The 69,736-nt window shown below is 46.1% G+C and overlaps 4 protein-coding genes across 8 annotated transcripts in view; 2 read left to right on the top strand and 2 right to left on the bottom strand.

The window, feature by feature from the left end:
• LOC122745610 (erythroblast membrane associated protein (Scianna blood group)) overlaps positions 1–4,824 on the bottom strand; it is a 20,526-nt gene extending 15,702 nt beyond the window's left edge. The window contains exon 1 of one of the 2 annotated variants that reach the window (XM_043990983.1): positions 4,628–4,824. Coding sequence is in view for 1 of the 2 variants with exons in the window: in XM_043990982.1 (XP_043846917.1) it covers positions 4,301–4,337 (37 nt within the window). In the remaining variant the exon portion in view is untranslated. Of the gene's footprint in view, positions 1–4,300; positions 4,367–4,627 lie in introns of those variants that run through there. The other variant, XM_043990982.1, reaches the window with a different exon arrangement.
• A 3,822-nt stretch (positions 4,825–8,646) lies between these two features.
• LOC122751709 (small vasohibin binding protein) lies at positions 8,647–15,905 on the top strand. Of its 4 annotated transcripts, none has more exons than XM_043998859.1 (4): positions 8,647–8,792; positions 9,799–9,979; positions 14,446–14,555; positions 15,741–15,905. In XM_043998859.1, exons 2-3 carry the CDS (start codon positions 9,866–9,868, stop codon positions 14,530–14,532), a joined length of 201 nt encoding a protein of 66 aa, XP_043854794.1. In that variant the 5' UTR covers positions 8,647–8,792; positions 9,799–9,865; the 3' UTR covers positions 14,533–14,555; positions 15,741–15,905. The 4 variants fall into 4 exon arrangements, with proteins under 4 accessions (XP_043854794.1, XP_043854796.1, XP_043854795.1 ...); XM_043998861.1 differs by lacking the exon at positions 15,741–15,905 and adding an exon at positions 14,769–15,734; XM_043998860.1 differs by lacking the exons at positions 8,647–8,792; positions 15,741–15,905 and adding an exon at positions 9,194–9,242 and having other exon boundaries at positions 14,446–14,686.
• Positions 15,906–38,796: 22,891 nt separating this feature from the next.
• On the bottom strand, positions 38,797–48,753 carry C3H1orf50 (chromosome 3 C1orf50 homolog). Its single transcript, XM_043997498.1, has 5 exons — positions 48,592–48,753; positions 48,372–48,505; positions 45,103–45,189; positions 44,038–44,169; positions 38,797–41,597 (listed from the first exon to the last, which is right to left on the bottom strand). The coding sequence occupies exons 1-5, from the start codon at positions 48,680–48,682 to the stop codon at positions 41,415–41,417; spliced, it is 627 nt and encodes a 208-aa protein (XP_043853433.1). The 5' UTR covers positions 48,683–48,753; the 3' UTR covers positions 38,797–41,414.
• Positions 48,754–49,560: 807 nt separating this feature from the next.
• On the top strand, positions 49,561–68,880 carry P3H1 (prolyl 3-hydroxylase 1). The gene is made up of 15 exons (XM_043998015.1): positions 49,561–50,104; positions 53,013–53,165; positions 53,941–54,130; positions 54,452–54,583; positions 59,789–59,928; positions 64,000–64,089; positions 64,380–64,432; positions 64,611–64,732; positions 65,620–65,747; positions 66,079–66,174; positions 66,927–67,077; positions 67,195–67,312; positions 67,415–67,490; positions 67,740–67,880; positions 68,359–68,880. The coding sequence occupies exons 1-15, from the start codon at positions 49,616–49,618 to the stop codon at positions 68,515–68,517; spliced, it is 2,238 nt and encodes a 745-aa protein (XP_043853950.1). The 5' UTR covers positions 49,561–49,615; the 3' UTR covers positions 68,518–68,880.
• Positions 68,881–69,736: the final 856 nt, after the last annotated feature.

Genomic DNA, 69,736 nt, shown 5'->3' with positions numbered 1-69,736 from the left:
ACAAAACAGTCTCACAGAAATCTCCTCAATTCAGTGATTGCTAGTAAGGCTATAGATGGACCAAAGGTTCATTGGATCACATGTGATAATTATATTCAAGATAACTAAGTTGTGTACCACAATCCTTCACTTTGTCAAATATGTCACAGGAACAGGTTAGCCTTCTCATGCTTCTGTGGCCTGCAGAATAACTTGAACATTTTATAGTGTAACCAATTGTGTTCAATTTATTTGCCAATCCATATATAGCTCAAAAGTGAGTAGGGCAGTGTATATTCCGAGTCCTGCTCAACTTTAGTGCAAGGGACCTATATGACATTAAATATCACTTTCAAGTACATAATCAGGCACACTCCCCTTTGTCTCAGCAACTAGGCAATTCTAGTTCTCCATACTGTAACCCTAAAACCCACCAGGGCTCAACATCCAAATCACAGAATCTTAAGTGTTGGAAAGGATCTTCTGAAGAAAGAAAGAAAGAAAGAAAGAAAGAAAGAAAGAAAGAAAGAAAGAAAGAAAGAAAGAAAGAAAGAAAGAAAGAAAGAAAGAAAGAAAGAAAGAAAGAAAGAAAGAAAGGAAGAAAGAAAAAGAAAGATCAGTCTGGCATGATCTATCCTCTATGATGTCATTTTGGCTCTATGTGATCACTGCTTCCATTTCCAAAATTTCATTAAGCATCCCTTTAACATTATGTTTTAAAATCTTGCCAAGAGGGGGCAGCTAGGTGGCACAGTGGATAAAGCACTGGCCTTGGATTCAGGAGGGCCTGAGTTCAAACCTGGACTCAGACATTGGACACTCACTGGTTGTGTGACCCTGGGCAAGTCACTTAACTCTCATTGCTCCACAAAAAACAAAACAAAGAATCTTGCCAAGAAATTATACTAAGCTCACTAGCATACAATTTACAGATTCCATTATATCTCCTTTTTGGAACAGAACAACATTTGTACTTCTCCAGGCTTGTGGAACATCTCCTATTCTCCATGATCTTTAAGATATCACCAACAATGAATCAGTAATCACATTCATCAGGTCTTTCAGTACCCAAGGACATAGATTATCTGAGCCACATTATTTGGACTTAAAAAGCATCTAGATGTTCTCTTGTTCAGTGATTTCTGTAATTTCTGACTCCTGACCTCATTTTTTGGCGGGGAGGTTCTTGGCAAGGATACTGGAGTGGTTTATAATTTCCTTCTTCAGATAATTTTATAGATCATGAAACAGGCAAACAGGGTTAAGTGACTTGCCCAAGGTCACACAGCCAGTGTCAAATGTCTGAGGTGAGATTTGAACTCAGGTCCTACTGAATCCAAGGCTGGTGCTTTATCCACTGCACCACCTAGCTGCCCCACCCCCCCCCACCCCCCCCCCCCCCGCCCCCATGACGGCTTTTATAAGGCTCTGATCATGAAGTGTGATATAGCATATGAATGTAATAATGGATGGCCTGTTTCCATTAGCTGCCACAGGAGCTAGTGAACCATGGGTTCCCCTGTGAGAAACCTCAGATTCCCAGACCTTCCTCCTCCCCATTCTTCCTCTCCTCCCCTCCCCCTTCCCCTCCCCCTTCCCCATCCCCATCCTGAGCTGTCCTCTGTGCTTGGTTTCATCCTGATGGGCTCATTTTGGGGTCATGGATCATGAACTCTTAAATCAAGATCTGAGACCTGAAAGAATGTACCATCATGGCCACTTTTCCTGGTCACTCTGGCCTCATCACCAGCATCATCTTCTCAGAGAATTATTATTATTTAACTATTGTGGCTGATCCAGCAAACTCCAGGATCTTCTCAAACTCAAGCATTTCAAAATATTGCAGCTGATAACAACCTTGAGGTAAAGTCACTGATCTTTGACCAGAGTGGCATGTCCTTGGCCTTTGGGGCACTAATGTTCAGATCTACATCTGCAAACAGTAGACAGAAATCCTCCACTTCAAAAAGCACAGTGGCCTGACCACAGGAGATAGAATTAAATATGTCACAAGAACCAGAAAATTAACTTGATTTACATCCCATTGAAAATCAATGAGCTATAATCAAGACTAGAATTAGAAAAATAGACTATTTGTCAAAAGTATACTTAATAACCAATGTGGCAAAAATGTGGCTTCATGATGAATCAAAGAATATATGTCAAAAACTTAACTCAATGCCAAATCATGTAAAATAAGTGAGCTCAGCAAAAAGAGAACATAGTACATGGTCAAAGTTTTTTTTTTAATTGTAAAACATTATAAAGTTTTTTGTATAACTCAATAAAGCTGTATCCACTGCACCACCTAGATGCCCCTCCAACTCTTTATTAACACATAACTTACTTTGTAAAAACTCTATTTATAAATAATATTTGGGGTACACATAAGCAATCTATTTAGTTGTGGGCACCCTTCCTGCCCAAAGGAGTCTGGGCAAGCTTATTAGTGCTCATGTCACTGAAAGGCAGGTGAGGAGAGTGAAAGGGGATACAAGAAAAAAGGAGGAAGGAAAAGACAGGAAAGAATATAAACAGTGGAGAGTGAATGCCCTTCACGAATAAATGTCTATCGCATTCCCCTCCGTGGCTACTCCAAACCCCTTTTCTCATAAAGTCTTCATTACTTCTTCCATTACAGCATCCTCTTAGGAGATGCTCTCAATTCCTACTTTTCTGGGAAAATAGAGGGTATTTAATGAGTTTACCATGCTATGCCTCAAAACCCAAAGATATCTTCACCCATCCTCTCCTCCTTTATTCCTATTTCTGAAGAAAAAGTGACCCTTCTTTCAAAACCAACCCCTCTAATTGTACCCTCAATTCTATCCTCTCCCATCTTTTCTAGGAACTTGCCCCACCAATCATTCCTTCTCTCTCCTCTGTGTCTCTGTTGTCTGTCTGTCTATCTGTCTGTCTCTCCCCCTTCTCATCTTCAATCTCTCCCTGTCTGCAGAATCTATTAACATTGGTTATGAACTATGTTCTGGCCTACCCTATACGTTAAAGAATGCTTTAAAAAATTTTATTTTATTTTCAATTCCAAATTCTCTCCCCCTTCCTTTTCCCCCTCTGCTCCCCTTCCCTCACCCATTCAAAAGGCAAGAAAAACAAAGCCCATTACAAATATATATAGTCATACAAAACAAATTCCTACATTATCCACATAAAGGAAGGAAGGAAAGTAGGAAGGAAGATAAGAAGATAGGAAGGAAGGAGGAAAGAGAGAGGGGGAGGGGAAGGGGAGAAGAAATAGAAGGGAAGGTAAAGAAGTAGAAAGAACAGATAGGATGGAGGGACAGGAAGATAGGAAGAAGGGAAGGATGAAAGGAGGAAAGAAGGAAAAGAACACATGCTTTTCTATCTGTAAATAACCCCATACTTTTAAAACCCTCAGGTTGATGACCCTGACATTGCCTCAAACTCTTGTTCTATATCCTGCCTCCCCTTCACTGCCAAACTCCTAGAAAGAATTGCCTACACTCGCTGGCTCCTCTTCCTTACCACTATGCATTTCCTTTTTGAGCAGTCTGGATTCCAATACCACAAGTTAACTGAGAAGCCAAAGTCACCAGACACCTTTTTTTCTACTTAGTTCAGATTTTAAAATAGATTTGTATTGAAATCTTTTGCTTTTACATCACCTACTTTTTCCCCTTATGGTCTTTTCTCTTTCCCCTTCCCGACAGCCATTCCTTATGATAAAGGATTTTTTAATGGAATAAGAAAAAAATTAAGTAAAGCCAACCAACATACAGAAAAAAACCTGATATTACATGCAGTGCTCCACACTCATGATCCTGATGTCTACAGAGGAGTGGGGGGAGGTTATCTTCTCGTATGTCCTTTGGTGAAAAGTTTGTTCTTTATAATGTCACAACATTCATTTCCAGTTGTTTTGGGGTGATTGTTCTTTCCATTTACATTGTGGTAGTCATTGTACATATTATTTTCCTGGTTCTGCCTACCTCTAGTCATCATATTTTTCATTTCTTATAGCACAGTAATACTATTCCATTACATTCATGTATCCCAATTTGTTTAACCATTCATTGTTCATTCAAAGGGCATCTATTTGTTCCCAGTTCTTTACCATCATAAAATTTCTGCTTAAATAGAAATGTTTTTCTGTTGTTGTTAATGACCTCCCTTGAAGTATATGCCTAGCAATGGAATCTCTAGGCCAAAATATGGACATTTTAGTCACTTTATTTATATAAGTCTAATTATTGCCTCCAGGATCAAATATAAAATCTTTTGCTTGGCTTTTAAAGCCCTTTATAACATGGCTTCTTCATACCTTTCCATCTTCTTATCATACCTTTCTCCCCTGTACATCCTATATGATCCAATGACATTGGCCTCCTTGCCGTTCCAAGACACTCTTCACTCTGGACATTTTCACAAGCTGTTCCTTATGCCTAGAATTCTCCCATGTTCACCTTTGCTTCTTGGCTTCCCTGGTTTCCTTTAAGTCCTAGCTTCTTCTGATGGTTTTTAACAGCTTGCGATTCTAGGAACGGTTTCCATTGACCACTTAGCAAATGGAGAATGGCTTTACCAAAGAGCTTCTCATTCTTATATCCATAAAGAGAAAAGAGAAAAGCCATCTCAGAGCCAATGGGAAAAGGAAAAGAAGAGCACTCACCTTATTCTGAATCCAGAAATTTTTCTGCAGTAGTATAGCTGGGATCCGGAAGCTGAGAATTTTTTTCTCAGCCCATCCAGAGGTTAGAAGTAAAGCTTCTAACTTTCATCAGGGAAATGGAAGGTACATCCAGAAAATGTGTAGTTTTTATCCCAAGGAATAAACCCCTAAATTGGGAGCTCTGCCTGTCCAGGAGATCCTCCATCTCTAACTGTCCTATAAAATAAACAAACCACGCCCTGCCTGTCTGTGGCTGATAAAGCAAGGGGGCAAAGTAAAGAAGAAACTCCCTTCACGACAGGAGAACTACAGAGTAACTTCAAGGGAGGGAACTTCACCCCTTGATTCAAATACTCCCACATTTTCAAATGTTAGCTACACATTCAGCCACATTATATCATGCCCCTTCTGCAGCATCTTCAACACTTCCTAATTACTTTTCAAGACAATTTAAGACTAATGATTGGCTTCCACAGCACTTACCAGTGGCCAGGTTTATTAACTAAATGACCCTCATCTCCAGCTACACGTTGTTTCATGCCCTCTGCCAAGCAAACCTGCTTACTTGTTTGCATGCTTCAGAAACACATTCCCACTCTCCCAAAACATATACGTGATCTTCATTCTACCTGTGATGGTATCCCCTCTCTGCTCTGCCTAATATAGCCTTCTCTTTTCACATTTATTCAAGGCTTATTGCATGCTTCAGCTACCTGTTAGGCCCTTTGGGAGCACAGAAGCATATAAGACATTATTCCTGCCCTTGAAAAATTTATAGCAGAATTGGACAGACCAGCCATACATACAGAGGACAAGACATTCCATCTACTAACTCTGGGAATTTTCCTTTTTTAAAATTTTGTTTATTTCATTTCATTTTTTTAAAAACAGAAACATAATTTATTTGTACAAAATTAACAAAAACCAGCTGGGCTGCATGTTACTTCTTTTCCTGAATGGACATCTGGGCAACTGCTCAGCATCAGGAGAGGCCAGTGGATACCATCTGATGATACATTCAACTAGTTCTTTTGCTCTTAATTCTACAATGATTACTCCTGAAAAATAGGACCTCTGGGGTTTTTTTCAGGCTTTTCACCATTTTCCTCTTGATTGAATAGATCTATTTTAATCTGAGTTCCTGAAGGGGTCTCTATTGCTCAAATCCTCAATCCTTTCATCCCTATGGGGGCCCCCACAGGCTGAGCCTTGACCAGGGACCGTAGAGGACCTTTTTCTTGGGGCTTGGGTCTTGGTCTCCAAGGATGGGACTGGTTATACTCTTCTCAAATAACCTGGTTGCTAGTAGTGTCCTCGGGACACAGGTGAAGCCAGTAGAGAGGGGAGGGAAAGACTTTTTAAAAAAACAACAAGGGGGCAGCTAGGTGGCACAGTGGATAGAGCAATGGCCCTGGATTCAGGAAGACCTGAGTTCAAATCTGACCTCAGACACTTGACACTTACTAGCTGTGTGACCCATGGCAAGTCACTTAACCCCAATTGCCTCACCAAAGAAAAACAAACAAAAAAACCCAGTTCAATTCAATAAATATTTAAAACAACAACAACAAAAAAAAAAACTCTGGGAATTTTCACCAGATGTCCCCTATGTTTGGAATTCTACATAGTTGTTTGCAAGTTGTCTCCCCCATTAGATTGTGAGCTCCTTGAGAACAAGGACTGGTTTTTAACCTTTGTTTGTATCCCCACCCCTTAGCACTGCCCCTGACTGACGTGACAAAAAATAACTGAAGGACAGTTACAAGCAACATAAGAAGAATGCAAAAACTATGCTGAAGGTATTGCTCAGATCTACCTTGGATTTCCTTAGCACGGTGGGTTTGGTAGACTAGCCATTTCAGGCAAAATTTCACATTGATAGGTTCTCAAGCTCATATTATTTTGAGCTAAAAGGAGACAAGAGAAGATTCTTAAGAAGTTAAACACTTGCCTAAAGTCACAGAAGTCAAAGCTACATAATAGTGACCAAAGTCATCTGACTCCATATCTCATGCTCTATTCATTATATCATATCATGCTGCTTTCTCCTTCTGGTCTTTAGTCAATCAGCTAGCATTTATTAAGGACCTACTATGTGCCAGGCTATGTTACAAGCACTGGGAATACAAAGAAAGGTAAAAGACAGTCCCTGCCCTCCAGTAGCTTATAGTCTAGAGCTTTGGAAGTTTAGTAGAATATAAACTCTTTTGTCTTTGTAATCACAGCACCTACAATAATACCTGTCACTGATGCTAAGAATTATCCAATTTCTATCTCTCAACTCCATGAAGCTTTCTGCTTCAGCCTAAATTGATCTTTCCCTTCCTTTGTTGAGTAACAACCCAAGAGATTTTGGTTCATAGTATAAAAGTATCACTCCCTTTTAAAAATTGATGCTATATTAGTGATCCCTACTAACCTGAAAAAGTTTCAAGTCCAGCTCAGTTCTGCGCTTGTCTTACAAAGAACAGGCTAGCTAACCAGGTAGGCTCATCTCCCAAGTGTTGTCCAATCAGAGGATTGCTCCTTTTTTTTTTTTCTCATCAAGGCGTCTAATAAAACTATTTGCTTTAGTGTACAATGATTGTGCTCGGCATTGTTGGATTGAAGTGTCCACATCTATGAAATTACCTTTTTAAAAAAAAATCATTAATGTTAACAGATGACTTGTGCACACCAGTTGGTTGGGTTTTTTCCCCATGTTTCCCTGTTGGCCCTCTTTGGAAAATGAGAATAATCTTGGTATCTTTGATAAATGGATGTATGGAGATAGAAGAAGGAAGACAGGTAGGAAGATTTTCTTTTGGAACCTGCTCAAAATGGGGCGGGGGGAAGCTCATTATCAAAAGCTAGGGTTAGGTTGAGGTTCGGTGAGAGTCTAGTAAAGTAGAAGGTCTATGTTAGGGAGCAGCAGGACATAAGAGAGGGCTGGGCCACATTTGGATTTGTAGAGACAGTAAGGAATAGTTTCTTGAATAGAAGAAGGACCCTTTCAAGGAAGCTGAGGTTGTCAGTGTGCTGTGTACAAAAGTAACACCAGAGGTATCACCAGAGATATAGAATTCCTCTATTGGAAAAGGTATGGTGGGGGAGGGAGGAAAGAGTCAGAAAAAAGCAGCTTTGGATTGGGGTTGGCTATGTGGAATAGTAGCGAGAAGAAGGAAATTGCAGTTCTGAAGACCTAGGCTAAGGTTCTTTGGTGACCAGGATGGGGAGAAACCGGAAAATTACAGAACGATTAACTGAAGGAACAGGAGACATTTAGCATTTAGTCTGGAAAAATTAAGATACGATAGCCGTCTTCATGTGGCTGGACGGGGGGGGGGGGGGGGGGGGGGGGTTGACAGCAAAGAGAGATGACCTGTTCTGTTGATCCGAAAGAACGTCAAGGTCCTTAGGGAGCAGGACCGTGCATTCCCAGCCTATGGCACATAGGAGTTGTTTTCCTTGAATTGCTTGGGCCCAGAAAGCAGAGAAGGAAGCAATAGATAAAATTCAGAAAGGTAAATTTGGGGTCCATTTAAGAAAAAATTTCATAACGATAAAGAGTTTTCCAAAAGTGGAATGAATGGGCTTCATAGATAGGACCTTAGACACACACACACTTTACAGATGATGAGGGTAACTGACGTGCCAGGGGTTACATTGCTAGTGTTTGCATCAATATTCAGACTCGGGTCTCGCTGACTCTCAGTCCGCCTCTAAAGGGATTGAGTTTCCCAGTCACAAAGGTCTTCAAACAAAGGCTGTATAAACAGCTTGTCGGACCGAGGAGAAGATTCCTGGGCAGGTACGGCTTGGGTGGGATGACCAGAGGGGCCTCTTCAGTCTTGGAGAGTCTCTGATTATGGGCCTGACCCCGCCCCTCCCCCAGATGGCCCTCAGCTACTGCTCCCTCCCTCTGTTTCCTCCAAACTGTAGCCCCACGATGCCCCCCCCAACATCTCATTGCGCATGCTTCTTTAGCCGTACACGCACCCGCTCCCGCGCGCGCCCGCGCTATCCCCCCCCCCAGCTCCGGGATTGCGCGTGCCAGCTTCTTCCCCTCCCCCACGCCCCTTGTTCGCTTCTTTCTTCTCCAGACAGGGAAAAGGAATCGAATTCCGAATTCGCGATTGGTTCGGGTGCCCCGCCCCTCTCCTCGACATTTTGCCCAGGGAGGGAGGTAGGAGTTGCCTCAGGGGTGGCCCGGTAGGGGAGGGCGGGGAAAGTTTGTGACCCGGGATTGTAGTGGAGGGGGAGACTCCTGTGGCGAGGGCGGGACCGGGGGGAGGGGGCCGTAGTTTTCGCCCTGCCGCGTCTAGCTGTGTCCGAAGCCCGGCCTGGCACGGACAAAGAGCCCGAGGACCGTGGTCCCTAGCTCTGTCTGGGAGGCAGCGCCGAAGGCCGGAGAGATGGAGGGCGGGGGGAGGGGCAGAACGGGGGAGGATACCCGTGGAAGGGAGGGAGGGATGGAGCGAACAGCGGAGGGAGGGAGGGAGGAAAGAGAGCACAGCCGAGGCGGAGGGGGGGGGGCAGGAGGAATTGGTAGAACAGCCTCTGGGGGCTGGGGGAGGGTAGAGAGACCAGCCAAGGGAGGAGGGAGGGGCTGAGAGTAGGACCGCAGGAGGTGAAGGTGGAATTGGGAGAACAGCCGCCCTCGGGGAGGGGGGAGGTGGGGGGAAGGTGGGGGGGTTAACCCAGAGAACCACTGGGAGGGAGGGGAGGGGCGGGGACACGTGAGAAGGGGGAGCCGTGGGATAACTTGGGGGAGCAGAAGAGGACAGCCGGGAGGTGGGCAGTGAGAACCCCAGTGGGGGCGGGGTTCAGGGATGGGGTACCTGGGCTGGAGAAGGGGGAAGGCAGTAGGGGGACAACAGAGCAAATGCCGGAGTGCCCTGAGCCTGCCGGGAAGATAGTGGGGTGTACAAGATGTGCATTTGAATCCCGAGGACCCCGGGCAGAAATGCCAGATTGCCCTTTATCTTAGAGACCCTGAGCAAGTCCCTCCCGAGTCAGTTTCCCCATCTCTAAAATGAGGGGCTGTGGACCAGCCGATGGCTGGTCCTTTCTAGTTCTCCGTCTCTGATCTTTGGAGAATTTACCAGTGTTGGGGGGAGTGGGGTCGGGGTTCCACCGCAGAGGGCCGTGTTTAAGGTGCTTGTCTTTCCTTCCCCCTCCCTGTCCAAAAGCTCTGCACAGGACAGCTCTGTTCCCATTTCGGTCAGAGCTGTGCTTGAATTGCAGAGAGGATAAGGCATGGAGCCTTCTGGTCGGAAAGAAAAACCCAAGGTGAAGGAGCCTGTGAACCGAGTAGAGAAAGCCAGGCAGAGATCAGCTCAGCAGGAACTGAAGCAAAGACAAAGGGCAGAGGTGAGCCCCAGCTGTTCTTGGGTAGTGGTTCGGTCATGTCCGATTCTTCATGACCCCACTGGGAGTTTTCTTGGCACCATGTCCTTCTCCGGCTCGTTTTACAGATGAGGATGCTGAGGCAAACAGGGTTCAGTGACTTGCCCAGGGTCACACAGCTAATTTGAATTCAGGAAGAGGAGTCTTCCTGACGATTAGCACTCGCCTGTTCTTGGGTAACAGAAGGGAAACTGATTTCTCATTGGTCTCCCTGCCCTAGGGTTCTCTCTTTAGCGCACCTTCCATACAGTTGCCAAAGGGCTTTTCCTGAAGAGCAGGTCTTACCAATTCACTCTCCAACTCAATAAACTGGGGCTCCCTGTTGGTTATCTCTAAGAGCGAATATGAATGCTCTGAGAACCTCTTACAACCTGGCCCCAGCCTATCTTTCTAGTAATTCCCTTTCATGAATTCTAGGGTCCTGACAAATTCCTGCATCTCTCACTTCTGTGCTTTTTCACTGACCTCAATACCTGGAATGCTCTCTCTCCGTACTCTATCTTTTAAAACCCCTGGTTGCTTTCTCAACTTCTCCTTTCTTCCATGCTTCCTTTTCATTTTGCCTACCATCACTCTAGTCCTACCCAAGAGGCATTGCTGCCACTCGGGAGCAATTATGAGTGTCCCAGTCCCAGCTCTGCTCAGATCCTGGCTCTGGAGGCCTCCTCCCTGGGGAGCCACTGCCCTGGAAAAAAATCATACCTGCCCTCAGCTGAGTTACTGTAAGCACACCCTAGCCCTCCCCTACCAATAAGCCTTCTCCCCTTCATTGTTCTTCATCTTGGATCCAAGAAGGAAGGGCTCCTTTGTCTGCCCCATGCAGATACTGGTTCAGAGGCCTCCTTGCCCCAGGATCAGCTGCCCTGTGGCCCCACTGCCACCCTCCATTTTCTCCTAAGGGCCCAGGCATGAAGTCCATGTGCCATCAGCACACACTTGAGCTCCTGTCCTCACACCCCCTCTTCCCTTCTGCATTCTTGGTCCTAGCAGGTTGGCATTCCAATTACTATGCTTCTTAAAGGTGGGACTTGGTAGTGAAAGTTGGTGCTCCATGGCCTTCTGCCACCAAACCAACACTGCCCTTCCTTTGCCCCAAGCACCCAGACACTGGAATGGGAGGGTTCCTCTGCTCTGGAATGGCCATGGGTGGGGCTGGACTACCTGCAGCAGGGGCCAGGGCCTTATTCACAGTAAGGACTTCATAAAGGTTTGTTAATATAGTTAATATTGAATTACTACACGGAACAGCCAAGCCCTTTATCACAGTCTGCTGTATATCAAGTGATTCTAAAGGAAAATGACTTTAAGAAACCTCAGCAGTCTGATTCAGGCCATGACCCACTGGTCATTGTGGTAGGGAGGTGGCAAGTTCACAAATCAGCGATATACAGCAGACTGTGAAAAAGGGCATGACCACTCCATCCTAGTTAGATTTGTATGAACTGATTGCTCCACTGAGCATCAGTTCATACAAATCTGACTAGGTTTCTCTGAAATCAGCCCTTTTGTTGTTTTGGGCAACAAAATAATATTCCATCACATTTGTAAACCATGATTTCTTTACCTATTCCCCAAACTGATGGCCTTTTAAATCAATGAGCGCCCTTTGGCACAAACACCAATTTGCCCTTTGGGAGTCACCTCTGGCCAGTGATTGACCTATGACCATAGATTTGGTGTTCTGGGAACTAACAGAATTAACAGATACTAGAGGCACCCTTAATGGGTAGGTAGGCAGTCAGGAGGGTGCCAAATTTAGATCATAGGAGAAAGGCAAAGGTAGTTGATGGGTAACAGATTTTTGCTGTTATTGTAACTCAAATCATTTTGAAAACTTAACTCTTGAAAACAAACATAAAGAATGAAACTGTGAGGGGCAGCTAGGTGGCGCAGTGGATAAAGCACCAGCCCGGGATTCAGGAGGACCTGAGTTCAAATCCGACCTGAAACACTTGACACTTACTAGCTGTGTGACATTGGGCAAGTCACTTAACCCTCACTGCCCTTCAAAATAAATAAATAAATAAGGAATGAAACTGTAAAGAATGAAACAAACACTATGCTCAAAGGAAAAGAGATATTTCCATAATATATGAATAGCATTTTATTTGGTTTCCTCATCTGTTTTGTTTATACCGATTAGATTTTCTTGCTCTTATTATCATATAGTTGTAGTTACAGCAGGCCAGTTCTGCTTTCTTTTCCTGGTCCCACAGCATGTCTCTGTAATTTGTATGGTTCAGTGAACATGTTATATGAGACCAGTTTATTCAGCCCTTCCCCAGTAGTCCTATATTTCCAGTTTTCACTGTTGTTATTCTAAATAAAGTTGCTTTGAGTGTGTTTTAATATATGTCTTATTTCCCTTTAAATAACATCTTCAGGCTACAGTCCTGATAGTGCAATTCCTGAGTCAAATGATGGGTTCAGTTTTTTGGGTTTTTTTAAAATCATAAAAGTATTTTATTATTTTCCAGTTACATGTAGAGATAGTTTTCAACATTTATTTTTAAGATTTCTAGTTCCAAATTTTTCTCCCTCCCTCCTCCCTCCTCCCTCCCCCCTCCCCAAGACAAGCAAGCATTCTTTTTTTTTTTTTTGGGCAGGACAATGAGGGTTAAGTGACTTGCCCAGGGTCGCACAGCTAGTAAGTGTAAAGTGTCTGAGGTCACATTTGAACTCAGGTCCTCCTGAATCCAGGGCTGGTGCTTTATCCACTGCACCACCTAGCTGCCCCAGACAGCAAGCATTCTGATATAGGTTATATATGTACAATCTCATTAAACATTTTTTGCATTATTCATGTTGTGAAAGAATAATCAGAACAAAAGGGGAAAACCTCAAAAAAAGAAAAACAAAAAAAGTAGAAATAGTATGGTTCCATCTGCATCCAGATGTGGAGAGCATTTTGATAGGTTCAGTTTTATAAATCTTTTTGTATGTTGCCAGATTGTTCTCTCCCAAAACAGAACAGTGCTGCCTTTTGCCCTTGTCCTCTCCTCCTCCCTCCTCCACATTCAATTTTGTTGTTTTTAATGACTGTTGCCAGTTTGGTATAAGGTCAGCCTTCACTTTCTGCATATTTTTGATGTAGCTGTCAAGCCTTTCTCTCCTTACCTTTGATCCCTCCCTATAGAACCTCTGGGCTATACTGAACTCTGGGAATCTCCTCATTCCAAGCCTCAAATTCTTCATGTATAAATTGGCAATAATTACATCTCTCTGCAAATAAAAACAACTCTGAGGTACCACCTGACACCTATCAGATTGGCTAAAATGACAAAAAAGGAAAATAATAAATGTTGGAGAAGCTGTGGGAAAATTGGAACACTAATCCATTGTTGGTGGAGCTGTGAACTGATCCAACCATTCTGGAGAGCAATTTGGAATTATGCCCAAAGGGTGATAAAGCTGTGCATACCCTTTGACCCAGCAATACCACTTTTGGGTCTTTTTCCCAAAGAGATCATGGAAGGGGGAAAGGGACCCACATGTACAAAAATATTTATAGCTGCTCTTTATGTGGTGGCAAAGAATTGGAAGTTGAGGGGGTGCCCATCAATTGGGGAATGGCTGGACAAGTTGTGGTATATGAATACAATGGAATACTATTGTGCTATAAGAAACGATGAGCAGGAGGAGTTCAGAGAAACCTGGAGGGTCTTGCATGGGCTGATGATGAGTGAGATGAGCAGAACTAGAAGAACATTGTACACAGTAACATCAACATTGAGTGTTGATCTACTGTGATGGACTATATTCTTCTCACCAATGCAATGGCACAGAAGAGTTCCAGGGAACTCGTGATGGAAGAGGATCTCCAAATCTAAGGGGGGAAAAAAAAAAAGAACTGCGGAGTATAGATGCTAAATGAACCATACTATTTCTTTTGTTTTTGATGCTGTTGTTTTTTTTCTATTTTGAGGTTTTTCCATCATTGCTCTGATTTTTTTTCTCTTATAACATGACTAATGCAGAAATAGGATTAATGTTATTATGTGTGTATATACACACACACACACACACACACACATATATATATAACCTATATCAGATTACTTGCTGTATAGGGGAGGAGGGAGGGAGGGGAGGGAGGGAGAAAAATCTGAAATTGTAAAGCTTGTATAAACAAAGGTTGAGAACTATCTTTACATGTAACGGAAAAAAAATAAAATACTTTATTAATTAAAAAAATAATAATTACATCTCTCCCAAAATCACAGATGTCCTTAATGACTGTTCTCACCAAAAAAGCTAGTTCATCTTTTTTCCTTTTATGTCAGCTGAGAAGATGCCTTGTCTTCCAGCCTGATTTGTAAACAGGCCCTTTCACAAAGGCTTCCCTGGCATTTCACTGAGCACCTTCCTTCATCTCTGCCATCTCTCTCTCTCTCTCTCTCTCTCTCTCTCTCTCTCTCTCTCCCCTTCAGATTTATGCACTCAACAGAGTAATGACAGAGTTGGAGCAGCAGCAGTTTGATGAGTTCTGTAAGCAGATGCAGCCTCCAAGAGAATGAGCTCTCCCCAGCACTGAGACCAGGTGGGGCCCCTGAGGCTTGGGGCATGACCTTTCTAAGCAGTTCTTCTGAGGTGGCTCACTTTGGGCCATACAAATGTAAAGACAAAGATTTATGTATTTCCTAAAGTTGGATAAATCTGAATTTACTACTACTCTCTGTGACTGCCTCTTCACCCATCCCTCTATTCAGCTTCATCTTTCTGAAGGCTTTTTTTTCTGAATTTTTTTTTCCAGTTTTGGTTGTTTGAGCTGGGGGGAAAAGAAAATCAGTGTTTCAGAAGGTGGGACTTCCTCACTACTCCAAGAAAACAAACTAACTACAAATTCAAGGCCTGCCTGTCCAAGCCTTAGTTTGGATGTCCTAGAGGCTGGAGTTTTTGTGGGTTAAAAAAAAAGAGAGAAAGAGAGAGATGAGCAAAGAAAATCTAGAGTGCTCAGTATCCCAGAGAGAGAGGACATGTGACCTGCTGATGGAAATTCCCTCCTGCTTCCTGCCCCATCCATCCATTGCCACTGTTGTTGCTCCCGAGCTGAAGCTGCTTCCAGCTGTTAGGTTTCTGGAGGCGACGAGAGGGTGAATGCCGCTGAATGGTCGCAAACATATGGGTCATTGGCCCAGATTTGTGGGAATCCCATAATCCTGGCTGGAAGCCGCAAAGGCAGGTTTCTTCTGTTGCCCTCATGAATTGACCACAAAAGGAGGGTGGATTTTAGCTGCTATTCTCTTTTCTCTGGGAGTGACAGTAGCAGCCCTAGTAGAAACTAAGCAATGAGAGCGCAGTCAGCCAGATACCTATCTGAATTTGGGGGGACAGTTACTTGAATTACTCCTATGCCCGTTTGTTTCTAACAAGTGTCACAGAAATGGTCATTTCTACCTAACCCTTGTAGGTGAGGCTATATTACCTCAGATTCATCTATTTTCTCAGATTGGGGAGGAGGAAATTGTTCTCTCTCAGGGTACAGGGACAAGTGCGAGTCTGATATAGACATAGTTTGGGAAATGATTTGTGAGAATGTAGATAAGAAAAGGGTCACTCGGAGAGAAATAAAATGGGAATGTGTGGGAGATCCTAGTGTCCTCCAAGAGTCCAGAATAATGGGGCTCACCTTCCCAGTGAGATCACCACAGCATGTTCTGGGATGCCCTGGAACTGCTATTTCCCCTATTCTCACTTTTCTATTTCCTCTCTTCCCCTGCTGCAGCTTTCAGAGTGCCAGTCCTAGTATTGTGGCCCAGAGAGAGAGAGCGGCAGGGGATGATGGGAGAGTCTGCTCCCCCTTCTGCCAAGGTTGTACCTGGGGGCCATGTGGTCCAGCATTGCAAGTTGGAACTTGGAATAAATTTTCACACAGAAATAATGCTATAAAGGATCGTCAGTTTTTGTTATGCTTTATCATTCAGCTAATTATAGGTTGAATGGGCCTTTGTAGGATCACTTGGGAATACAACTTTACTTTTGTGGGGGGATATGCCAAGTTCCAAAAAGCCAACTTGTAGACCCATGAAACAAAACCCATTGGTAAGCTTGGCACTGTCTTTGTTAGATTCTCTTCCACATCCTGGCCTGTACCTGTGATGAGCTGGGAATTGGCGCATTCTTTTGGTGTTAAAAGGGGCTGCTCCAAAACTCAGAGTTAGGCCTCTGCTTGTAGGGCCAAGCCTCCCCTGCTCATCCAGGGACTCACTCCTCTGTACTCCTTTCCTCCTGGTTGGGGTGCTGAGCAGTCAGTCATGTGGCAAAACTATTCACACACCCGTTTAGGAACCTCCCATGTCCAAGGTGTTGTGTTTTCAGTTTTTCATGGGCACCAAGAAGGACAGAGCTGCTGCTGCTGCTGTGAATTTTAAAAGTTCAGCTAACACAGATCCATTTTAAATACAAGCTTTGGCTCTGCCTAGGGATCAGGCTGTGTAAGTTAGCAAGCTTACCTGCAGAGGAAGCTTGCTTCTCTGGGGTGTGGGGGTGGGAACGGGAGTGCAGATGGGCTAATAAGAGCAGGATTCAGCTGGAAGACAGAAAGCCTGTCTGCAGTTTTTAGTTCAGAAAGCTACCAATATACCTATGACCAGTCAGTCCCCATATTCCTTAATTTGTGGAATGGGCGTGTGGTTCCAGCCCTCTCACTTTGTTCAGAGAGCCCAGAGGAATCAGTTAGATTTCAGAAAACACAAGGCCCTGAGAAACAATGTCAAATCATGATTACAGCACACTTAAAATTGTGTCCAGCTTTGATAGACTCAGTCAGCTGTCCCAGGAGTTGGGGACAGGGATGTAGCTTCCTTAGGTTCATGAAGGTCACTTCATTTTGTATACTTGGAAGGCAAATGCTATTTCTAAATTTAGAAAGTGCTGGCATTTTCACTAAAAAAAGTCATTCTTCATCCAGTATTGGACAGTACAGGTGTGGAATGGTGATCTTTTTTTAACAGACCAGAACTTGTACATCCAATGGGTGTTGTCACCTTTGCAGCATTTGTTTGGGAAGCTGTGCAGTCACTTTCATGGCCGCCATTCCTCAGAATCCCTGTGGAGTCAACTTTTTTCAGATCTACTCAGTGGTAGCAAGAATTTGTCCTTTGAGAGTAGATTTAGTTGATGATGTGGGCAACTTAGCCAAAAGTTATTTGGGGCCCTAAATGGGAAATAAGGAGAATAAGCAGGCTGAAGAATCCCAGAATTGGCTGAAAAACCAGGTTTTCTCTGTAGAGGGATGGGACCAATTTAGGTGGTTCATAAGCTAAGTCCCAAAGAGTTGCTGAGCTTGAGTTGCTCCCTTTTTCTTGGGCTCTATGGGGAAAAAAGATAATGACAAGTTGGAGACAACCTGAGGGTTTGGGGGCCTTCAAGGTAAGCATTTCCTCTGGTAAAGGGCAGGTCTGAACTCCAGCTAAGCAGGCTAGGTCCCTGCTTCCTTGTTGGAATTAAGTCTACAAAGCTTTCTCATTTGGTAGCTCCTGAGACTTTGGCAAATGACAGGTCTTACTGTGGTGGGGGTGTAAGGGGCTAAAATTCTAGCTATATTGTCTAAAATATCTAATGAGTGGTCGCCAATAAATTATAAGCTTTAGCAAGAGTTAGACTTTTAAGCATTTATTAAGGAGAATAAGAATTTGGTGAAGAGAGAGAGAAAGAGGCCTAGATTCAGCTATCTGTCTCAGGAAGCCTGCATTTTTGCTCCACTCTCCATGAGAGTCCTGAAAAAAGAGAGTGAGCCTCGCCCCTTCTAAGTCCCACAGGCCTCCTGTGGAACCAGGAACATCCTATCCACACGCACACACTGCTCCAAGCTAATTGGCTGGTAGCTTTGATAGACAGTACCCACAAGCAAACATCACTTCCTGATGCCAAGGAAAAGCCGCATGGCTTGCCCTCAGACACCTTCTCCTCATGGTGAAGCTTTCCTACATTAGCTCTCCAGTAGGTGGTGTCACTCCAATCATTACAGGGGGGCTGAAGAGGGGGTCAGAGAACATTGTTTATAACTGGAATTCAGGATTTTATCATGGGGGTAGAAGGTATTGGGCTGCCATGAAGATAATCATTAGGATAACCAGGCTGCGAGGAGGAGCCTTTGGTTGGCAGAGGCCAGGCTTGGAGGTAGTGAGTGGGTTGAATCTCTGATTCCTGCCATTGCTGCATGGATTTCTGTAGTCCCAGCTCTAAGAACCAAAAGTTTTCAGCAATGCTTGTATCCATGCAGTCTTTTAGATCGTCCCAAAGAAGGCTACTTTGGGGAATATTTATTTGTATTCAGGAGTTCTAGCAAACCTGTCTCATTCATCATCACATTTCACACATATATTAACTGTAACTAAGACATTTTCTAGGATGCCAAGACATAATATGTTTCTGTGAAATTCTACAGTGACATTGAGAATCGGGTCCTTGGATTTCTAGAGCTTAGGATAAGATTGTGTATATGTGTATATGGCCCAAGAATCCATAGTTAATGGCCTTGTACTGCACTTTACAGCTTTCAGAGAAGCCAAAGAAGTATAATCTTGGAACTGTGTTTAAAAGGAAAATATTTTGAGTAGCAATATCCCAGACTTGCTTCATATCATTGGGATTTAGCATTTTTAAATAATATGAACACAGTTTTCTCAATGCTAACATCAATGGCAGAATCATATGCAACTTGCCACTTCTGGACTGACCATGTCCATTTCCCCTCTCCTCTCTACATAGCAACAAGGAACAAGCACCAAGTAGGACCAGAACCACGGCTGTAATAATTGTGTTGGTGGGGGAAGGAACAGGGCTTTAAAACAACTGGCTTTTCCCACCTTTCCAAGTGGTTGAGGTTACCACTGTTCTTTCCCCAGCATAGCCCTCCCATGTAAATAAAGGAAATTCTTCTTAAAGTACAGACTATTATTTTTCCCTCAAAGTTTTCTTAAATGGTAGGGGATGGGGTGGAGAGTCCTGAAGGAAAGCAAAAATCTTGAAGTCCATCACTCTGCTTTGTGATCCCATACACAGCTCACCTAAGTCATGGTGAAAAAGAAAGGCTTATTAAGGATTAGGTGCAGCATGTCGGAACACACTGGCTTGTACATGAAGAGCAAAGGCAGTGTCTGGTGATGGAGTTGTTCCTGATCCTGGGGGCCAGACTAAGCTACCTTGCCCCATGTGGTAATTGGGAAGAAGATGTAGGAGGTGGCCCAAACCAAGTGGTAGAAAGGAGTCAGAAAATAAACACCAGAACACCATGATAACAACTGAAAGAGAAAAATACACTTAGAGGGACTGAGAGCTGTGTGGCCACCACTCCCAGAGTCCACTCACCCCTCAGCCTTTTCATTTTAATTTCCTAAAAGGTTTGAAATTATTAGGGACTGAATTATGATTATAGCTGCACTCTCTTTCCATGAAATCCAAACAAACCGTGAGGGAGAGGGAGGATGCAGGAGTGGCTATGACAACACCAAGACCCACGTGTAGACGATGATCTGTGGTTGGTGACCAAGTCTGCTCCGCTACTTAGGAGCCTGAAGAAGATGATGGTAAGCGTAGACCTTTAGTCACACTACTGCCTAGAGAAAGATTGACATGCTCATTGTTGAGTCCATAATGAATGGGGAAGGCAGGAGGGAGATCCTGATGGAAGTGATGGGTTAGTTCTGGGGTAGGGGAAGGTGCCTCCTCACACCCTGGGCACACAGAAGGAGCCAGCAATAAGAATGAGCATGTGGGGGCGGCTAGGTGGCACAGTGGATAGAGCATCGGCCCTGGAGTCAGGAGTACCTGAGTTCAAATCTGGCCTCAGACACTTAACACTTACTAGCTGTGTGACCCTGGGCAAGTCACTTAACCCCAATTGCCTCACTAGAAAAAAAGTATTAAAAAAAAAAAAAAGAATGAGCATGTTACAGCTGATTCCCTCACATGAGTGGTGAAATAGGAAAGAGTGGAGGGAAAGGGCGGGATTGAACTGCATGGTCTTGAAACCAAGAGAAGAGTCATCCCAGCACAATGAGAATACAGAGAAGGTAAATTGGCCTGGTTCCACTGTTTGATTCTGTGGGATCTTAGCACCAAGCACTCCTGGCCCAGAATGGATTATTCAAAGTCTCACAGAACAACTGTTTGATTTTATTTAAACCTCAGATTTTCACTCGCCCAGGATAAAAATCACCTTCAAAAACTGGGACTCCAGGATTTTGTCCTGGAGGTTGAAGCAGTTGTCCGGCATGAAGACCACCATCAGGATGGCCAGACTGTGAAGGAGCTTGTTGCCTTTGGCCAGGAGGAAGGTGCAGGCCAGCAAGGAGGAAGCATATGGGCAGGGTGGTCCCTGGTACATGAAGGGAATCTGAAGGATGTGATGGTCAGGATGACTTTGCTCTTAGTACTCTGAATTCCTTTAAATGAGGGGGCCTACCCAGGAACATGCTTTTCCCTCAAAACCAATTCCCCCTCTAGGATATCAGCCCTTTCAAGGCTGGGACTCCGAGCTGTAAAACATGCCTATCAGGTAGTTAGGAGGTTTCCCACACCATCAGAATGGTGTTTGTAGCAGTGGGGATGAGCTTGCTCTATGCCACCCTCTTTCTGGTTGGCCAGGGTTTGGGGGCTTGCCAGAAAAGCAGAACTGATGGTGGCCCAGTGTGGGAATGAACAGCTCTACACCCTCACACACCAGGCCAGCGGGGTGGATGCTGAAGTTGGACAGCGTTCCAGACCCTGGGCAGACTCGGAGATGGGGTTTGGTTATATACAGAGTGAACATGTGCAGATAGCTTATTTCCTTGGACCATCACCATCAGGGCCCTTTGCCTTCCCCACAGAGCTCCAAAGCAGACAAGTGTTATATTATACCCAGCTGTAAATGTGTCTCCCAACAAAGGCCTAGGGAGGAATAACATCTCAGTATTTCAAATGAAATAGGTAGCCACCCATCTCTATTAAGGCTGAGGACTGCTGGGAAAGCTTGCCTGCCTCCAAATATCCTGTCTGCTTTTTGTGGATATCTGAAGTTTTGACACAGCCAGAGGTGTTTTATTTAAGTGTCCCTGTGTTCTCTATGCGAGTGTCTCAGGAAATATAACACATGCATGTTAGCAGCTATCAGTATCAGTAACATGAATTAGTCTGTCCAGAACCTGTAGAATCCCATCTAGACCCGGAATGCTTTATTTCTTCTGTGTCATGTATCCCCTAGGCCACCATCTGGTGAAGTCAATGACCCCTTCTCAGAATAAGGGAAAGTACATAGGATTACAAAAGAAACCAATTATATTGAAATTCACTAATCAAACTATTTTTAAAACAAGTTCAGAGACCCCAGCTTTAAGAACCCCGATGTAGGGATACCCTCAGTCTCTAGGAAGTCATGTCACAATGAGGTCTAGATCTCTCCAGCTTGGGAAGTATTTATAATGTCCGTATATAAATATAGCTAGGTGGTGTGGTAGGTAGAGTTCTGGGCCTGGAGTCAGGAAGACTCATCTTCCTGGGTTCAAATCTGGTCTCAGATACTTACTAGCTGTGTGATCTTGGGCAAGTCACTTAACCCTGTTTGCCTCAGTTCCTCATCTGTAAAATGAACAGGAGAAGGAAATGGCAAACCATTCCATTATCTTTGCAAGAAAACCCCAACAGGTTCATGAAAAGTTGGACACAACTGGAACAAATGAACAACATATAAGTATCTGAAACCTATACCCAAAGTGAGGTTAAGTCAATGTCAAGTACCATATTCTGCCTGCATCTTAGTTTCTAACATGAGCCTTACTTTCTTTGTCAAGGAGTTAAGGTTCCAAATCCCATTCCTATTCCTTTTCTTCTACTCACCGACACACAAATGGGGTGGGGATAGGGGTTAGTTCTTGCTAGAGTGAAGGTCTATAAAGCATTTCACCACATAGCAGGTCTGAAAAGACGGAGAGAACTAAGTCCTAGCTCTGAAGTGTTTGCTGGGCCAGACCAGGCTTGTCTGGAAGCTCCTAGAGAGACTCTAAGATCAGGAAGGGGCCTCAGGGATCATCCTAGGCTGACTGCTGGTGGACGACCCATAAGGGTCCAACAGCTCAGTCTTAGTCTGTGAATGTGAATCTGGAAGTTTTTATTTTCAGTGGTGCAATTCTTCTATGAAAAGAGACAGTGCTCTCTGGTGGTGGGAGTATGGGTTCTGTTCTCAAGATCAAAGGCCCTTCTAAGGAATAGGGGGCCCTTTGAGAGACCTTAAGGGTCAGATAAGTCATTTAATTCATTTTCTCCTCCCCTCCCCCCCATTTTACAGATGGGAAAATTGAGGCCCAGAGGGGGAAAGAGCCAGAATTTGAAGTCAGGTTGCCTGGCTTTTGACCCTTTCTGAACCATAATGAAAGTGTGAAGTTGGGACACCTCCATTGATCTTTTCCTTACTCCCCCATGTAGGTGCATAGAACACTCATGTTGGCCTTACACACACACACACACACACACACAAAATGTCTGACTAGCCCTTGTAGATCAGTTTTCCCTGCCCTAAGAGGACTGTACCCAAGGCTTCAGTAGTTTCCAGGGTAGAAATAACATGACAAAGCAATTCATATGATGGTGACATTTTACAATCAGTTAAACATATTCTAAAGAATGGGTCTAACTGTCCTTTAGGGGATTGGGTCAATGTTTTGCCATCTTTCCTTGTCCATACTAATCCCTGCCATAATCTAGCCTTTCATTTCTATTCCGTAATATACAACCACCTTCTCCCCCCACCCTGAGAAGACTGACATGAGAATGAGTATAAGGACAATTCTTATGAAAGGCAGTGGATAGAGTGCTGAGCCTGGAGTCAGGAGGACCTGAGTTCAAATATGGCCTCAGACACTAGCTGTGTGACCCTGGGCAAGTCACTTAACCCTATGTGCCTCAGTTTCCTCATCTATAAAATGAGCTGGAAAAGGAAACAGCAAACCACTCCAGTGTCTTTGCCAAGAAACCCACAAATGGGGTCACAAAGAGTCAGACACAACTGAAAAAAATGTCTGAAGAATGAAGACAAATCTAATCCCTATTCCCAGTGACAGCACTTGAAATATTCAGAGACAACAATCGTGTTTCCCCTAAGTCTTCTCTTCTCCATGTTAAGCATCCTCAGTTCCTTCCACTGCACTTTGTAGAGAATGTTTTTGAGTCTCTTCACCCACCTGGTCACCCTTCCCTACACTTTCTACAATTTGTCAGGTTCTTAAAATGCATTGCCCCAAACTAAACACCATTCGCCATTGTAATCTAACTAGGGCAGAGGCCAGGAGGACTCACTTCTTTCTTTTGGACTCTCTGCTTTTCTTCAGAGAACTTTTCCATTTGGTTTTTCAAGCTGTTGACTTTTTTCCATGACTTTCCTGCTGCATCACTCTTATTTTTTCCTCTACCTCTCTTACTTGGTCTTCAAAGTCCTTTTTGAGCACTTCTATGGCCTGAGACCAATTCATATTTTTCTTAGAAGCTTTGGATATAGGAGCCCTAATGTTGCTATCCTCTTCTGAGGGTGCATCTCGATCTTCCTTGTCACTAAAAAAACTTTCTGTGGTCTGCATCTTTCTCTGCTCATTTTGCCTGCCTATTTCTTGACTTTTAACTCCTTAAAGTGGGGCACTGTTTCCAGGATGCTCTGTCTCAAGTTTCAGTGGGTCCAAGGTGCTACTATTTAAGGAGGGGCATGTTCTTCACTCACTTGGCCTGTGCTCTGGTCTGTAAATAACCTACTGAATAGCAAGTCTATTTGCTATTCAACCAAGCAACAAAAATTTGTTTGTTCTGGTTGATAGCTCCAGTGAGCCTGCATCCCTCCCCCACCTGGGCCACTGCTACTCATGATTGCTTCCTGGTTTTCAGCTGGGGTAGAACAACCAAATTCTACCTCAGCTCCAGCAGAGACCCCTGTAATCTCCCCCAGGCCAACCACTCGACCCTCTCACTGGACTGTGAGCTTAGTTCCAGATGACTCAGGTACTGCAGCCTGATTCAGAGGCTCCAGGGTGGGGTGGGGTAGGGTGGGGGGAGGGGTAAATTTCTCTGCTGAGGCCCGCTTGGGGCTGGATTTGTGTTGGCAACACCTGAGTCTGGGCAGCCAGCCTGGGACTGGATCTGTGTCAGCATGACCGAAGGGCTGGGCTCCACTCCTACCCCAGCACAGCAGCCCCCTCCTGCTGACCTTCTACGCCATCTTTGGCTGGAAAAATGATCTCACCCTGTCCTTTTGTGAGTTGTGCTGCTCCAGGAATTGTCTTATGGCATTATTTGGAGTTTTTTTGGGTGACTGTGTCAGGAGCTCTGAGAGGTTACTGCCTTTCTTCCGCCATCTTGGCTCCACCCTCCGGACCCTTTGCTTCTCAATGCAGCCTAAACTTGTTGTTCACTTTAAAAATTTCCTATTATACTGTTGAGTCACTGAATTCATTATCCTTTAAGGATCCCCCAAGTCTTTTCCATGAACTGTTGTCTAGCTATATCTCTCCCATTCTATGTGTGTGCAATTAATTTTTTCAACTCAATTGCAAGACAACATTTTTCCTACCAAATCATGTTATTGGGTTTGGACTATCCTAATCTCTTAGAATCTGTTTGGACCCTAATTCGAGGGACTTGAAGCACCAAGATTCCTTGATCTCTTGCTTGGTTCTCTGGCTCCCACTGACCATACTTACCAGTTGATTAGAAACATAAGCAGAGGAAGACAACCAACACATTAAAGAAGGCACACACTCCACTCAGGGGCCCATCCACCCTCAGAAGCAGGACAGTGTCAAGGCCAAAGGAGATAAAGTCAGCAAAGTCATCTCCATTGACCCCTGTTCAACAGTATGAGAATCAGGTCCATGAGGGAAAGGCACTGAGGAGGCAAGGATATAGCAACATATGATGCCAATGACAAGTGTGGGAGACTGGGGAGAAAGGGCAAATGAAGCCTTGACTCTTCTCCTCAACACTTTCCTAGTGGTTCCTACAGTCTAGACAGGATCTTCATTTCCCAGGTCTAGGCTCACAGGACCACTAGTCATTATACCCTAAGAGACACACATGAACTCTTTATAGCTGCGAAGGATTGCTACAAGCACCAGGTACCATGGGTCTAAGATATAAATTCTCCACCATCCAATGGTCTCCAGTCCTATTTCCTTTTTTTTTGTTGTTTTTGTTTTTGTTTTGTGGGGCAATGGGGGTTAAGCGACTTGCCCAGGGTCACACAGCTAGTAAGTGTCAAGTGTCTGAGGTCAAATTTGAACTCAGGTCCTCCTGAATCCAGGACCAGTGCTTTATCCACTGCGCCACCTAGCTGCCCCCAGTCCTATTTCCTTTTAAGAGACTACTCCCCATTCCCAATTCCCAGACTGCTGTCATACATACTCTCCTTTGGGCTGGAGATGAAAAGGGTGGGGAGTGCTATGTGACTGTGCTTCAGAGTCCGGATAAGAAGAGCTAACTTCCTGAGAGTTCTCATGGTGCTATTGACATCTTTTGGGGACAATGATAAAATGGGGGAAGGGTTGAGAGTGGAGTCAGGTAGCAGGAAGCTAAGGATAATAGTGTGCCTGAGAGACAGGAAGGAGTGAGAAAATGTGTGTAACCTTACATAGAAGGTGTTGGTGTGGAAGACTGGATGAAGGCTCAGACCTCAGCTCTACACTTCCCATTTGACCTTGGGCAATCCCTCAGGGCCTGTTTGCTCCTTGCTTATCTGGGGAGTTTGGACTAGGTTGGAATCAATAAGGCTGGCATTATGTGATGAGGGCAGCCCCCTGCCTTCAGATAATTAAATTCCAAGTGGGGCTGTGAAGCTCCCTATGCCCTTAATATAGCTCCCCATTATCTGAGATTTCACCATCTATCAGAATTGATGATTCTCTATATTAATCAGTCAGTCAACAAGTGTTAGTAAGCACCTACTATGTGGTAAACACTGTGCTAGGCACCAGGGATGCAAAGACAAAATAAAGCAATCCCTGCCCCCAAAAACCTTATATTGTATCCAGGAAGACCATAATAACAATAACAACAATAATAGCATTTATACATTGCTTTAAGGTTTACAAAGTGCTTTATGTATATTACCTCACTGGAGCCTCACAACAACCCTGGAAGGTAGGTGCTATTATTATCCCCATGTTATAGACGAGGAAACTGAGACCAAGATTGATTAAGTGACTTGCTCAAGGTCACATAGCTGGGAAGTCTCCTAGGTAGATTTCAGCTCAGGTCTTCCTGACTCCCTAGTCCAACACTATCTAATGTGCTGTCTATCTCCCTTAATATATACAAAATGATTCTCAATTGATCAACTTGGGAGAAAGAACACCAGTGAGGGCTCAAGTTCTCACAAGTACCCCTAGAATCTCGAGGGGGGGGGAGTGTGTGTGACTTGTAGTGAGAGTGGGAGCTGGGATAAGGAAACAAAGCTTTTATGTGCTACATAAATGTATATAGAATAAATACAAGATGTTAGGGTGACCTTTGGGGCGGCATTAGTCCTTTATGTGTGTAAAGTGCTTTTGCCTCCAGAATTTCATGAGTTCCTCTCAATAGCTCTGTGAGGCAACAGGACAAAGAATGGAGGCCCAGAAAGGTTGAGAGACCTACCCAAAGTAACACAGCAAGTTAGTGACCAAACCAGACTCCAAACCCCTTGACTCTCAGTCCAGTGTTTACATCATTAACTACTTGCTCCAGCTTTATCAAGAGTTGGCAAAAAGGGGCAGCTAGGTGGCACAGTGGATAGAGCATGCATACACACATGTATATATGTATGTGTGTGTGTGTATAGATATAGTCTAATGGTAGCCATGGTGGCGGGGAGAAAGGCACATGATAACTTTATTATGTATTTAAAAGGAAAAGCAAATTGTACATAATAGATTTGCAGTTCCTGTTCAATCCCTTTTTAAAATTCTGCTTTGTGGGGCAGCTAGGTGGCGCAGTGGATAGAGCACCAGCCCTGGATTCAGGAGGGCCTGAGTTCAAATCTGGCCTCAGATACTTGACACTTACTAGCTGTGTGACCTTGGGCAAGTCACTTAACCCCAACTGCGTCACCAAAAAAAAAATCCTGCTTTGTTATAGAAATGCTTGTTTTATTTCTTAAGTTCAGAATTTTTAAAATGTCCCTTATTATTACGCACTTATTATACTGAACTGTATTGCCAAGGTATAGGATCTTACTCATTTCTCTGTCCCTAATAGTGCCCCAGCACAAAACCTTTGCAGAAGCAGGAATCAGCGATGCTTGTTGAGTGAATGAATGAATTTAGAGGTAGTATGGGGTAATAGATAGTAATGAGTTCCACCACTGACCTTATCCGAGGCTGCTGGTTAGTACAGTGGATAGCACACTAGCTTAGAGTCAGGAAGGCCTGAGTTCAGATTGCTTCATTCTCTTCTATGTGACCCTGGACAAATTACTGTAAAATGAGGGGGTTGGATTTGCTGATCTCTAAGGTCCTTCCTGGGACCTTCCTGGGTATAATCTATGATCCTGTGACTTGGAGAATGGGGGTATGTCTGCTATAACTGTGGGAAATGTGGTAGATTGTAAGTGTTAGAGGGCAGGGGAATGAGGTGGGTACTGTCCTGAGACATGGGGCCTGTGACCCTCACTTACCCAGAGTAGAGCAGATGTTCAGTTGTCTGGCCATGGCCCCATCTGCTAGATCAAGTAAAACACTGATGAGGAAGAGCCAAGAGGCACAATGGGGTTTTCTGGAAGAAAAAAATCAGGAAAAACATTGCAGTTTTAGAGCTAGAAGAGCCCAGAGAGATAATTTGGTCCAACCCATTTTACAGTTATCAAAACTGAGGGCCAGAGAAGAGAAGTGCTTTTCCCAAGGTCACATATAAAGCATGTGGCAAGGCTGGGCATAGAATCCAGGTCTCCTGACTCAGAACCACATGCACTGGCATGTGTTGTACCAGGCAATGTGCCCACGCCTGGCCTCTGACCTCAGCCCCATAGCCACCCCAGGCCCTGGATCATGCCAACCCATTGAAGTGGCATCATATGGAAGACAACCCCATGACCATGTTGCCCAGGAACAGGATGTTAGCAGCATTCTTCCAGGCAAACCTAGCCAGCAGGTTTCTACTCTCTGCATGGTCCTTGAAAAGCTTGATGTAATCAAAAAAACCTAAGATGAAGTAGGAGTCAACATGAAAATGACCTCCAGGGCCTTGACCCTCTGGACCTCCAGGCCTTCCCACCAGCCTGGGGACTGAGGAGTCCTTAGAGCAGTAGGGAGCTTCTCTATGGCATCTTCATCTGAAGCCCTGTCTCTGCTCATGAGATAGGTGGTATGTGAAAGAACTGGGCTGGGGCAAAGAATAATGGCAGGTGTGGAGAGAGAAGGTGCTAGAGATAGATAGGCAGTTATGGTGATAGAAGGATGAGACTAGATGTGGGGATAAATCCTGGAAGTCACTGTGGGGATGGAGACTGAAGTCACATGTGGGAATGGAGGCTGGAGGCTGGTATGCTGGAGATCAGAGGAGAAGGCAGGCTTGAGGATGGAGTAAGGACACGGAGGTTTGCATTTGGTCCAGATGTCTCTGGGGCATGCCGACTTCAGAGCCCTGCAGCAATCGGAATCAGGAGTTTTTACTCACACCCTCACTGAGCCCCTCTAGGGCCTTGTGTCCCCCCCACCCCCCATCCCATCTTTGGACTCCTTCCTCCCATGCATTCCTCCTCAATTGGAATGAGAGGGCATCACCACCACCACCACCACCACTCATTTCTAAAGCAAGATTAGGAAATGTTTTCGTCATAATAATCCTGTTAGGTAGGCAATGCATCATATCCATTTTACAAATGAATAAAATGAGCCTCCAAGAAGTTGATGGACTTGCCAAGAGTCACACAGTAAATACAAGAGCTGGGATTTTAACCTAGGTCTCTAAACTCCAAGTCTTTTTTTTTTTTAGGCAATTGGGGTTAAGTGACTTGCCCAGGGTCACACAGCCAGTAAGTGTCAAGTGTTTGAGGTCGGATTTGAACTCAGGTCCTCCTGACTCCAGGGCCAGTGCTCTATCTACTGTGCCACCTAGCTGCCCCTAAACTCCAAGTCTTACTATACTTTGCATGATGTAATTTCACTAGGAAATGGAATGTCCATTATAATGACCATGGGATTGAGCCAGAATAAGGCTGACAAGAGATTATTCACCCAGGCTGAAGCTTCCAGGAAGAGTGGGGAGAAGAAAGAAGATTGAATAATAATGATGGCAAAATAGACCCTTACATTTAAAGAGAGAGTTTAAATTACTTCCTCAAAGTCACATTGAAGCAGGTGGACAATGGCATTGGGGGAGACCCCTCCCAGCTCTTCTAGCGCAGAACTCATCCTTGTTGCCCTTTCTCTGCCCCAGACTCACCAAGGAGCATCTTTAGCTGCTTAGCATTCTGGGCTCCCGGGATCTTTCCCTACTAGACCACTAAACACAAGAAAGACACAGGATCATAAACAGCTCCAGAAAGGCTGAAGAGCAGTAGGTTGGCCAGGGCATGTCTACCTTCGACTTCAAACATCCAGGTGCCCTTCTGGTGAGCAGGACACCACTACACAGAAGCACCAAGGAGTTCTGCCCCACGTTGGGGTACCTGGGCCAAAGCTAGACATCTTATATGCCCAAATTACTTAGGAGGTGTTATTGTGGGCAAATTCCTCTCTTGGCCTCAGTTTTTCATCTATAAAGGGAGTAGGAGATCTCTCATGCAGCTTATAAGGGAGACCCTAGGGAAGGAGACTGAGGATTCATGGGGTTTTTGGTGTTTCCAGCTACTGTTTGCTCAGGCTGCTGTTTCCTAGGGACTTCTTTCTCTAAGTAATGAGCAGAGAATTGGTAGAGAATGATACACAACCAGTAGCCTACAGCATCCTCCTATCCCCTAGAACTTGCTGGCTGAGCATCAAACTATTAAATGGATGCATGCATACATGTTTGCATACATGTTTGCATTTGGTTGGGTGATGAATTGACAACTAGGACATGCTCAAAAGTGGCTATGGGGGGAGAAGGAACTGGAAACGATACCTTTGAGGTCTGGATAAAGGAACTAGAGATGTTTATAAGTTCTGCTGCAAGTGGATTGGGAGTCAGACCATATGATGGAAAGAACCTTAGGGGCTATCTAGCATTCCTCATTTTACAGATGAAGAAACAGGTCGAGGGACTTCTGGGGTGGAGCCAAGATGGCAGAGGAAAGGCAGTAACCTCTTGGAGCTCCCCACATGGTCACTCCAAAAAATCTCCAAATAATGCCATAAGACAATTCCAGGAGCAGCGGAACCCACAAAAGGACAGGGTGAGATCATTTTCCAGACAAAGACGGCTTAGAAGGTCGGCAGGAAAGGTCTGTTGTACCAGGTTGGGAGTGTTTTGTTTGACTATGCATCTTTGCTTCAAGGGTTTGTTATGTCTTGTCTTTGTTTGACTTTTCTTTTTCAATGGGAGAAGAAGAGTTTTGTTTTGAAAAAAATTTTTAAATAAAAATAAATAAATGAGGGGGTTATGCTAGATGATCTCTCAGGCCTCTTTCTTTCTTTCTTTCTTTTTTTTTTTTTTGGTGAGGCAATTGGGGTTAAGCGACTTGCCCAAGGTCACACAGCTAGTAAGTGTTAAGTGTCTGAGGCCAGATCTGAACTCAGGTCCTCCTGAATCCAGGGCCAGTGCTCCATCCACTGCGCCACTCAGCTGCCCCTCTAAGGCCTCTTTCAACTCTAAATGCTATCAACCTATGAATTTATCTTGGTCAAGCGATTACTTAAGAAGGACAAGACTTCAGCATTCAAGTATTTGAAGGGCTGTCGTGTAAAAGGGAGAATAATCAGGAGGACTTCAAACCCAGGACAGATGACCTTTTGGCTGAGACATTTAGACCTGTTGTGGTAGGTCCTAGGGAACAGAACTGGGAGCCATGAATGGAAGTTGCAAAGTGGCAAATTTTAGCTGGTTATAAGCCAGACGATTGGAGCTACCCAACAACAAGAGCTGACCTTGGAGGCAGTGGGCCAGTTGCCCCTCAGTGGAGGTCTTTAAGTTGAATTGGACAACCTCCTTTTGGGAGACCATTGAATGACAGACAGGATCTCAGAACCAGAAGGGATATCGGAGGTCATTTAGTCCAACTTGCACCTGAATTGGAATGTCTTCTCTGTGATGTAACCTCCATTGAAAGAGAACCCATCACTATGAGGCAGCCCAATTCCACTCCGGAGCAGCTCTGATTATTTAGGAAGTTCTCTCCTAATCAATCCTAAATATTGCCTCTTTGCAACTTCCTTACATAATCCTAGATTTGTCCCCTAGGACTAGTCAAAACAAGTCTAATCCAGCTTCCACATGGTGGCTTCTCACATTCTTTTTTTTTTTTTTAGGCAATGGGGGTTAAGTGACTTGCCCAGGGTCACACAGCTAGTAAGTGTCAAGTGTCTGAGGCCGGATTTGAACCCAGGTACTCCTGAATCCAGGGCCGGTGCTTTAACCACTGCGCCATCTAGCTGCCCCCCTCTCACATTCTTGAAAACAGTGATCTTAAAAAACAACCACAACCACAACAACAAAACCAAAAACAGCGATCTTTTCTCTATTCAGTGTTCTCTTTTCCACACTGAACAGCCTTGGTTCCTTCAACTGGACCTGATATAGTATTATGTTAAGCCCCTACAACTCCCTCCCCAGAATCCCTTCTTCAAGCTGAACCACCAGCCCTTCTTTAGTCAATATCACCATGCCTATTTGCATGCAATCAAGATTGCATTAATATCCTCTGGCAACCATATCACACTATTGACCCTATTGAGCTTGCAGTCAATGAAAACACTAAGATCTTTTTTTTTTTTTTCCCAGATGAGCTGCTAACTTTGTCTCTCCTGTTATATACTTCTGGAGTTGGCTTTTAAAACTATGTAAATATTTTTATGCTTATTCAATTTAATCTTAAGACTCAGCCCAGTGCTCTAACCTGTCAAGATTTTGAATCTTGACTTTGTTATCTAAAATGTTAATTAAACCTTTATAAATTACATGAGTCCCCTCTTCTCTCTTCCCATTTCTACCACCCTAGGACAAGTCCTCATTATAACCTACCTGGACTATTGTAATAACATCTGCACGGGTCCCCTAGTCCAATCTGTATTTCATACATAGGAAGGACAATCTTTCTCTTATATAAATATGGACATATTGATCCACAGTTGAAAACACCTCAATTGATTCCTATTGGGTAATGAGCAAAGTTCAAACCCTAGTGCCTAGGCATTCCACCACCTTTCTGATCTACCTATTATCTCCCTTCACAACATCTATGTAAGGCAAAATGGGTATTCTCTGCCACCTTCCTCTTGGTACCTTTTGTCTTTCTTTGCATCCCTAGAGTCCATATTGATAATATCTGACACAAGGAGGGCACACAAATACTTGCTGACTTGACCACTGGAATAGGTGAAACAAAGGGGATAGTAAATAATCTCCAAGTCCCTTTCAGCTCTAAATACTATAATCCTATGAACACAACCCATGTTTTCCCACTTTTGTTCATGCTGTTTCCTATAGATAGATGCCCTCCCTTGCTTCATCTGAACTTCAATCCCATCCTTTAAAGCCCAACTCAAAAGCCACTGCTTTCATGAAGCTATCCCATATCCTTGCCCCACTGGGTAAGGGCTTTCCCCAGTACCCAACAGCATTTCACAGTGTTTTAATGTAGTTACCATGTGATACCATGTATTATAATTACCTCCTTGTGTCTTTTCCACTTTGGACTCCACATGGACAAGAACATGTTTTCTTTAAACTTTCTCCCTTGCCCTCAGGGCCTGGAAGAGGGTTCTATGCACAGCAACTGCTCAAATTCTGACAGGTATATACTGGTCCTTCAACACTTCAAAGAGCAGTGACATCAGTGATGAGGAGTCTTCCTCCACTAACAGTTCTCAGCCCCTCTGCAGCATACTAGTTTATGTGAGCTTCCACAGCCACAAAACAAAAATCGTCACTGGCAGCCAACTCTGTCCTGATGAGCATCTCCTCACTTAGGTTGATCCTTGGCCAACAGACAGCCCCTTGCCTTTCCAGAGCTTGTGTTCCATCAGCTGAGCCTTTTTGAGAAGCCAAGGTCATCTCCAAGCCAGGGTGAGGCACCAGAGGTGGTAGACATCAGTAGAAGAACAAGTAGAAAGCAGAGTGTGAAGGAAAACATTGATCAGATCAGAAAAATCCAAGTAGAAGCCCACAAATCTAAGTCCCTCATTTTACAGAGGAGCAAATGAGGCCCAGAGGAAGGGAAGTGACTTGTCCAAGATCACACAGAGACAAGTAGCAGAGTTGAGAGTCGAACCCAGGTTCTTTGATTCCAAATCCAGAGCTTGCTTCCCACCTCCCACCCCTTACTGCTATCAAAAGCTGCTGAAAAAGAAACATCTCTCCCCGCTGCCAAAATGTAATCATTGAACCTACAGACTGTCAAAGCTGGTGACAACATTAGAAATCATCTAATCCAATCTCCCAGGTGGGCTGGGGTGCAGTGGGGTGTCTGACTTTCAGGGATGAAGGAGAGTGACTTTTCAATCGGCGCAGCCAAAGTCCCAGGAAATCGAGCTGAATTTTTATGTATGGGCAAAGCTGACGTAGAGGAAAAACTACATAGAGGAAAGGCTCCTGTACCGTCTCCTTAGATCTCCATCCCCCATACCCGCCCCCCCAGCTCTCTTCCCTTTTCCTTCACCCAGAGCTCGTGATCAACCTCACCCCCGAACCTTGACTCGGATTTTAGGCTGGACTTCGAACTTTGGGGAGCACCCCCACGCCCTTATCCTGGGGCTTAGACTCTGTCCCTTCTAGCGCCACCAAAAAATACCTAGAGTCTACAACGCTATTTCCTCTCCTTGGGTTCTAAGGCTCTCATGCCTTCCCCACTATGGTATCTCCAGCCCAGGTCCGATCCCTTTCACCTGACCCCTTCCGGGAAGTCCTCCGAGCCTATTCCCCCAACCCCTAATCCTAGAGGAGCTGAGGCTGAGAGTGGGGAAATCGAGGCTTTGAAGCACCCTTCTTTTGTTCTCAGGAGGTCAAAGGAAAAATGCCCCTCCTGGATTACCTGGGGTCCCGGCATTCTGAGGGGAGGAGGAAGGGGCGAGGGGACCTGGCATTCTTCTGCCGCGTCCGTCGGGGTAGCGGGGGGTGGGGCTCGGGCCCTGGCCTACGCTCGGGCCACGCTCAGGCACTGGCCTCTCTACTCCCACAGACCACTGAGCTCACAATTCCAGAGGGCGGAGGGGTCCTGGGGGCGGGGGTCGTAGAGAGGAGCAGTTATTAACCTGCCAGAGAATCTTAGACGTGCTCATTTTCTCTTCCTCTTTCCCTCATTTCCTTACTCCTTTTCTCCCTCGCCTCTCCTTTCCTTCCCTTCCCTTCTCTTCCTTTTCCTTCTTGTCCTCTCTTTTCTTCCTTTCTCCCTCCCCTCCCCTCTCCTTTCCTTCCCTTCCCAGATGATCATGTTTTGAGATGGTCTATGGAGTCTCCCCATTTCAGAAATTCACAAACTGAAGACACTTATGTGGGCCACCCTTCCCATCCCACACATGCCTCCCAGACCAGGGAGAGTCCAAATAGACCTGCTGCGGAGCTCCAAGTGGACAGACAGACATGGGGTGGCAGTGGTAATTGAGACAAGGAAGTTCCTTGGATTTGGGAATCTTCCTTCTCCTTCTGACTCCAAGACCCTGGAAAACAGCAGTCTCCGCCCCTTCGATGGGCAGGGCAGTGGGAACGAGTCCACAGATAAGTAAGGTACCAGGTAGGATATAACCAGTGCTGGGGGAAAGGGAGAGAAACTCAGTGTACTAAGAAATTCTAAGGGGAGGATGCTTTAAGCTGGGGGAAATAGGCATCTTGGCTGAACCTTGAAGGCAGAAAGAAGACAATGCATCTGAGATGTGGCAACAGCAAGGGCAAATGCATGGAGGCAGGAGATGGAATATTGGAATATAGAGTGTGGGAGTGCAGTATAGCTGGAACTTGAATGTGCAAAGTATAATCATTTGGACTAAGGCTGGGAAAACACGTTGTAGTCAGATTGTGGAAAGCCTCATTCTAATGGCAATTTATTCTATCCTGAAAACTTTTGAGCTGGAGATGATCAGGGATGTGCATTAGTAATGTTTCAGTAGCCTTGTGAAGAGGAGAGAGACTCGAGACAGGGAAATAAATTAGGAGGTGACTTTTTAAATTATATTTTATTTTGTCAATCTGCAAAAATTCACCTTCTTTCCACCCTACCCATGCCAAGCCCCTACTCCATAAATGAAGAATGAAGGAGAAACAACCCCGCCGCTAACATGTATAGTCAAGCAAAACAAATGAATTAGGAAGCTGCTGCAATCCAATAGTTTTGACAGTCAGGGATAGGCGTTTGAACTAAGATACTGACCCTGTGAATGGATTAAAGGTGAAGGAAATGAGTGAGATATGAATGTAGACTTGATCAAACTGTTGTCTGGTTAGATGTTAGGAAGGGAGAAGGAAGAGTTCAACGATAAATCTTATATCTCTAGCCAAGAGGAGAGGATTCCACTAACAGAAATAGGGAAGTGGGGAGGAAGCATATAAGTGTGGAAGGGGAAACGATGAAATCACAGGATACTTTTTGTTTTTATCCTCACTTACCTGCTTTTGCTTCCAATTTCAAAAGTATTTAAAAAATCCTGAGTTGGTTTCCTGTTCAGTCACATTTGTTCTCTTTAAGAGGTGTCTCTTCCCACCATATTTCCTCACTGCAATCATCTGTTTGTATCTTCAAAATGTCCTTCTGAGGATTTCCTGTCTCTCTTCAGATGACTTGCTGGAGTGAAATTTTATCTCCGAGCGCCCCCCCCTTTTCCTTTTCCTTTTAAAGACCATTTGGTCATATTGACAAGAAGCCAGGCAAAAATATAGCCTCTGTTAGGTGATATATCTTTATGTACCTAGTTTTTTACATGCTGTCTTCTGTTAGAATGAGTGCTTTGTGTTTTTACCTTTTTTTGTATCTCCAGTGCTCAGCAGTGACTGGCACATAGTAAACTTTGGGGGGGGGGGCAATGAGGGTTAAGTGACTTGCCCAGGGCCACAAAGCTAACGTCAAGTGTCTGAGGCTGGATTTGAACTCAGGTCCTCCTGAATCCTGGGCTGGTGCTTTATCCACTGCACCACCTAGCTGCCTCACTCTTAACAAATGCTTATTGACTTGCCTGGCTAAGAACCCATCATTCCTATATTTTAAGCTGTGTCCAGACCCCCAGATATAGTTTTCAGACATCTCATTCAGTTGTTCACCTGTCAAGTGGAATCCTTCCTTACTTTTCTATGAATACTTTGTAATCTACCCTCTGAAAGTTTAGTGTCCATGACAAATTTTGCCTGGTCCATAAATGCTGTAATTATCATTTGCTCCTAAGGGGCCCATCATTTCTACTTCAATAATCATTGTTTCTTCTTATTGGTCAGAATTGAGTCCAGAATACCAATTCCCCCTTGGCCTACTCCTTTTATAGGATGAAAATATCAATAAGAAAAGCCAAGAATTTTATCATTTATCCTACTCAGAAGAAAAAGAACTCCAGCAGACATCTACAGAGTCAAAGTGCCTTCTATCCAGTTTTGTAACCTGCTAAATTCCTTGAGAAAGTAATCTATATGTACCAGCAGTCTCTCCTTCTCTTCTCATTGTCATTTATTTATTTATTTATTTATTTTGAGTGAGACAATTGGGGTTAAGTGACTTGCCCAGGGTCACACAGCCAGTAAATGTTAAGTGTCTGAGGCCACATTTGAACTCAGGTCCTCCTGACTCCAGGGCCAGTGCTCTATTCATTGCGCCACCTAGCTGCCCCTCTTCTCACTGTCTTTTAAACTTTATCACCATGGCAACAGACCTCATCATTCAAGTGATGAGATCAACTTGTTCTCTCCAGAGATACCAGTGATCCAACTGCCAAATATAATGGCCCTTTTCCCAAATATTTATCTTTCTTGATTTTTCTTCAGCATTTGACAATGCGGAGTCTAACTTTCTTCTCTTGGTTACTCTATTCTCTCAGTTTTCATGACACTGCTCTCTTCTAATTGTCCTTCTATCTGACCACTTTTTAGTCTCCTTTGCTGGCTCTTCATGTCATGTCTACCACCACCACCCAAATGTGGTTGTCACCCAATGTTCTGTCTTGGGCCTTGTCCTTTCACTCTATAGCACCTGAGTGATCTCATCAGCTCCCTTAGGTTCAATTATCATCTCTATGCAAGATGATTCCCAAACTATTTAGCCATTCCTAGTTTCTCTCCTGAACTATATATAGTCACATCACCAAGTCTCTTGGATAACATGAACTGGATGGCATCTCAAATTCAACATGTCCAAAACAAAACTCATTTTTTCTTGCCAAAGTTCCCTATTACTGTCAAGGGCACCTCCATCCTCTCACTTAACTTGGTGGCATAGTAGATATTATTAGTATATGTGGAATCAAAAGACTTGAGTTAAAATCCTGCATTAGATACATACTAGTTGTGTGACTCTGGGAAAGTCACTTTCTGCCTGTTTCTTCATCTAATAAAATGGGGATAATATATACACCAGCCTGCAGGGTCATTATGAGGATAAAATGCAGCATTGGTAAGCTTTGCAAACCTTCAAGTGCTATATAAATGTTATTAATTCCTCAGGCTCCCAACCTTGGTGTCATTCTCAACTTCTCACCCTTATCTGTTATCCAATCAATTGCTCAATCTCCCTCCTATAGATCCCTTTCTCTTCACTTAGAGCCACTATCCTAGGTTGGACATTCACTAACTTTCCTGGACTATTGCAATAGCCTTCTGGTTGGGCACCCTTCCTCATATTTTCTCACTGCAATCTTCTGTCACCTCCAGGATCAAATATAACTTTAAAGTTCTTCACAACCTGGCCCTATCCTACCTGGGCCGTAATCTTACATTTTATCCACCTTCCCATACTCTATATTGGCTTATAAGGTGGCTCTATGGAGAGAGGGTTGGGCCTAAAGTTAGGCAGACCCAAGTTCAAATCAAGCATGGCATTTACTAGTCATATGACCCTGGACAAGTCACTTAACCTCTGCCTCAGCTTCATCAGCTATAATATTATTTTATGTAAAAATAGCACCTACCACCCAGGGTTGTTGTGACAATCAAATGAGATTCTTGTAATCAAATGTGAGCTCCTTGAGAGCATGCACAGACCTTTGTCTTTTTTTTGGGGGGGGGTGGTATCCTCAGCACTTAACTTGGTTCCAGGTACATAGTAAGCACTTAATGCATACTGATAGTCAAACTTGTCTTTTGTCCAGTATTCTGCTTTGGCCTCCTCTGATTTCCTCTAAAATGTTCTTTGCCATGTTTCCACCCTTGGGTTCCTAGATTTCCTCATTTATCTTTTTTATATGTAATGTTACCCCCTTCGGAATAACGATATTCTTTCTGAATACAATGCAGCCTCCTTCCGAGCCATTCTAGTCGAGTCTTATCCCACTAAGGCTCAGTGATACCTACATCAAATTTACCTCTCGTATTACAATCTCTAGTTCTCCTTATTAGCTGTGGTATATACAAATATACAGACACCTGAAGCCCACCAGTTTTATAGGCTCTCAGATGTCTCCTATGAATTCCCTCTTCTATTCTTGTGGGGACCTTCTATAGCATCAAACTTGATAGCCAAACATTGGAAAGTTTCTTCTTTCTTTCCCCTTAAAGCCATTTTGATCAGATTCAGAAGACTCCAGACAAAGAAATCCATTTTAATTAGCTCTTTTTAGATGTATTTCATCTTTGGCTAAGGGTCCATCATCCCTAAATTAGAAGCCTTTGTCCAAAACTCATCTTCTGTCACACTTTTATTGCTCCTTTTCTTAAGCTTTCCTTTTCTGAATCCCCTCCCATCAATAGTGAAATGACTGTAAAGTCTACTTCATCAACGTCTCTTCTTGATAACAAATTCTATGAGAGCAAGGTTTCATCGAATCCCTGTATCTATCCCAAAGCCCAGGACAGTGCGCTAGGCACAGTCAGCATTTAGGAAACACCACAGTTCTCTGAATGCTTTTATGATCAAATTCTTACAGTGTATATAATGGCCCAAGAGGTTACTCAGACACAGGTACAGCCAGGCAATGATTTGTTATAATATTAAATCCAGCCATTCTCTTAATTTTCCCTCTTGCAGTGCTCAGAGCAGGGAGACAGTCAATAGTCCATGTATGCTGCCTGAAAAGAGGGAACTCACTCCATTTCCTCAGATACAAAATGCCTTCCCCTTCCTACTGTCTGCCTTCACTCCCATTTCCAGAAGCTAATCCTGATGAACAGGACTATTTTTTAAAAATCCTTTCAGCAGATTTGACTCTAGACCTAGAATCAACAGCAGCCACAGTACTATGCCAGTGGCATTCTATTAAATGGGATTTCAATCTAGATCCATTACTTTTCCAGTGGGAAGTGAGGAATAAGAACATCTCTTCTCTACCACTTTGGCCCCTTGTCCACATTTTCATCCTATCCCACGCTTTCCCCTTGGTTCCTAATGTTGATTTGTGTACCTTTATTTTACCAAAAGCCCCAGAGGAATGCTAACCTTTGGTTGGCCATGTGTGACCCACTGGCCGAGACTGCTCAGTGGGAAAGAAGTCCCTAAACACCATGATGGCTTTAGGATTATAAGTGCTATTCCCCAAGGAGTTATGGCAGATCTACTGCTAAAAAAAGCCTCATCTTTTCACAGCAAGCCGTGGCACATAGGATGGCACTGAAGTTTATCTGTGTTATGCCCTTTGTAGGCACTTAACAATTACTGAATGAACATGAATTGAATCAGGGATTCGTGGAGACTTTAAGCTAGGTATATAAACTATCCAGGAGAATCCTATTTGCAAAACAGGTTTTGTTTTTTTGTTTTTGTACAAAACAATTAACTGGGACAATTAGTAGGGTAATTCACATAAAAAACATCCTACCTCACCACTAGGTTTTTGCATACTTCAGACTGCATACTATGTGACTGAAGATAAGTAAAGGCAATTGGCTCCTACTTCAGGAATTCCTCTGCTGTTTACTGGTATCACTTCAAGAAGAAGCTTGGTATAACATCAAAAGTACTGGACTAGAAGTCAGGGGACCTGTGTGACATTGGGTTGGCCACCTAACAACTATCGGCCTTAGTTTGCTCATGTCCATAAACAAATGATGATGGACTAAGATGATCTCATAGGTCCCTCCAAGCTCTCAATCCAATGAGGCCATGATGTAGGTCAGGAGGTTCATCATCTGTAAAATAAGGGTCAGACTAGAGGTTCTAATTCTATGAAAAAAGCAAAATAAGTTCTGTGAAAACAGAACTTCAAAGTTCTTGTCCCCTTGTATTGTTTCAGCTCTCTCTTTCATGATATTTGGAAAGACTCATTTAAATGGACTCATGCTACTGATATGATGGTTTAGCCCTGGACCTTTCCCCCAAACCTGGCTAACAAATTCAATCATCTTCATCCATGAGGCAGTATGGCTTCATGGAGGAAGTCGGCTCAAGTACTGCCCCAGACCCTTAACAGCCATGGAATCCTGGGCAAATCACTTAACATCTCATTCTCCCTGTCATCTGTAAAAAAAGGGGGTTGTATTGAACCACTTCTGAAGGTCCCTTCCAGCTCTAACTCCATGATCCTAAAACACTGATTAGCAAGGAGGTAAAGGGGTGCCACCACTCCTCTGGCTTGCACTTGTCTCAATTTTCCAGCCAAACGAGAAGGGCTAGAGGGGCTAGGGAAAATGCAGACCAGACAAGCCCTTTGAAGGAGACCAGAATCACTTCTCTGGTCAGCCACATTACTCTACCTCGCCATTCTGCGTAACATATTCCTGAGACTTGGATGATGATTTTGTGCTTAAAGTTCTCTGGAACAGGGTAGACTCACTTACAAAAATAGAAGAGCCAGGCCCTTCGATTGGCCCTAGTCCCATTCCTAAACTTAAAAGAGTTAAAAAGAGGTGGCAGGACAGATTGCTCTCTGTATAAACAGTAGTCTACAACCTTTTCAAGGAAGTGACATTTCCTCTCTTTCCTATAAAGTTTTGAGTTCAGCTGTGGTGATGGAGTTTGTCCATCTGGGTGAGTTGTAATGTGTAATAATGGATACTGGCCCATGTTTGTTTTGTTGGGGATTCTCTGAAGCAGGGAGTGTAGAACCCAAAATGGAGTTGAAAAATATACTTCAATTCACACAAGCTCTCCATCCAAGGTACTCATGTGTACATCATATCTCACTTCTCACAACTCCCACAAAATAGGGCACAGGGAAGCTAAGGAGACGAACAGCCAGGCCCACATTCTATTTGGCATTGTCCACGGTCACTAAGTGAGGCCCTGAAAATTGGGCTCTGTACATTGGGGTAGGGCCATCTGTTGGCTCAAAAGCTTGTCCATGATGCTGATTTCAGCATCTTGCTTCCCGATGTTGTCAAATGGAGTCCAGGAGAGGTCGTGCTGAAGCTTGTAGGCACCAAGGAAATCATGTGGACAACTTGCCCCCCATTCCTAGAGAAGGCAAAAAGGCCAGATAAACATACATTTCTATTTTTAAAAAAAAAACCCACCTCACTGCATTCTCATGCTGTGATTTCTACCATCATTGTAAAGGTCAGCTGCCTGGGGAGTTCTCCAAGTCTGATACTTACATGCTACGGTATGAGGATCATTCATTTGAAAGACTAGAATCCAAGAAACCCCCAGGACTGGTTGGGCACGGCTCATTAAATAGGGAATGAACTAAATAGCAATTAAGTCCTAACCTTGAAATTATATGTATATAGACACAAATACGCACATATAAAATGTGTATATGCACACATGTATATATGCATGTGTATAAAGTTAAACTCTGAACCTTTCCCCAGATGTCTTGATAATGGACGGTAGCAATGCAGCACACAGACTGTCCATAAGTTATCTGTTCTTTCTGTAAATTTGGCTCTCCCCCCCTGCTTCATGCTGTTCTTGAGATGATACAATTTATCATCTCCTATAATCTTCAATAAAACTTTACAAATGAGTTTATGCCCTAAACTAGTGTTGCTCTTGGCTAACATATCTGCCTGGCAAGATCAAAGGTTTGCTGGGTAAGGTAGTTTCTATGTTTCTTTTGGTCTCTCATGACAACTGATTTATATTAGTCAGATTTCCTTAGGAAATGGTAGCATTTGCTCTGATGAATTAATCAGCCTATTAAAGAGAAGAAAACTCACTGAAGGCTAGAAAGGGCTAAGCCTTTTTATGGGCTAAAATTCATAGAGAACCCTTATGTGGTTGTTTTTATCAGTGTCTGGTCTTTTATCCATTTCCCATGTTTTATCATCACTAGATTGCCTAGAAAGATCAGGATGAAATTGCTTCAATTACACTAAGTCCCTACTTACTTTTTTCTTTTTGTAGGCAATGGGGGCCAAGTGACTTGCCCAGGGTCACACAGCTAGCAAGTGTCAAGTGTCTGAGGCCGGACCTGAAGCCAGGTACTCCTGAATTCAGGGCTGGCGCCTCAACCACTGCGCCATCTAGCTGCCCCCCTACTTACTTTTATTATTCTAATTTGCTGTTGATTTGGACTTTGTCTCTAACATGACAACAGTCTGACACAGACAGATGCTTTGGAATTCTCCTAGTTATTTCCTGTCTGTTAAAATGTTAAAATCAATGGGGGCAGCTAGGTGGCACAGTGGATAGAGCACCAAACCTGGATTCAGGACTACCTGAGTTCAAATCCGGCCTCAGACACTTAACACTTACTAGCTGTGTGACCCTGGGCAAGTCACTTAACCCCAGTTGCCTCACTAAAAAAAAAAAAATGTAATCAATGTTATTTTCCAAGATGTTATTCAGTGATTGCCATGTTCTATGCCTCCTGATTCTCTTCTTAAACAAGATTTTCATGATATTTAGGATTGTAATCTATATGCCTTTGGCCTCCTTCCTTTCTTACTTCCAAGACATATATTTCCCAACATTTTTCATCACTTTCCCTTTCTGACCACCTTCACATGGAAGTCACTGAGTTAGAAGGGTCTTATTGAGCTCTCTACCTTCTTCTCATTCTCTGCAATAGATGTTGGCACGTAAGCTACAATTCCCTTCATGGTGTTCTTTTTACAAATGTTCACGAGCATTTCAACGGATGGCCAAATGTCCCAGGAAGTGATACTTTTTGTTGTCTCTGAATGAACCTTAAGACCAACTCTGCCAATCTCTTATCTGTCTGAGGAGGTCTTATAAACTGGAAAGACAGCATAATATTTGTGCACCTCTGATGCTCATTACCTGTGTGATCTCGGGTAAGACACTCTCCCTGGGCCTGAGTTTCCTCATCTGTTAAGTAAGGGGGCTGGACTGGATGGCCTCTATGTTCCCTTCCAGCTCAGTACAAATGACCCTATTATGATCATTCCATTTAGCTGCCATTTCCTTTTCTATCCTGGTTTTGTTTATAAAAAGAATAAATATTGATGTGATTTTCTTCTTCTAGTACCAGGTCCATGTGTTAGTCACTGGGTTTCATACTATCAGTGCTTAATGTTTATAGATGGTCTAAAAACTGTGATTCTTTTAGCGGCCCCCAATCTTCCTGGCCACTGTTATTGCAAAAGCAAAAAAGGGCCACATAAGACTCAAGAGCATTTATTCATTTATTTTTGGTTTGGTGAGTTACCACAGCTAAAGAATTCATCACTTTGTGGAAAGCCTGCATGTGATAAGCCTTTTCATACTTAGGTAGGTGATCTTTTGAAAGCAGGGTCTGTCGGTAGGACTATATTCAATCTCACCCCTTTCCCCCACTCTCCAAATGTCAACAGCACCCTTTGCCTTTGGCAGCTCCACAAATATCTTCTTGTGGACCTCACAAAGAGTTTTCTTAAAGGGTAACTCGGCTCAGCTGTTTGCTCAACAGGATCCTGTCTCACACTGACAAAGAAAGCAGCCCTCCTACCTTTGGTGAGATGATGGAAAAGTATTGCTGTCCATTCTCCCGTTTATAGAGGTAGTAAATATTTCCAGGTTTTTTCACCATATTACAAGCTGCATGGTGCAATTCAGCATCTCTGTGAGCCTCTTCCAATACCTGGGTACCACAAAAAATAGCAACAAATGAAACAATGGACAGAATCTATACTCACAGGCATCCAGCTAAAATTCTAGCTATTTTTCTGTCTGAAGGAGACCTTGGTTTCCTGGCTTATCCCTCAACAGTGATATCAAACAGAAATATGTGGGCAGTTTTGAAGAAATGAAACTAGACTATTTTTAACACGCAGCAGCAGCACCCCGAGTTTTTGCTCAATTAGATATACCTTATCCTCAAGCCTGTCTTTTATGGTCCTTTAGCTTCCAGTGGTCTTGCTTTTTTTCATTATACATGCCCCAAATGTCTACTTCCCAGGAGATTTCTTGTGTTTGTATCCCCAAATAAGACTCCCTGCCCATCCCCACAGATGGGGGTTATCTTGCCTTGAGAGAGATGAATTATGACCGACTTATACATTTATATTCTAACTGGCTTGTTCGCAACTATAACTGCAAGAGCATGCCCTAATATGGGAGAACTTATTAGAGAACTGTGCAATAGTTGCCCATAACTAGAAGAACACTTTGTAACACTTAAGGATTTACTTTGTAATGCTGTGAACTGAATGAATAGTTCAGGACTGAGATTTTTGCTGATTTAGGTTACCAGAAACTATTAAAATCTACACCCTCTGTGTTATTTTTCTCCTCCCTAAGAACTTCCCAAACTAGATTAAGGCCAGAGAAGAATGTCCTATGGGACTGGACTCTAGCCTGAACTGATGAACTGAATATTCCATAATTTCTCCTCCCCTCACCACCCCATCCAATGTCAATTGATCTGACAGAGTTACATGGTTAACACTGAGTTTGCTCAAGCAAATTGGCAGTTATGTATGTTTTTTAAAAATCAACTACAGTCTGGAAAACAAATATAGACAATTAAGAAGCCTGTCCCTAAACCCCAGGAACAGAGCAGTATTTTCCTTACCTTCCTGGCCTGTGTTTGCAAATGCCGGATTTGCTCAGCTATCACTATCAGCTTGTTGGTAGCATTTGCTCTGATGAATTCATCAGCCTATGAAAGAGAAGAAAACTCACTGAAGGCTAGAAAGGGCTAAGCCTTTTTATGAGCTAAAACTCATAGAGAACCCTGATGTAAGTATACATTTATTCAATAGGGCATACAGTTAACAAGTAGTTATTAAGTCCTCATTATGTGTGCCAGGCACTGTACTAAGAATGGGGGGGGGGGAGGTCCAAACAAAGGCAAAAAATCCACCACAGTCTCTCCCTTAGAGGAGCTCACATTCTAACAAGAGAGACAACATGCTAAGTTGCTGAGTAGGGGAGTCATATGGTCAGACCTGCATTTTAAGAGAATAGACTGGAGTGGGGAGACTTGAGGCAGAAGGACCAACCAGAAGGTTACTGGAATAGTTTCAAGTGTAAGGTGATAAGGGTCTGCAGGCGTGACCAGGGCCACATCTGTGTGAGTGGTAAAGAGGAAACATTACAGTGACAGGGAAGTTGGGAAGGGTACTGTTAGACACTGAGAAAGATAGAAAAATAAATACAGTCCATGACCTCAAGGTTCTTACAGCTTAAAGTTATCTTAACAATTCATTAATGGAAAGAATAATAGCCACAGGAATCAGATCTATGCTCTAATCCTGCCTCTGCCACTTACCAGTTAGTCAAATAAACATTTATTACATTATTCATTAAGTACTAGCACAGTGCTAAATGCTTTACAAATATTATCTCAGCTGAGCCTCACAACAACCCTGGGAGGTAGGTCTTCTTATTAAAAAACTGAGGTAGACAGAGGTTAAGTGACTTGTCCAGGGTCAGAACTCAGGTTTTCCTGAGGAATCCCATACCCTTTTCAAACTAAAATGTAAGAAAATAGATGTGTAATGGAAGGATTGGACCTAGCACAGAGCAACAAACTCTATATAGCTACCAGTGAAAACTCCAGTAGGGCCAGATCCCTTGACATTTTACACACATTCAAAGTAAGCAGGAAGAAGAAAAAACTCTGGAGCCTTCCCATGCAACTCAAATTCCCCAACACTGTGCTTTCTCATCAGTTATATTCCCAAGTCATGCAATTCAATCCTTTATCCTTTATCACCTTTATCAGTACATGCAATGTACTGGGCCTGGAGCTAGGAAAGGGATGAAGAAAAACACTAGCCTCTGCTTACAATATAGTAGGATTCATTTGATGTACTAGGGACTTTCCTCTAATGTAAAGTACATGAAATGTAAATATAAAGCTCTCATGGCTACCAATGGGTTACTCAGGCTATCATCTTCCCTCACTCTTGCCATAGAATTAGACTACTTCCCTTTCTCAACTTACATTTCTTTGATAATATCCCTTATAACTACTTCTTGTATGTAAGTCATCATAGGTACAAAAGCATATTGCAAATTAGAATATAAGCACACAAGGAGTATGAATTGCAGTTTTAACTTGTGCATGTGACATATATGTATATAAAAATATATGTACTATATATTACACACACATACACAAATCTATGTGCACATGTTATAGGCCACTCAATGTTACCTGTTTCTTGACTATTTCTTGTGTCTTGTCTCTCCAACTATATTGTAACCCTCCTATAAAAGGACCAAGTCTTATATTCTCTATTTCTGCCCCACCCAGTTCTGAGAATATAGTAGACACTCAATAATTGCCTTTGACTGTCCATGGTATATTTACATAATCAGTATGTTAAGCTTGGAAGGTAAAAAATGTGCCTTCTATATTCTAAGTCAGTTTTCCACACAGTAGGCTGATATTACGCCACTGATCTATCTGGGTAAATGAACAACTTTTGACCCATAGTAATACTTTTCTTCCCACTCTAGAAAGTAGAAGATAATGAGTCATAGAAAATCATCAGAACCTGAATTCTCCTTCAATGGAAAAAGAGACCAAGAAATATATCAAAAGTGCAGGTGGGAAAATTGGCCACCTGTATTTACTCTGTAAGGCAGATAAAAAAGGGAATATTTTTCATAATCATCATCAAATATCACAGCGTTTATAAAACACAATCTTTAGAGGTAAAGTACAGAAGCAACACTCTGTGGTGAAATTTTCATAGCAAATGAAATAAATCCATGTGAGATTGAAAGCTGAGGGAATCTGGGAAAATCACCTACTGAACTGCTATCCATCGGTATAGGTAAGTCCCATACAGTGACACTTCATAGAATTTGAGTGGGATCATCTAGTCCAACCCACAACTGAAAGCAGCATGATACTGTGGAAAGAACACCGGGCTTGTCAGAAAACTCTGGATTACAATCTCATTTCTGATAACTTCCATCTGTGCAACCTTAGGCAAGTCACTTAACCTTTCAGTTTCCTCATCTGTTAAATGGAAGGATTTGAAGGCCTCAGAGGTCCCTTGTAACTCTGATCACTATCAACAAGCATCTATTAAGCACTTTCTGTGTGCCAGGCACCCCCCCCCCCCAAGCCTTGGCGAGACAAAGAAAGGCAAAAATAGTCCCTCTGCCCTCAAGGAATTTAGGTCTAAAGGGAAACATGCAAACAACTAAGTATAAACGAGAAATTTAAATATATAAATGTCAGCTCTGACCACCATTATCAGGTAATAAACAAGGGTCTCCCCAACTTCCCAAGGATATTCTCCTTAATCTTGCTACAGGCCAGGCCTTCTTTCTCCATCCTTCCTTCTCCCCCTCCAAAAAGTCTAGGGCCTTTCTCTATCCCCACAAAGCTCAAGTACTCACCTTCCATTCTCCCCGCAAAAGCCAGGTCTTTCTTTCTTACACCCCACCCCCAAAACCAAAAGTCAGGTCCTTTTTAGCCTCCACCCTAAAAGCCTGGTCCTCTGTCTCTCCTCTCTTCTTCCCTATCACCCCCCAAGGTCCAAGTCCTCTCCTTCCCCTGACCCTCCCTTCCCAAGGCCAGGTCCTTCCTTCGCCCCACACCCCGTATTCTCTCTTTCGCTCCCTCCCACAGCACAGATATTCTACCCCTTCCCTTCCACCACCACCCCCTCTCCTTCCAGGCATTTTCTCTCCTTCCTCCCACACCACCCAGGTATTCTCTCTCTCCTCCTTCTCTCTCCCCTTCCCTCCCACCTCTCCAGGTATTCTTTCTCCCCTTCCACCTTCCTTCCCCCGACTCTCCCACCCCCAGGTCCCCTCTTCTCCCTTCTCCCCTCCCCTAAAGAGCGATAGGCCTTTTCCTCCCGAGGTTCCCCTCACCTTCTGCACCTGCTGGGCGAGCTCCACGAGGTCTTCGGGGTTCCCCACGCGGTGGGTGTGGTAGGGGCTCACGAGGGCCGGGACAGAGGGGTCGGTGGGGTTGGCGGGGCCGGGGTGACACTCCACGGGGGCCACTGCGGGAGAAACAAGAGCCCTAAGCGCATGGGCGGCGGGCACCAGGCACCTCCCCCCGACCCTGTCGCCCCGAGCCCCTCCTCACCTGGTAACGGCTCTGTCCCCCTGCCCACCCCGGCCCTCACCACGTCCCCCACTACGTCCTCTTCCAAAACCGCCGCCTCAGGAGCCGCCATGTTTCCTGCTCAATTCTAGAGACGCCGGACAGGTGACGCATGCGCGGTGAGGAAGAGGTGGGCTGCGTCCTAATGGCAGGGTTACGTCAGGGGGCGTGGTTTCGAGCTGGGGGAGGGCCTCCAAGGGCGGAGTAGACTGGGCTAAATTCACTCCTCCTGGGAAGGAAATTGGACTTCGTGGTAGGGACCGGACCCTGGGAGCGGCATTTAGAAAGCCCTCAGGGGCAGGGTTCTGCTCTGAAGATGCCGCCTTCATTCTGAGGAGCGGAGAGGATTGGAAGGGTGGCTTTTCTATCTACGCCGGGGGTGGGATTCCACTGTGGGGGCGGGGCTGCGCTCTGAGAGCTCTGGTCTGAAGGCGTACCTCTGTTCTGAGGGGCAAGAACGGGGACGTGGTTACGATCTAGGTTGGGGAGGGACTCTGCGCTGGGGAAAGACTTCTGGCAATGAGGCTTTAGTTTAAGATTTCACCTCCATCCTAAGGGACGGAAGAGAGGAAAGAGGAACCTAAGGATGGTGAATTAGTCAAGGGGCGGGGATAGTATGTGTGTTGTGTTGTGTCCCTTGGCCCCCAAGGGTGCATTTGTCTAGGGGCGGGGCTTCACCTGGGGGGGGCGGGCGTACATCTAGAGGTGAGGCTTACCTTTGGGGGAGGTGTAAAGGCAAAACTCATCCTCCGGACGCGGTGCATTGGTCTACGGGTGGGCTTTACCCATTGGGGGCGGTGCGTAGACCTAGAGGCGGGGCTTCATTCTTTGGGGAGCGGGGCATAGACCTAGGGGCGGGGCTCAATCTATGGGGCAGTCTAGGGGCGAGGTTTCACCCTGTTGGGGCGGGGCGTGGGTCATGGGGCGGGGTTGGTATTCGAGGGGCGGAGCTCCTGGCGGGTAGTGGAAGTTTGCCGGCCGGTCCGTTAGGTGTGCAAGCTCGGCTATGGCCTGGCATCTGTGGCTGTGGCTGGCCGTGGCCTGGGCGGGGGCTGAGGCCTGGTTCTGGACTGCGGCGGACCCGGGGACGGCGGCTGCGACGGCGGGGCTGGAGTCGGCCGAGGCTCCGGACGGGCTGTTTGCGGCTGGCGCCGCGGCCTACGCGCGCGGGGACTGGGCGGCGGTGGTGCTGCACATGGAGCGGGCGCTGCGCTCCCGGGCCGCGCTCCGCGCCCTGCGCTTGCGCTGCCGCTCTCAGTGTGCTGCTCAGCACCCCTGGGAGCCCGAGCCGGGGCCAGGGCCATGGGCCGAGGCCGAGGGGGGACGGGCCGCGGCCGCCCTGCACGACATACGCTTCTTCGGGCGACTGCTGCGGCGCGCCGCCTGCCTCCGCCGCTGCCTGGGCCCGCCCGCCGCGCACACCCTCAGCGAGGAGCTGGAGCTGGAGTTCCGCAAGCGGAGCCCCTACAACTACCTCCAAGTGGCCTACTTCAAGGTGCGACGACGGCGGGAGGCTAGCGGGGGGCCCCGGGCAGGCCCCGGGTGAGGAGGAGCTTCCTTCCCAACCCTTAGAGAGCTGGTCCGAAAGGAGTGCACCGGACTAATAGGTAGTGAGCTCCCCGTCACTGGAGGTCTTCAAGAGTGAAGGCTGTATAACCGCCTGGGTATATTACAGAGGGGACTTCTGTTCAGATGCAGGATGTCTTCCCACTCTTGGAGGTTCTGTGGCTTTAGCTGGTGGGATTCCCCCATCCCCTCCAGGCTACCCTAGGGAACTGGCCGATCAGAGCCTGGCTGTTGAGGGGGGTTGAGAATGAAATCCAAGTGTGAACCAGATGTAAGTCTCCAGAGCTTGGAGGGGCATCTTCCCTTCTAGCTCCTGCCCCAGGAGTAGACGATGTAGACAAAGTTGCGGCGCTTAGTTTCTGGCTAGCGCTTCCCCCTAAGTTTCCCAGCCCCATCTCTTTGCAAGCCTAGAGGAACACAACAGTATTTTGCAGGCTTTTTCTTGATTGCTATCCTTTTCCTACAGACTCCAGCTTCCGTTTCAGGGCCTGAAATGCCACGTAGCAGGCAGGGGGCCCCAGACTCCTCCCTGCTGCGGACCCTCTCAAATTTCTGAGCAAAGTTAAAACACAGAAATTACAGACTACGACTAGTTCTGTTTCTGGGCCCTCGCTATGGTGTCTTTCTTTCCCCATTCGCTCACACGGCTGTGTCTTCACTAGGCTGTCCCGTAAGGGTTAATTCAGTAGTGCCAACCCTTCAGCTCAGTTCTGCAGAATGCTAGGGGTGATTCTGTGAGGAGGGAACAAAAAACCCACGCAGCTTTTTGGCTCCAGACAAGAGCTAGCAGAACTGCTCATAGTTTTTTTTTCCAAAGTGCATCTTTAAAGAACAGACCTTTAACTTAGCCTGTGGATAAGTCCGAAAGAATTTGGACTCAAATCTCCATCTCCCTGGGATATTGACCCTGAAAAAATACCTTTTCTCTTTTTCCCGCCAGGGTCCATCTTATAAATAATCGAATACAAGACTCGACAAGATGCACAGAATTCCTTTCCAAATACTCACAGACTCACACTCCCTGGAAAACCTAAAGATGTGATGACATAACTGTAGGGAGGAAGGACAGCTGCTGCTTCATGGGAGGGACATTTCAGTGAACAAGGAAGAAGAGGGAGGCCTCATCAGTTGCTTCTAACCAAAATGAATCCCAGCCCTGGAAAGAGGAACCCTAGAAGTCATCTAATCCATCCAAGGCTTCTTTAAACTTTTTCCACTCACAACCCCTTTTCGCCCAAGAAATTTGTACACGACTCCGGGTATATAGGTATATAAAATAGGTAGAAATAACCTTTTACTGTTGCCAAATTTTTTGAGATCCCCACATTCAGTTATGTGACCCCATATGGGGTCAAAACCCCACAGTTTAAGAAGCTTTAATCTAGTCCAAACCCCTTCGTGAGGAAACTGAGGCTGTAAGAATTCAGGTGTTTTTTCCAAAATCGCAGCTTTTTAGTGACAGAGCTGGAACTAAACTTATCTCCGGAATGGATTTCAGGGTAGGAATCAATGGAGCCAATCAAACATCTACTGTGTGCTAGGCACTGGGCTAGGTACTAAAAATGTAAAGATAAAAATGAAATAATGAAAGACTTTAAGCTTTACAGTTATCTCATTTGATTCTCACAACAACCCTATTATTATGTTTATTTTACAGATGAGGAAACTGAGATAGCTTGTGGTTAAGTGACTTAGTCAACTGTCACACAGGTAGTAAGTGCCTGAGGCTGGATTTGAACTCAGGTCTCTCTGACTCCAGGCCTGGCACTGTATCAGCTGCCTTTAATTTTGTGAAGGAGTTTAGGATTTGTCAGTAAGGTATCCTGTTTCTGGATATACCCTGATCATTTAATTCTCCCCCATGCCCCTTGTGTATTTTAAAGTACTTATTAAGCCCCTATACCCTTAGTCCTTCAATGTTTCCATTCTTGGTCACCTTACTTCCTGATCAGAAACCTGGAATTTATACATGTAACTTTTATTTAAAAAAAAAGAAAGAAAAGAAAACACTACTGAGTGAAGCATTTCCCCTCTTAATATAGTCTACCCCAGGCCTAATCAGAGAAGCATCCATTTACTCGCCAGCATCTGCCACCTTATGTTTGTCCCAGAGAAATTGCTGTTTCTCATAGTTCCTTTAAACCAGAGGCATATGGAACAGGGCTGGCCTAGAAGAAAACATGTGGGTCAGTTGGTTACACTGGCTCTCCTCTTGGTTGTACTTTTTCATGCCTCTGTTTTTCTGTGTCCCCAACATATCAATCAATGACTTGGTCGATAAGCATTTACTAAGAGTGCACTGAGATACACAGAAAGGCAGAAACGTGTCCCCTGCTTTCTGGGAGCCAACACACAGATTGCTAGGCACGAACAAGCTATAGGTAGTAGAAATGGGAGTCATTCCAGAGAGGACCGGGAAAGGCCATCTGAAGAAAGGGCTTTTGAGTTCAGTCTTGAAGGAAACCTGGGAAGCCAGGAGGAATGAGGAGGTGAGGAGAGTGTCTCAGGCTTGGGCAGTGATTTAGATTAGCAATGGAGTGTGATGTGCATGAGTGTGCTCACGGTGCTCCATTGTAGAATCGGTCAGGGAGGAAAGTGTGGCTGACTTGGAAGGAAGAAAGGGCTGAGGTGTAAAGGGCTTCTAATGGGGAGCAGGGTCGTTCATATATGACCCTGGAGATCACAGGGAGCCACTGGCATTTGGGCAGGAGGTGGCATTGGTCAGACTGGCACTCGATGACAGCTGAGGGCAGAGCTGGAGGCAGGGAGTCCCATCAGAAAGGAGGCCGTCCGCTTGGCCCACACTCATGAACTGCTTCCCTTTGCCTCCCTTCCAGATTAACAAGCTGGAGAAGGCTGTCGCCGCCGCACATACCTTCTATGTGGGGAACCCCGAGCACCTGGAGATGCGCCAGAACTTGGACTATTACCAGACCATGTCAGGGGTCAAGGAGGAGGACTTCAGGGACCTCGAGGCCAAACCCCATATGGTGAACCAGAGCCCCAGCCTTCCTTTCCCTGTGCCCTTTCTGTCCTGCCCCTTCTGTTAGCAGGGAAAGCCCCCTACTCCTGAGAAGGGACGCTGAGTCTTCCAAAAGTCCTTGTGCACTTCTAAACTGGGAAATCTTTGCTTTTAGCTGCATTAGAAACTACCTGAAAACAGCATCTCAAAGCCTGTTTACTTGAGTTTGGTCCAGGTGTAACATATATCTGACACACAGGACACGACTTCTGATTTCTGATCTTGTGGCTGAGGGAAAAGGCCTCCCTCGGTCAGTGGTGTCCTGGGGCAGCAGTGAGAAGAGAATTCACTTCTCCTTACCAGACCAAGTACTAGTTGTTTCTCTCAAAGTGGCAGCCTAAATTATGAAAGCTGAAGAATATAAAGTTTGACTGCACAGGGACTTTCTGAACACCCCTCTCTCCATTTGGTAAAGGGGAGCATGGTTTTAGGCTAGTTGATGGACCCCGCTCCCCCAGCCTCAGTTTCATCATCCATAAAATAGGGATAATGATGCCCAAGTGCTTTATTATTATGTAAAAGGTTCTTGTGAGAGAGTTTTTTGGTAATTATCAATCAGTTAGTCCTTCATTATTCCTACTAGTCTTCCTGCCAGGTGCACTTCATTCGTTCCATGAGCATTTGTGAGCACTCAGATCTCTAGGGACAGGAGATTGTGAACCGTGTGGCAGTGACCCGAGGGGAAGGAATGGACCCTACTTAGTTCACAGCCTGGCAGGCTGAATCCGCTGTCCTCCCCCAAGCACGAGTTCCGGCTGGGTGTGCGGCTCTACTCGGAGGAACAGCCCCACGAAGCCGTGCCCCATTTGGAGGCAGCCCTGCAGGAGTATTTTGTGGCAGATGAGGAGTGTCGTGCCCTCTGTGAGGGGCCCTATGACTATGACGGCTACAACTACCTCGAATACAACGCCGACCTCTTCCAGTCCATCACAGGTGCGCACGGTGCTGCCCTCCTCAACTCAGCCTTTTCTCTAGGAAGGATTTGGTTGCTCCCTGTGTAGGCTCTGTATCTGGGAGGGGCTGGGGCTCTGGGCTCAGCCTCAGCCTCAGCCTAGGGAAATGCAGGGGAGGGGGGGACTTGCACTGCACCTGCTCCACGTGGCAGGAACTTGCTGTGTGGCCTCAGTATCTGGTGGCCTACATCCTTTGGGGCATCTGACCCAGGTACCTTTGCTTGATTTTGTTCATCTGGTCCACAGCTCTGAACCTCCCAGACTGATCTGATGTTCGTCCCCCTCTCTTGATTTCCTTCAGATCATTATATCCAGGTGCTCAGTTGTAAACAGAGTTGTGTTACCGAGCTGGCCTCCCATCCCAGCCGAGAGAAGCCCTTTGAGGATTTCCTCCCGTCTCACTATAATTATCTGCAGTTTGCCTACTACAACAGTAAGAGCCACCTTCCTTCACTGCCTCTCTCTGCTCCCTTCATAGAAGCAATATAGAAAACAGAGGGACGGATACCTCTGCATAAATAATATGTTTGACTTCTAGCTTGTACACCCCTCTCGGGGATGCTCAGGTCTGCTCTTTATAGTGTGTAGACTACGTGGTTTCTGCTTACGATCTACAGGTTTCACAGAATCTCAGAACTTTCTAACCAGAAAATACCTTAGAGATAATCTGCTACAGCCCATGTTACATATAAGGAAACCGAGGCCCAGAAAAGTACTTGCCTAAGATCTCCCAAGTAGGAAGTCGAGTAACCAGGACTTGAAGCCAGATGTTCTCCATCTGTTTCCATTGATGGTATAGTGCACCTGGCTTCAGAAGCCAGTAGCAGCACCTTCTAAAGCCCTGGGCAGGGAGAGCTTTTCTGTAGTTCTTTCTGAAGCATCATCAAATTAGGGCCTGTACTGAAACTAAAACAAGACAGAACAACCCATAAGGGCCCAGCGTCTTCTTAGGCAGCTCACAGAACAGACACCAGGCCTGCCCATTGTCATAATGTCAGGGTTTTTGATGACTATGAACTTCAGAAGCCAGAACAGCTATCACTTAACAACAGTCGAGGGCCCTGCCTGACACCCGTCCTTTGTGAAACTCTGAGTCTAGTGAGGGTGACTTAACATATAGCAATAGTGACTTTGATTTACAAAGGGCTCTTCTGCACAGTAGTTCTGCAGGGTGAATAGACAAAGATCCCTGGACTGAGGGTGAGTTAACAACCCTCTCCCAGGTTTTGTGGGGAATGGACGTGCTTTGTCAGTCAGAAAGCACAATGGACGTGTGAGGAATAGTAATAGAAATAGTCATTATTGTTAGGAGGCCAGGTCTGTGATCCTGGACACACGCCCTTAGCCCTGTGGCCCTTGGGGTAGTCATTTGTAAAGGAGAAGGCAGGATCCTCAAGGCCCCTTGTAACTCCACACGGCAATGAATCAGCCTGCAGTAAGTACTAGATGGGCTGGTACACCCTATAAATGTGACAGGAGATTAGAGACTGGTCGAGGAAAGGCTGGAGGAGGCTGCAAGGGCTTCTGAGAAAGAGTGGGACTTCAAGGGCTTCTGAGAAAGAGTTCAAGACTTCAGTCTGGTCCAGAAGTGTGGGAGGAGGTTGGGAGCCATCTGCAAGGCGGGGTGAGAGCAGAAAGAGAACGGAGCCCCTATGGGGCAGTCAGAAGGAAGATGAAGAGGGACTGGAGGAGGAAACCCACAAGGAGCCACTAGTCAGGTGGGAGGGGAGCCAAGATGAGAACAGTCAGTCAGCCAACAGGCATTTATTAAGTACCGACTGTGTGCCAGGCAGTATGCGCAACACTGAAAACACAAATACCTGCTAAAAGAAAGACCGTGTCTGCCTTCATGAAGCTTATCTTCTAAAGGGAGAAGACGACACATCAGAAGCAGAAGGGAGAGAGGGAGGTTCCTGACTTGAGGGCCTGGGAGAGAAAATCTGAAGTGAAGCCTGGAGAGGAATGAAGACAAGGCTGGTCTGGGCACTTTGTTTAAAGGGGAGTCCAGTGTCACTGAAATCTGGAGGAGAAGACACAGAGAAAGTCAGGGGTGGGTTGGGATGGGCAGTCAGGGGGTCAGGGATGGCTTTGAAAGGAAGGAGAGGCTTCAGGACTGTGCTAGTGATGTCAGCCGTTTCTGAAGGGCTGAAGTACTGAGTTGGTGGAGAAGAAATAGAGGTGGCCAATAAAGAAGTGAAATGGGATTATAACTTGAGATGGTCAAGAGAAGGCCTTTTTTTCTTTTCAACCAGGAGAGACCAAAGCATTTTTGATGGCAGGACTTACTAGAGAGGAGATTGAAAATTCAAGAGTGGAAATGACCAGTGGGGCAGGTTCTGGAAACAGAAAGAGGGAATGGAATTGAGGAGCTAGCATGTTGGACTTGGACACAGGTTCAAATCCTGCCTTTAACACTTTTGCTGTGTGATCTTAGGCAAGGAATTTTTTTCTGTCTTTCTTTTCTTTTTTTGGTGAGGCAATTGGGGTTAACTGACTTGCCCAGGGTCACACAGCTAGTAAGTGTTAAGTGTCTGAGTTCAGATTTGAACTCAGGTCCTCCTGACTCCAGGATCGGTGCTCTGTCCATTATGCCACCTAACTGCCCCCTTTAGGCAAGGAATTTAACCTCTCTGTGTCTCACTTTCCTCATTGATCAAATGAGGGGGGAGGGGGAGGCTAGATGATCTATGAAGTCCCTTCCAGCTCTTCTCAGTCCTGTGTTTGGGGGAATGAGGAAGAAGACAGGCCAAGATGAAGAGATGTTTAAAGAAGCAGAGGGAGGGAGGGTGAAACAGAAAACGAGAGAGAAGGTAATTGAGATGAAGTTGGGAATTCAAGCAAGAAAAAACTACGGAAGAAGCTGTTGGGGCGGTCGCTTGAAGATGAGGAATGAAAGGATTGCCTGGAGTAATGAAGACCCCTTTGGGGTTCAGGCTCTATGAGTGGGACCCGGTCAGCATCACTTTGTCACTTCCTCTAACAATGCTCTGCAGTTCAGGAGGAGGGAACAGAAGAAGCTAATGGTGCTTCAGGGTCAGGAGAGTTAGAATGACAGCAGGGAAGGCATGGAGGGGCATTCCAGAGTACGTCGTTGAAATAGCAAACCATAGGCTGAAGACCATGAAGGGAGGCCAGACACAGCAGTGGCTTTGAGGGGCCAGGGGTTATGAGGGGGGCAGAGATGGTTCATGTAGGAGTGAGGGAGCAGTCAGCAAGAGGCATTTCAGAGTCCACTCTTGGAGCAGCTGTGAATGCTCTTGAGGTCATGGGCCAGTGGGCCAGTGGAGATGTTAGTGGTAGGAGTCAGGAGCTTATGGCCACTTGTTAAGAGGGTCATCTGCCATCAAAGTTACTATCGATATCACTGAGGATGATGGAAGGGGATGGAGTCGGGGAAGAGAACAACAGCTAGGTGACAAAGTCATGGAGGAAGTGGGAGATGCAGCACTGTGGAGGGGGAAACATGCCAGGAACAAAGATGAGGGTCAGAAGTAGCAGGGGAGCATGGAAGAGGTGGACACCCCCCACAATGAGAGCCTCACCCTCTCATACATGAGAAAACTACATTCTGTATCTCTCCAGGGCCCCCAGCTGTCTAGTAGCAGATCTGGAACCTTGAACAGCCTGGAAATTTTAACAGGAGAGGGGGGAGGGGGAGCCTGCAGAAGGCACCAGGGGAGGACATTGTTGGACAGAGGAGGGTGGGACCTGGGGAGGGAGAGCTGAGACAGAGAGGGAAAAGGGGCATCTCTACCCAGGCAGGGAGCAGTCCTGGCTCAGTTCTGTTCTTGGGTACCAGGCACTGTTCTGGGCACCTAAAGGCTAAGGTGACTAGACTGTTCCCTGTGGGGTAACAGGAGTTGGGACAGAAGCAAACATACACACCCAAGTAAACACAAAGCACACACAAAATGATTTGGGCATGGGAGGGGCAGTAATAACGGGAGAGTCAGTCTCATGGGGGAAGCTCACTGCACTTGGACTTTGAAAGGGGCCTTCCCAGAGGCAAATCTAAGGAGGGAGAGCATTCTGGGCACGAGGGACAGGCCGAACAAAGGCATGGATGACAGGGATTGGCCGGGGTTAGCTTAGGGGACAGACTTGAGGAACTTGCTAATTTCCTACCCGAAGTCCACTCATTTCACTTTGGGGGCATGGCCAACTATGTAAGCAAAGCTGGTAGAATTCATCAGCCTCAAGGCTCTGATTAGAATCATTGGGCCTTTCCTAGGCTGCTCCCAGTGAGCTTAGTTGTAATTAGGGAATGGGCTCAGGTATCCCCCTGCCAGGCTGTGCCTGTTGGTACAAGGCTTTAGCCAAGGGATGCCTCTCTGGCCTGCACTCCCTGGGAGACTGTTGCTTTCACAAACATGAGGATGGCAAAGGCTGCTGACAGCGGCAGGGGAGGGGGCATGCCTACTGCTGTGTGGTGCAGCAAAAAGATGCTCTCTATTTAAATAGTGAAGGATAAGCCTGGCATTGTCTTTTCATGGTGCATCATCCAATGGCAAAACAGGGGGTAGCGAAGGATGAGCCTGGCATTGTCTTTTCATGGTGCATCATCAATGGCAGAACAGGGGGAAACGTCGATCCTAGAGACAGCAGTAACAACGATAGTGGTGGTGGCACACACCTGGCTGGTGCTGCTGCTTCTTTTTTTTGGTGAGGCAGTTGCGGTTAAGTGACTTGCCCAGGGTCACAAAACTAGTAAGTGTCAAGTGTATGAGGCCAGATTTGAACTCAGGACCTCCTGACTCCAGGGCTGGTGCTCTATCCACTGAACCACCTAGCTGCCCCACAGACCTTGCTTCTTGTAAAATTGCCTGGCCTTTGGCCTGTTCTAGCCTGCCAAGATTTGAGGGGTGGGTGGCTGTGAGGTCGGCTCAGGAAGCAGTCAAGTGCCTTCTATGTGCCAAGCACTGAGGGTACAGAGAAAGACAAAAGCCAACCCTGCCCTCAGGGAACTGCCAATCTACTGGGAGAGACAACATGCAAATGACTATGTACGAACAAGCTATAGACAGGCTGAACTGGAGGTAATCAACAGAGGTGCGTTTTGATCTTTAGTGACAAACTTTTATGTAGAAAGTTCAAGTTCTGGGGAGACATATAGAAGTTTGTCTTTTGTTGTTTGGTAGGAGCCTGGGGTAATGAGCTTATAAACTGTGTAAGGAAGGCCCACCCTTTAGGTTAACTCCCTACTCCTCTCTGTCCAGGACTGACAAGAAGGGATGATGTTTCCTCACCATGACAGTGTGTGGTGCAAGACTTGGGACAGGAAGCTTTGCTGGCTGTGAGATCTTGGACTGTAGGCCTTAGCCCTGAGCCTCAATCTCTTCATCTGTAAAATGCTTAACCTACCTCACCTCCCCGAGGAGCGTGGGCTGTATTCTGTCTTTGCCACCCTTCTCGCTGTTTGCTGGATAGCCTGTATTTCCTATTAACAAAGCACAGATGCCTTGATAAGTGCCCCTGGAGGCTATTCCCAGGGAAGCTGGGTGTGCATCGGACAGTCAGTGACCCAGCAGGCTGGGGGCCTCCTGGGGGCCTCCCTCCGGGTCCCAGCTGGGAGTTGGGTGCTGGCAAGGCGTGCCCTGTGAGGCTGGGGGTCTTTTTGCAGCCATGTTTCTTTTTGCAGTTGGGAATTATACCCAAGCTATAGAATGTGCCAAGACGTACCTGCTCTTCTTTCCTAACGACGAGGTGATGAACCAGAACCTGGCCTATTACACTGCGGTGCTGGGGGAAGAGCAGGCACAGCTCCTGAGTCCCCGGGAGGTGAGTGGCTGCCGTGAGTCATGGTGGGGGGTGGCAGCTGGATCCAGGCCGGGGCAGCTCCTGGAGGTCCTGTGACTGGTCGTCCATTCTTAGAGTGAAAGGGACTGTTTCAAGCCAGACTTGGAAAAACCAGTCCCCATTAGAGCCTTGTCACCAAGCAGTTATGCAGCTTTTGTGGGAAGATCTGCAGGAAGAGATGAAGCCCCCGTACCTCCCAAAGCAGCCCACTCTACTCTGGGAGAACTCATCCTGACACTGAGCCCCAGCTGGCCTCTTGGTGATTTCACTCACTCTTCCTGTTCCCAATTCTGCCCTTTAGGCCAAACAGAACGTTTCTGACCCCTCATCCCCATGATAGCCTTTCAGATGCTTGACATTTGGCCCCTTCAAGCCTTCTCTTCTCCAAGCTGTGCACCTCTAGTTCTTTTGACGGAGCCTCCCGTGGCATGAGCTCAAGCCCTCCACTATCTGGGATGCGGGGGCCAGCTCTGGGCCAGGTGAAAGAGCAGAGGGTTTTGACTGTATGTGGGGTCAGCCAGCTTCAAGAAGCCAGGTGCGCAGTGTGTGTGGCGGAGCCTGGCCTTGCTTTGGGAGAGAGTCCATTCCTCACCAGAGACAGACTCCCCATCATAGACATGCAGCTGAGCCCTCCTCCTCCAAGAGCTCCTCTGTCTGATGCTTTATGCTGATATTGCCCTTTCCCTTTTCCCTCCCTCTTATTCTGGTCTATCCCTCACTTCTCTTCTTCTCTCCCCACCCAAAGGATGTTTCTTGACACTGGCCACACTGCCTTTTGTGTTGGAGGTGTAGAATCCTGAGAATTCCTTCTGCAGGGTCAGTTAGGAGGTCTTCCAGCTCTCCCACTCTCACCCAGGACCACTTGCTTCACGTGTGGACACCTTGAATAGTTAAGAAGGTTTTCTTAAATCAAGTCAGAATTGGCTTCCTTGTCCTTCCACCCACTGCTCCTATCAATGCCCTCTGGGGCCAAGCAGGGATGTTTTCATCCCTCTTCTTTATAACAGGCCTTCAGTGTGGAAGACAACTGTCGTCTCCTACTGAGTTTTTCATGGCTCCTGAACAGGAAGAGAGTGTTCCTAAGGAGGACTGATAAGGGGCATTTGCCCGGTGTGCTGCAATTCTAATTATTCAGGTTTTAAAAACAAAGGGGAGAGGAAGAGAGCTGCTTTCTTCCACCCCCAGCCCAGAGAGCAGACACTACACCATGAGAGAAATAGCAGTAGATAGCAGCCAGAAATTCAGATGAGCCCATATCCTGATATACACACAGGCCCAGAGTGGGGCTGACAAGCAAGACTAATGATAGAGCCTGACACAAAAAACCATTGTGGCTTCATGGAGAATGAGCTGGCCTCTGGGGGGCAGCAAGACACAGATCTGAATCCTACCTCAGATGCCTCCTGACTGTGTGACCTTGGGCAGGTCACTCACTCCCAGTGCTTCAGCACCCATCTAAGTTGCAGAGCAGTTATCAATCTGTATCTGTAGGGGAAGTTCCTCACGGGGATCTCTATACTGATAAAATCACAGGTCTAGTTGGGTTTTTTTTAAGTTTCTTGGAAGCTTGGCGAGTGGAGACTCATGATTAAAGTAAATGTGCGAGGGTGTGCCATATTTAGAATAGGATTGGATGAATAGGGTGCAAAGTAGCATTGTAAATTAAGATGATACATTCATGTAAGGAAATCTAGGAACTAGAATGGGGCTGCAGAGTAGAGAATATTAGGATGAAAACCAATGGAGGTAGAAACAGGCACAGCATTACCATCAAAGCTGAATTATATCCCACCTGAACAGAAAGAGAAATAGATTGAGAAACAGATCACAAGCCTGGTATAGAAATTGGGTGTCATAGGGATAGAAGTCTTCAATTATCCAGTCATTTGCCAAAAGCAGAGAAGCTAATAATTTCTTAATTTGCCTTACTGGTAATTTTATCCTTCAAATGGGAGAAGAATCAATAAAAGGAAATTCTCTTTGTGATTTGATTAGTATCAATGAGGAGATAACTGAGGTGGAAATGATGAGACCTTTGGGGAAAAAGTGACCACTTTCTCTTAGAATTTGTGACAAAGAAGATTTAGAAACCAAGTCTGATAGATACCCTAGATTTTTGGTAGAGCCTAAAAAGATTCAGAGAAAGTATTTATATGTAGGAGCCTATAGACTAAAATTTTTCAAAAGAGGTAAATCCAGGAGCGATGGGAAACTGTGAAGAATGAAAATTTGAAGACAAAGGAATAATTCTGACCAGGAATAAAAGAAGAAAATTAAATTTGAACATTAAAGGGTCTGATGTCTATGCATAGGGGAGTTCCCCAAACAATTTTGATAGCAAATAAGACAAGTAGGCAATAAAGGGCAAATACAAAAGTGTAACCCAGTCCCCTGTGGACAGTGGCCAGTGTGAGAAATCTCATAATGAGCCACGACTAACAAGGAAGGCTGAGGATCAAAAGGGTAAAGAGAAAGCAGATGGGACAGTGATAACATTGATGACAAAAATTAGAGTTGCTCAATTTATTTTGCTTCTGCTCACCCAGGAGAATGCTTTTTTGAAACAAAAATGGCTAATGAGGAGTTGATACTCAGGATAAGAAGGAGATAATAAGAGATGAGTTCAGGTCACCCTCTGGCCCAGGTGGATATGTCATTGGGTGCTGAAGGAAGTGATGCATGTGACAGCCAAGACCCTGTCAGTGGTCTTTGAAAGATCGTGGGGAAGGGGGAGTACCACCACAGACCTGGAGGATTCAGCAAGGGAAAAAGAGAGAGTTTGCATGCTCTAGTTCCTATAAAAATTCTGGAGCAGGTTCTTAAAGGGACAGTTAATAAGCATCTCTAGAAAAGGAGGCAGAGGTCTCAGAGCTAGCATGGCTTCATCAAGAATTCATCTTGCCAAACTAATCTTATTTCCCTTTTTTAATAGGGCTGCCAAACTAATAGATCAGAGGAAGGTTATAAAAGTATTTGATAAAATGCTTTTAAGTAGCATTTTATGCTACTCTTGGGGAAAAGATGGAGAAAGGTAGATTGATGATATAGTTTCAGAACTGGATGAATGATGAGGCCTCAAAACTGGTCATAAACAATTCAACATTGGCTTGGGAAGAAGTCTTTGGGGGTGTGTCTCCAGGCACCTGTGCTGTTTAACATTGTTATCACTGATGGCATGCAGGTGAAACAAGCCCAGGGGCAATGGGTAACATGTCGGGTTCTGATAGGCTAGAACACTGGGCTTAATGGGATATGGTGGTCTTGGACCTAGGCCTATGATCTCAGCATTGTAGGAAGCTCCTGCAGAGCTTGATGCAAGCTGGCATCTTCTCTGCTGCTCACAGTCCTAGGGAGATGCCTAGAGCACAGAGAGATTCAGTCATTTGCCTGGGGTCACACAGCCAGGATGTATGAGAGGTGACACCTGGCTGAGGCCAGCTATCTATCCACCATGCTGCTTCTCATAAGGGGAAATTTAATATGGATAAAATGCAAACGAAGATAAGACTTTCACACTTGGGTTAAAGAAACAATTTTCCAATAGACATTTGGCTAGACTGAAAAAGATCTAAGGGTTACAGTGGATTGTAAGCTTAATACGAGTATGATATGGCAGCCAAGGAAGCTCACAAAATTGACGGCTGCCATCTTGTAAACTGTAATGTTCAGTACTGGAAAAATGGTCACCCTGCTGGCCTATGCTCCAGTGAGACCACAGTGTATTTATTCATTTCTGGGCGCCACACTTGAGAAAGGACATTGACAAGTGCAGAGCAGCCACGGGAATGGAGGCCTTGGGTTCACACCATATGAAGATCAGTGGGAGGAATGGGCTGTTTTAGCCCAGTGAAGAAAAGCTGTTGTCTTTTTTTTTTTTTTTTGGTGAGGCAATTGGGGTTAAGTGACTTGCCCAGGGTCACACAGCTAGTACATGTCAAGTGTCTGAGGCAGGATTTGAGCTTAGGTCCTAAGAGCTGTTGTCTTAAAGAGGCAGAAGGACTGTCACATAGAAGAGGGAATAAACTGGTTCTGTTTGTTGCCTTTCTTTGTCAGAATGCCCAGAGATACCGACACCGAAGCCTGTTGGAGAAGGAGCTGCTTTTCTTTGCTTATGATGTGTTTGGAATTCCTTTTGTGGACCCGGTGAGCACTAACTCAGGACAGTCTGGGGAGTCTGAGGTTGGAATGGTACTGGGGCTGTACAGTGTTCTGGAGAAGGGGGGAAGGAAGCTGATCGTCAGCGATGGAACCCAAGGACAAGAAGATAGAAGTGGACATGAGGAAAAGTCATTCTTGGTACCTGGACAAGGGAATAGAAGAGCAGCATCAGCCCTTTTTTTCCCCCACAGAACACATCTTAGCCCTACTTTGTAAGCGGAGAGAAGGGGTAAGTGGTTAGCAAGTCATTCCTAACATTTTCCTACCTGTTTTAGGACACATGGACCCCGGAGGAGGTGATCCCCAAGAGACTGCAAGAGAAGCAGAAGTGAGGACCTTGGGTTGAGTCTTGGGTTGGGCTTGGGCCCTTGGGTAACTCCTGATATGCTGAGGTCCCTCTGGCCTTGCCAGATCTAGATTCCATCCAGGGGTGGACGGGCTGTCAGGGAGTTGGAGCCCTGGGGCTGCTTTTGGAATGGGGTTGCTCAGAGGAGTTGTCCTCACAGGACAGAACGGGAGACAGCTGTGCGCATTTCTCAAGAGATTGGAAACCTCATGAAGGAGATCGAAACTCTGGTGGAGGAGAAGACAAAAGAGGCTGTGGATGTGAGCCTCCTGGCTCGGGAAGGTGAGAGGGCCATGGCAGCAGAGTGGATGTGGGACTTCAGGCTCTTGCAGTCGATGGTGCCAGGCAGGCACCCCAGGCCTCCCTGCCCAGCAGGCCTGGGGCAGGCCCAAGGGTACAGAGGGGCCCAGAAGGACTGAGATAACCCAGGGGAGGAGTCAGGTCTGACCTGAGGCCCAGCTCCTTCCTGGCTCGTAGGGAAGAAGCACTTCATGAATGCTTCAAACCAACGAAAACAAGACGTCTGAGTGTCTAATGGCCATTCAGTTCAGCAAGGCGTTGTTGGTACCGTGGAGAGCCCAGGAGGGAGGAGACTTGATCCCTGCCCTCCCCTCCATTATTATCTGCTTACTCAAAATAGAGGGCACCTCTCAGGGGCCTGCAGTCAGAAGCCCTGGCTTTCAAATTGTGAGCCGGGTGGGCTTGGGGGTCAGTTCACCTCTTTCCAGGCAGTTCATCTCTGTTTGTAACTGCCAAGTGCCCTGCCCAGCATTTAGATGAGACTCAGTACGTGCCCCCTAGAGCATCCCTCTCATAAAGCCTTTGTCCAGGAGAGCCTCACTTGGACAGCCCGCCTCCCGGGGTTGTTGGGAAAGCATCTCTGAGCTGTCAGCACTCCTTAAGTGATGTGAGCTGTTTCTGAAGTCTGACACTTGGAAACCTTTCTCCACAGGCTCCAATAGCCCAAGGCTGTCAGACGGTCATCAGGGGCAGAGCTGGGAGGAGACCCTCATTCTTCCCCCCAAACCACACTGTCTTCAGGGGTGGTGGGGAGGGAAACATCCGCAGTGAGGAGGCACCACTGGGCTCCGTGGCCATGGGCCCTGAGACTCAGTTGGCTGGGTTTAGCCAGAGCCCCATCCCAGCTTGGTCCTACCCTCACCCTGCAGGTGGCCCCTTGCTCTATGACGGAATCAGCCTCACCATGAACTCCAGGGTGTTGAATGGCTCCCAGCGGGTGGTGATGGATGGAGTCATCTCCGATGACGAATGTCGGGAGCTGCAGAGACTCACCAATGTGAGTGGGGAACCCGCAGCTGGGGCTTTGGCAGCAGGATCCCCATGGGCCTGCCTTCCGTCCCATCCCTCCCCTGGTCTGGGCTACACGCTGGGAAGGAGGGTGGTGTGAATTAGCTCAGCATGTTGGCGAGTGCTAGTGAAAACAGTGCTGGGGTCAGCAGAGACCTGCCTCTGAACAAGTCACTGCCCCTTTCTGAGTCTGTCTCCTCCTCTGCCAAATGGGGATAATAGCGCTCGTGCTTCTGCCTCACAGAGCTCTTGGTAAGACTCTTGGGAATTCTGGCATTGGTCACAGTGACCTGTTCCTAACATTGTGGGGTTCTGTCCAGGCAGCAGCAACCGCAGGGGATGGCTACCGGGGTCACACTTCGCCCCACACCAAAAGCGAGAAGTTCTATGGTGTCACTGTCTTCAAAGCCCTCAAGGTGAGTGTAAAGAGGGAAGGGGAGGAGGGTGCTCAGAGAAAGCTTCCTCTCCCCCTTCCCTGGAGAAGGATCATTATATCTAGAGAGTTTGGGTTTGGGGTCCTCATTCTTGGCATTGGCTGTCAGGAGGGAGAGGGCAAGATTGGGACACCTGCAAGATTAGAAGATTGTTTTCTTTTTGTTGTTGTTGTTTTCTTTCTTCCTTCCTTTCTTTCTTTCTTTCTTTCTTTCTTTCTTTCTTTCTTTCTTTCTTTCTTTCTCTCTCTCTCTCTCTCTCTCTCTCTCTCTCTCTCTTCCTTCCTTCCTTCCTTCCTTCCTTCCTTCCTTCCTTCCTTCCTTCCTTCCTTCCTTCCTTCCTTCCTTCCTTTCTTTCTTTCTTTCTTTCTTTCTTTCTTTCTTTCTTTCTTTCTTTCTTTTTTTGTGAGGCAATTGGGGTTAAGTGACTTGCCCAGGGTCACACAGCTAGTAAGTGTTAAGTGTCTGAGTTCGGATTTGAACTCAGGTCCTCCTGAATCCAGGGCTGGTGCTCTATCCACCGTGCCACCTAGCTGCCCCAAGAAGATTGTTTTCTAAGGAGCCTGGGGGGCCCAGGGGAGGAACCAACAGCCATCAGGAGATGGGGTAAAGGAGCTTGTATGAGGTAGGGAACAGTGAAGAGGCTTGAGGACTAGGAGTCCCAGGGGCTGCCTGGGAGGGGGCAGGTGGAGGGCAAGGCCTGTTGGACACTGACCCTGTGGCCCGCCTCCTGGCAGCTGGGCCAGGAAGGGAAGGTGCCCCTGCAGAGCGCCCATCTCTACTACAACGTGACCGAGAAGGTGAGGCGAGTCATGGAGTCGTACTTCCGGCTGGACACGCCCCTCTACTTCTCCTACTCCCACCTGGTGTGCCGCACGGCCATCGAAGGTAGGCCCCCCCACTCCTCCCGCCCCCCAGCTGGAGCCCCTGCCTCACATGCCTCCTTTTCTGGGGGGAGGGCCCTGGGGGGGTCACAGAAGCATTGCTCCTGTGCTTGGATTCCAGAAGCCCAGGAAGACAGGACGGACAGCAGCCATCCTGTGCACGTGGACAACTGCATCCTGAACGCTGAGGCCCTGCTATGCATCAAGGAGCCCCCTGCCTATACCTTCCGGGACTACAGGTATGGGACCTGGCTCCTGGCTTCCTTCGGGAGCTGATCCTGTGGGCTCTGTCTGGTCTTGAGGAGCCGGATGTAGTCGGCGTCTGCTTGTGTCTTTTCCAGTGCTATTCTTTACCTAAATGGGGACTTTGATGGTGGAAACTTTTATTTCACGGAACTCGATGCCAAGACGGTGACGGTGAGTGACCCTCTGCCCTGAGCCCAGGCAGGTATAGGGTAGCCGAGCTGAGCTGAGGTCCCTGAGGTACCTGGGCACAGGAGGCCTAATGACGGCCTCACTCTCGACTGCCTCTCCTTCCATTCCTCCCCAAGAGCATGGCAACCTAGGAGCCCTGTTTTGTCCCGGGGCCTCTGAGCTGGCACCGCTGCCACCTGCACTGGCCCAGTTCTGATCCTGGCCCCTGAGCAGACCGCTTGCCTTTCCTAGGCAGAAGTACAGCCCCAGTGTGGCAGGGCCGTGGGCTTCACCTCGGGGGCAGAGAACCCGCATGGTGTGAGGGCTGTCACCAGGGGGCAGCGCTGTGCCATCGCTCTGTGGTTCACCCTGGACCCCAGGCACAGTGAGCGGGTAAGTGCCAAGGTGATGCCCCTGTGGCTCTGTTCTCAGAAGACCCTTCCCTTTCTGCTTCATCCATCCTTCCCTTGCTCCCTTGGCCATGGTGTGGTGGGGGGAACTCGGCTGGATCTCAGGAGACAGACTTAGGTCCTCATGACCTGTGACCTCAAGACCTCCTTATCTGTAAGGGAACAGGACTGAATTAGAAGGGTCAGGCCCCTTCCCACTCTAGGGATCCCATTTATTTCGCCAGATTAGATACCGTGACAACGATTTTAATGCCTCTTTGTCTTTGGCCCCAGAGTGCCAAGAGCAGGCAGAACTGAGGGTTGGGGTCCCTTAAGTGCCCCTGCCCCCAAAGCAGGAGATGACTTTGGAGAGAATGACTTTCCCGGTCATTGAGAGAGAGCAAAGAGCCCCTGGCTACTAGGAAGGGTTATGGGGGCTTCTACCAGAGGAAAGAGAACATCGTGCCCCTCTGTACTCACAGGATCGAGTGCAGGCAGATGACCTGGTAAAGATGCTCTTCAGCCCTGAAGAAGTAGACCTGTCCCAGGAGCAGCCCCATCAGGAGGCTCAGCAGGACCCTCCCACATCCCCTGAAAAGCCTCCCTCCGTGACCAAGTCAGGGAACAAGGACGAGTTATGACAGTGTCCAGGAGCAAGGGCACTGGCTGCACACGGATTGATGGGGGTGCAAGGGGGCCTTCAGGGAGGTCGTTCTGGCCCCCCTCGAGTGCCTTGGGGCCAGGGGACTGGGATGACATTTGTCTGCTGCCCTGCACCAGTCTGCAGAGCTAAGGGGACAAGGTGACTGGACACGGCCCCCAAACTTGGTGCTACTACTTGAGTGGCTGGCAGGACGGGCCGGCCTGCTGCTGCTTCTCTTACAGCCTGGCCTGGAGGCCCCTGGCTCCCCTCTGCCGGGGTTCCTCGTTCTGCTTGGAGTCATGGTGCAGGCCGGCTGGTAAGGCTAACAACAGTACAGTATTGGGTTACCTTACATAGACAACCAGAGAATAAAGATTTTCTTTTCTATCTCATGACTTGCTCTTTGGAGGGTGGAAATCTGCTCCACCTCCCCGCCCCCACCCCATGAGAGGTCCCCATTGGCAGGGATTATCTTAATCCCCTCCCGACATGGGGGAAGCAGCCGTTGGCGTCCCTGGCGCAGGCTCGCGGATGCCAGCCATGTGCTTTCATCCCTGCTGTCAGAGAGCATTGCCAAAGTCCCCTGGAAGCTCCTGGCAATTCCACTCCTCTGGGGGGTAGCAGCTTCCAAAAGAGTGGACCTGGAGACCTTAAGCCTGTCTCTGCCATCTGGCCTGCCCATCTGGACCACGGGCCTGTTCCTTGACGAGCAGAGCAGCTGGCAAGCCCCATCCTAGCCTAAGCTGGTGTGGGCCTCACAGCCCTGGAGGAAGGGAGCAAGGGCACCTTGCAACTGGCCATGGACCCCATGGTCTGGCCCAGAGGTGGGAGCAGTGGCCGGGAGACGTGCTCAAAGCAGCAGCTGCACATGGTGCTCTGTTAGAGGCTGTGCAGAGATGTGCCTGGGCCCTGCGTAAACTGGACCACACAAGTGGGCATGTGAGGAGTGTGGAGTCAGTGGGACTGGGGCAGACACAAGAAAAGAGGAGCTTTTGCATTAGGTCCAGGCCATACATGGGTAAGTGCTTCGCTGTGGTGGAGAGAGAAGCCCCCAGAGCTGCAGGCCATGACGGAAGAGAGCCAGAAGAAGTGAACCTTCCCCAAGGCAGTCTGAGCAAGTGGGATTTCAGTGCAGGTGGGGAGGGACTCTAGCTCCATCAGCATTTATTGGTTTATCCTTCTTTGGAGAAGGATCGCTCTCGCTCCCAGGATGCCTT

This window comes from Dromiciops gliroides, chromosome 3, assembly GCF_019393635.1.
Source record: "Dromiciops gliroides isolate mDroGli1 chromosome 3, mDroGli1.pri, whole genome shotgun sequence".
Classification (NCBI taxonomy): domain Eukaryota; kingdom Metazoa; phylum Chordata; class Mammalia; order Microbiotheria; family Microbiotheriidae; genus Dromiciops; species Dromiciops gliroides.
The sequence above is the reverse complement of the archived record's forward strand: the minus strand, read 5'-3'. Positions and strand labels throughout refer to the sequence as shown.

Coding starts and splice junctions, on each gene's coding strand:
- P3H1 (XM_043998015.1), top strand. CDS start 49,616: ATGGCCTGGCATCTGTGGCTGTGGCTGGCCGTGGCCTGGGCGGGGGCT. Junction 59,929..63,999: donor AGCTCCTGAGTCCCCGGGAG/GTGAGTGGCTGC, acceptor TTTCTTTGTCAG/AATGCCCAGAGATACCGACA. Junction 66,175..66,926: donor CTGTCTTCAAAGCCCTCAAG/GTGAGTGTAAAG, acceptor GCCTCCTGGCAG/CTGGGCCAGGAAGGGAAGGT.
- C3H1orf50 (XM_043997498.1), bottom strand. CDS start 48,682: ATGGCGGCTCCTGAGGCGGCGGTTTTGGAAGAGGACGTAGTGGGGGAC. Junction 48,506..48,591: donor GGGGACAGAGCCGTTACCAG/GTGAGGAGGGGC, acceptor TTTCTCCCGCAG/TGGCCCCCGTGGAGTGTCAC. Junction 41,598..44,037: donor TTTCCATCATCTCACCAAAG/GTAGGAGGGCTG, acceptor TGCCTTCTCTAG/GAATGGGGGGCAAGTTGTCC.
- LOC122751709 (XM_043998859.1), top strand. CDS start 9,866: ATGGAGCCTTCTGGTCGGAAAGAAAAACCCAAGGTGAAGGAGCCTGTG. Junction 9,980..14,445: donor AGCAAAGACAAAGGGCAGAG/GTGAGCCCCAGC, acceptor TCTCCCCTTCAG/ATTTATGCACTCAACAGAGT.